The sequence below is a fragment of the Triticum urartu genome, chromosome 2, assembly GCF_003073215.2.
Source record: "Triticum urartu cultivar G1812 chromosome 2, Tu2.1, whole genome shotgun sequence".
Lineage (NCBI taxonomy): Eukaryota > Viridiplantae > Streptophyta > Magnoliopsida > Poales > Poaceae > Triticum > Triticum urartu.
The window spans coordinates 603,768,292-603,840,380 of NC_053023.1; the positions used below are offsets into that span (position 1 = coordinate 603,768,292).

At 45.4% G+C, this 72,089-nt stretch overlaps 1 protein-coding gene across 1 annotated transcript; it reads right to left on the minus strand.

Moving 5' to 3' along the window:
* Positions 1-41,779: 41,779 nt before the first annotated feature.
* LOC125539126 (pentatricopeptide repeat-containing protein At1g77360, mitochondrial-like) lies at positions 41,780-50,879 on the minus strand. The gene is made up of 2 exons (XM_048702494.1): positions 49,357-50,879; positions 41,780-42,082 (listed from the first exon to the last, which is right to left on the minus strand). Exon 1 carries the CDS (start codon positions 50,779-50,781, stop codon positions 49,384-49,386), a length of 1,398 nt encoding a protein of 465 aa, XP_048558451.1. The 5' UTR covers positions 50,782-50,879; the 3' UTR covers positions 41,780-42,082; positions 49,357-49,383.
* Positions 50,880-72,089: the final 21,210 nt, after the last annotated feature.

The window sequence follows — 72,089 nt, forward strand, 5'->3', positions numbered from 1 at the left end:
AGTTGGATGGATGAAGCAACCATCACTCTTGCGCCAGTGAGAGGTCGCGTCCGCTCTGCCCGGGCATGAATGCGGCACCGATACTTTGGAGCAGTGCTGACCGTTTCGGGCGGGAAGCGCGCGCGGGCGATGGAGGGGCTTTGGGTGGGCCAAGCTGGTCAGGACGGGCGTGGCAGCTGTCCGCATGTCCCTACCGGACACGCCCGGAAACGAGAGGATGCACCGACTCTCGCGGCTAAAATCGTACACTAAACAACATCTCTCTGTAGGAGTAGGTCGATCTATCGCTCTCTCTAACACACACATGCTGTTAAACACACACACACACACGCGCGCGCACACGCACGCACCTTGGTCCCGTTGCACCTTCTAACGTGACTTATTACACCTAGACGGAGGGAGTAGTAAGTATACGAGATACGGTGGCACACTGACTTAAGTCGAATACAAGTGCCCAAAATTTGTGTGCATGTTATAATAAGGATTCACTTAAAATAGTATGTGAGCGAACAGAGGGATCAATTGGACAGTGTTCCCAACAAGTAGCGAGATGTGTGAGGTAAGAAACACCGCTGGCGCTTTTAATTTTTCTTATTAATTTGTTTGTTTCACCCTCTGACTGGTGGGACCCAACGTACTACATGGAGAGAGGTAAGGTGACTAAGGCTGCATTATTTTTGCACCATTGTGGATAGTCTTACCATCAAAGCCACATGACACGATTATGATTGAAATCCCAATGACTCCCACACACACACAAAAACACGGCATGCTTGTCACACGAATGAAGGAATGTATAAAAGGTTATTTCCCTCTCGTTGAACATAACGGGAGGGTTGTGTAGCTGGTTAGCCTGTTCGCTCATCAAACTTGAGGTCTCGGGTTCGATAACTACTGTCGGCGTTCTGGGAACGGGGGTCCCCAGACTTGCCTGCCTGTGGCCTGCGGCATGGCTCGAGGAGGGGCCCAGCACGGCCCATCTTCATCAACACAGACCCAAGACCCTCGCGGGGGGTCAAGCCTCGCGGGGCGGACGACACAGAGCTTCCTCAGGCACAGCCTCATCAGGCTGGCTCGCAAGGGGGCGGAGAGATCAAGGCGGGGTACCTCACGAGGTGCCCGTGACGCAAGCCATGACGACCAAGGGTGCCAGGCGGGCGCCAGCCCGCGTAGTGTCCTCCTTTCCTCTTTGGTGCAAAGGGAGCAAGTGCAGGCGAGAGCATCAAGCAAAGGCACCCGTTTCGGTGCAACGAGACCAAGACCAGCCCAACGGCAGGGAGGAAGTCATTGTGGAGCCCAAGCCAGCGTCACCGCCAGAGCCTTTGGCAGGCGAGGACCAACTTTAGTCAGGATAAGTGTACCAGATGTTCCCCTTCAAAATGGCCAATTGTTAGCGCCCTTCCCGCTCAATATTTGGGAAGAGGCCCAGGGCCTTTGCCTATAAATAGGACTAGCCACCCCCAGGGTAGAGGGGGTCTAGAATCGGCCAACCCAGAAACAAGCTGGGATCGGATCGAGTAGCATCACAGAGAGAGAGAGAGAGAGAAGGGTGGTTGAACTCCTCCCAGTAGTTCATCGCCCCAGCCAAGAGCAGACCCTCGCGAGGCTGTTCTTCCTTGTATTGCTCATCATCATCAGCCCAAGAGGCAATCCACCACACCACACATTGGAGTAGGGTATTACACCACAACGGTGGCCCGAACCAGTATAAACTCCGTGTCTCTTGTGTTGTTCTTTCCATAGCTTAGATCTTAGCGTGGCGGTGGGGCGCAAGTAGGTAGAAGGCGAAATTTCTGCGCGCACCCCAGTGTTCGAACCTCAAGGGTCTGCCGGAACCCGAAATCCGACATTTGGCGCGCCAGGTAGGGGTGCACCGGAGTTTTCCCTTCCGCCACCGCCACGACCTACCTCGCGATGAGTAGCGCGTCGCCCGCTCCGGCTGCCGGCGCCAGCACGGGGGCCAGTGGGCTCCGAGCCCTGGCCCCAGCCCTGCAACGGGTACGGTGGCCGGACAAGATCAAGCCAACGACGCCGCCGTGCTACAGCGGCGCGACTGATCCACTGGCCTTCTTGCTGGCGTACGAGGAGGCCATCCTCAAAGCTGGAGGTGACGATAGGGTCATGGCCAACTGGCTCCCCACGGCCCTCACCGGCGGTCCACGCGCATGGCTGCTCCACTTGCCGGCAGCCTCCGTGGCCTCTTGGGAAGAGCTCCGCAGCCTCTTCCCGCCCCACCGCGCTACACCAACACCCCCGGTCGTCGCGGCCCTCCTGGGCGGCTCACAGGCGCCGCCTACAAGTCACCACGTCAAGCCGTTCATCCGCCGAGTCAGCGCCGCTTCCACGCGGCAGGGGGCTCTCCCGGACCGGGCGGCGCCCAAGGCCGGCCTGACCTTCAGCTCGGAGGACCACCCCTCCAACTCGGCCTGCTCGGGTGCGCTCCCCATGCTGTGCACCCCCACCATCTGCCAGGTGGCCGTCACCAGAACTCTCATCGATGGCGGTGCGGGCCTCAGCGTGCTCTCGGTTAAGGCCTTCAACCTCCTTTGCATACCCCTGGAACGGCTGCAACCCAGCCGGCCCTTCTCAGGCGTTGGGGGCGGATCATCCAGCTCCTTGGGACAGATCCGGCTCCCAGTAACCTTCGGCACCTACAACAACTTCCGCACGAAGCTGGTCGACTTCGACATCGCCCCCATCGGCCTCCCCTACAACGCCATCCTCGGCTACCCAGCGCTGGCCCAGTTCATGGCCGCGACGCACCCGGCGTACAACCTCATGAAGATGCCCGGGAGCAGCGGTGTCCTCACCGTGCACGGGGACACCGGAGACGCGCTGCGAGTGCTCAAGCTCGCCTTCAAGACGGCGGCGTCGGCACAGCCCGCCGACTCGGAGACCCCCGAGCCCAAGGGGGCTGCACCCGCCAAGAAGAAACAGTTGTTCACCCAAGACAAGGCAGAAACCAAGCAGATACCCGTCGATGAGGACGGGTCCACCAATGCCACTTTCACCATAGGCGCCAACCTCGAGCCCGAGCAAGAGGAGGCCCTGGTCAGGTTCCTGCACGCAAACAAGAAGGTATTCGCTTGGGAGCCTGACCAGTTGGCGGGGATCCCTAGGAGCGTAATCGAGCATCACCTCAACGTGTGCCCCAATGTGCGCCCTGTGAAGCAGAAGGCAAGGCGGCAGTCCACAGAAAAGCAGGCCTTCATCGTCAAGAGACCCGCAAACTGGAAGCCGCTGGGGTCATTCGCGAGGTTCGATACCTGGATTGGTTGGCCAACCCTGTCGTTGTGCCAAAGAAGGGAGGGAAGGAGCACATGTGTGTCGACTTCACCAACCTCAACAAGGCATGCCCGCAAGATCCATTCCCGCTCCCCCGCATCGACCAGATTGTCGATTCCACCGCAGAATGCGACCTGCTATGCTTCTTGGATGCCTTCTCTGGGTATCACCAGATCAATATGGCGGTAGAAGACGTCGAAAAGACAGCCTTCCTAACCCCGTGTGGGGTGTACTGCTACACATGCATGCCATTCGGGCTGCGTAACGCAGGGGCGACCTTTCAGCGGCTGATGCACATCACCTTGGGCCCGCAGCTCGGGAAGAATGTTGAGGCTTACATCGATGACATTGTGGTGAAGTCTCGGGAGGCCAGGACCCTGATACAAGACCTGGAGGAAACCTTTGCGAGCCTCAACGCAGTGAACCTGCGGCTCAACCCAGAGAAGTGTGTGTTCGGAGTCCCCTCGGGCAAGCTCTTGGGTTTCCTCGTGTCCCACCAAGGCATCGAGGCTAACCCGGAAAAGGTTAAGGCGGTCGAGGACATGAGCCCGCCAAAGACCCTCAGAGAAATGCAGAAGCTCACTGGGCGCGTGACTGCGCTAGGGCGCTTCATCTCCAAGTTGGGGGAGCGAGCGCTGCCCTTCTTCCAGCTAATGAAGAAAAAGGGGCCCTTTGAATGGACTGAAGAGGCCGACAAGGCGTTCCAGGATCTCAAGAGATACCTGACCAGCCCTCCAGTCATGGTGGCTCCGCGCCCTCAAGAGCCCCTGGTGCTTTACCTCGCCGCCACTCACTACTCTCCCAGCGCAGCCCTGGTGGTGGTTAGGGAGGAGCGTCGAATCAAAACCACAGCAGCAGCCCGGGACAAGGCAAAACAGGAACAAGGAAGGCCCACAGAAACCGCCACCGCGGCTGAGGAGGATCAGCCGCCGCAGAGGAGTGCACCGGAGGCGGAAGAGGCCCCTCTCCTAGATGGCCAGCCTCAGGAGGCCTCATCGCCTTAGGAGGCGCCATGGTCTCCAGAGGGCGCCACCAGCATTGACGCACCCAACCTCGTTGAGCACCTAGTGTACTTCGTCAGCACGGTGTTGCGGGACGCGAGGGCACGGTACCCCATGCCTCAGAAGCTCCTCCTCGCGCTACCGGTGGCCTCGCGCAAGCTGCGACACTATTTTCAGGGTCACCCCATCAAGGTCGTCTCGTCATACCCCTTGGAGAGAGTGCTCAGGAGCCCTAACTCAGCTGGAAGGGTCGTTGAGTGGAACATAGAACTGCAAGCGTTTCAGCTCGAATTCAGCACGACCAGAGTCATCAAGGGAGCAGCATTAGCGGATTTTGTGGCAGAATGGACGGAGGCACCAGGCCTCAAGGCCGACGAGGATTGGTCCCTCTCCCCGGGAAGCGAGGTGCCAGAAGGCTGGGTCATGTACTTCGATGGGACGTTCTCCAGGCATGGCGCTGGGGCTGGGGCGGTGCTTATATCGCCCACTCAGGACAAGCTCTACTATGCTGTACAGCTCTGTTTCCAGCAAGGTGAAAAGGTCTCCAACAACATAGCGGAGTATGAAGGTTTAATAGCGGGCTTGAAGGCCGCAGCTGCCCTGGGGGTGAAATGCCTCACCATCAAGGGCGATTCGCAGCTCCTTGTCAATTTCTCCAACAAGGTGTACGAGCCGAAAGATGAGCACATGGAAGCCTACCTTGCGGAGGTCCGCGGGATGGAGAAGCAGTTCTGGGGGTTGGAGTTGCAGCATGTGCCCCGTGGCACCAATCAGGAGGCCGACGACATCGCCAAACGAGCGTCCAGGCGGTTACCTCAGGAGCCTGGCGTCTTCGAGGAGCGGCTCTTCAAGCCCTCAGCCCTGCCGTCATTTTCAAACACGGCTCAGCCTCAGGAGGAGCTCCCCCAGCCACCTGCCTCAGGAGCCCCGGTCTGTGGCCCGGCCTCAGGAGCACGCCTGCTCCTGATGATGGAACCTCAGGAGGGGTGCTGGATCACGGAGCTCCGGAGTTACTTAACAGAAGGGACCCTGCCGGAGAAGGAGGAGGAAGCGGAGCGTGTGGCACGGCAGGCCACGGCATACTGCATCAAGGATGGAGAGCTCTACCGGAAGCGACCAAACGATGTATCCCTACGCTGCATCTCCAGGGAGCAAGGAAAGGAACTGCTTGGAGATATACATGGCGGAGACTATGGACATCATTCATCATCACGGACCCTCGTCGGCAAGGCATTCCGCAGTGGGTTTTATTGGCCCACGGCACTCAATGACGCCGTCGAACTGGTGAAAGCTTGTGAGGCCTGCCAGTTCCACGCCAAGCAAATCCATCGGCCGGCAGGAGGCCTGCAGACTATACCCCTTTTGTGGCTATTTGTATTCTGGGGGTTGGACATCCTGGGCCCGTTTCCTCGGGTGCCAGGGGGCTACCACTACCTCTACGTCGCCGTGGACAAGTTCACCAAGTGGGCTGAAGTAGAGGCCGTCCGCACCATCCCCGCGGGTTCCGCAGTCAAGTTCATCAGGGGCATCGTGAGCCGGTTCGGGGTGCCGAACCGCATCATCACAGACAACGGTTCGCAGTTCACCAGTAACCTCTTCAAAACATACTGTGCTGACCTTGGAACGCAGATATGCTACGCTTCGGTGGCGCACCCCCGAAGCAATGGCCAGGCCAAGCAAGCCGACGCAGAGGTCCTGAGGGGCCTCAAGACCAGGACGTTCAAGAAGAAGCTGGAGGCCTGCGGCAGAGGTTGGTACGACGAGCTTCAGTCCATGTTGTGGTCCATCCGCACAACCGCGACCAAGCCGACTGGAGAGACCCCGTTCTTCTTGGTCTACGGAGCCGAAGTGGTCCTCCCTCACGAGGTCAGGCGTCGCTCCGCGCGGGTCCTGGCGTTCCATGAGGCGCAGCAGGACGCCATGCGGGGGATGGACCTCGTGCTGGGGTAGGAACGTCGCTGAGAAGCCGTGCTGCGAGCGGCGAGGTACCAACAAGCACTGCGACGATATCACTGCCGCAACATCCGCCCCAGAACTCTCGAGGTAGGAGACCTCGTGCTCAGGCGGGTTCTCTCCAGGGAGGGACTGCACAAGCTCTCTCCCATGTGGGAGGGCCCGTTCAAGGTTGTTCATGTTTCCAGGCCCGGCTCCGCGCGCTTGGAGACTCAGGAGGGGGTGCCGGTCTAGAACGCATGGAACATCCAGCACCTCTGGAGGTTCTACCCCTAAAAAGGCCCAGAGCCTGTGAAGAAGGCGAATGCCTGTGAAGCTGTCGCGTTTTGGAAAAGGCCCAGAGCCTATGAAGAAGGCGAATGCCTGTGAAGCTGTCGCGTTTTGGAAAAGGCCCAGAGCCTGTGAAGAAGGCGAATGCCTGTGAAGCTGTCGCGTTTTGGAAAGGGCCCGGAGCCTGTGAAGAGGGCAAATGCCCGTGAAGCCTGCCTCCCCCAAGAAAGGCCCGGAGCCTGTGAAGAAGGCCAACGCCTGTGAAGCTCGCCGCCCGTGACACTCTCACGTAATAATGAGTTGGGGTTGTACACGCCCCGGAGTCTCAAGAGCGCCGGCCTCAGGCCCTGGGGCTCCCTCCCACGCCCAGTGGCAGCACTTAGCTCCGCGCTGGTGAGAAGACGTCGAAGACTAGATTAGGTGCCGGACGCGGCTTTTTCATTTGCTTTCCGCAGTTGGCTTGTTCATTCTCATTCGAAGTTTTATTGAAGCTGTTGCCGTCTTTGGCTCGTGGTTCTTCGACTTTTCACTCTCCTGCCTTGATTTCTCTTATGCAAGGCCTCGCGAGGGGGGCAGCCGAGCGCCCTCGCGAGTGTTCCTGTCCTAGTCGTTCAAAGGTTTCGCGACCTGGGTCCATTACAGGAGCACCCCTCCAGTCTGTGCCCCACGGGCACCGCGACACGAACACAGGGCCTGGGTCGGTCGCCCCCCACGGCTGGGGCCGGGAAATATCCACACGCGGGCACGTAGCCGGAAGGCACGATAATGGAAGCAAAGCGATGATTAACAGCAATAACCCAAACACGCCCCCGCGGGGCTCCACGCTACTGTCTTTTTACGCGGGAAAAAGGAAAAGAAAGAACAAATCAGGCGCAGCTCGCCTCACACCGGCCTGCAGGGAAGACTCGAGCTACCTCCAGGGCTCAGGCAGACTCCCTCTCGCGCTTCACCGAAGCGCGACGGCGAGCAGACACGCTACCACCTCCCAAGCAGGTACGACAGCATGGAGGCTGACCGCGGCCACCGCTAGAAGAGTCGCCGCCTGAAGAAGAAATGGTGAAGATTGGGGAACCCTGAGCGCCGCCAATCACGCGAGCGTTGTCCTCTCCATCATCGTCGGGGCTGGGTTCCTGGCCGCTGTCGTCATCCTCAGGGCAGCACCCTGCGCGGCGACCATCTTCCCCAAACACCCTCATGTAGAGGGTGGCATCGCCGTCAAACTTGAAGTGCAGGGTGCACCGACGGCTCAGGCCACGCGCGCGGGCAAACGTCTGCCAACCGCGGGTCAAGGGCAGGCTCCCGGCTGCGGAGACCTCCAGTGAAGCCCATGAGGCCCGGCTGCAGCAGCCATCTGCCTGAAGCCAGAGGCCGCCCGGGGCACCGGCCAGGAGCTCGCCGAGGAGGAAGCGAGGAAGTTGAAGCCGGGGGCTAGTCGGCTCCGCCGACCACACAACGAACTCCGGCAGCACCTGTACAGCGCGAAAGCATGGCCTAGGGGAACACGCGACCGAAGCACGCCCCCCGGCCGCAGCAGTCCGCCCGTCACCGTGCCGGAAATCGCCTCCACGGCCGCGGGGAGCTGCCATGGTGGCCGTAGGATGTTTGCGAGGGCGCCCTCGGCCGCGCTTGGGCGGGGGAGAGGCAGGCTCAACCTGGCGAGCCTTCCCCTTCTCTGCGGCCGAGAACCTCCTCGACGGGGCCATGAAGAAGAAGGAGAAGCAAGGGGGAATGAACTGGAAGGGCGCGCGCCGATCCGCACTTATAACCGGCGAGGGCCAACCGTCGGCCCCCACGATCGCAGGTAATCATGACCCGCTTTGCATGCAGGGACTTGTCCAATCCGTGCAGTTGCCGAGGCGTCGTGGGGAAGTGGAGACGCCCACGTCCAATCAACCGCCACGCGGCGCCCAAGGCCGCAGGCTGTTAGGGCCCGCGGCGCTTCGCTCTTGCCCTTTCGCCTCCCTGCACGGCCATGTCCGGGCGCGCCTTGGGCCCGGGGGCTACTGTCGGTGTTCTGGGAACGGGGGTCCCCAGACTTGCCTGCCTGCGGCCTGCGGCGTGGCTCGAGGAGGGGCCCAGCACGGCCCATCTTCATCAACACAGACCCAAGACCCTCGCGAGGGGTCAAGCCTCGCGGGGCGGACGACACAGAGCTTCCTCAGGCACGGCCTCATCAGGCTGGCTCGCAAGGGGGCGGAGAGATCAAGGTGGGTACCTCACGAGGTGCCCGTGACGCAAGCCATGACAACCAAGGGTGCCAGGCGGGCGCCAGCCCGCGCAGTGTCCTCCTTTCCTCTTTGGTGCAAAGGGAGCAAGCGCAGGCGAGAGCATCAAGCAAAGGCACCCGTTTTGGTGCAACGAGACCAAGACCATCCCAACGGCAGGGAGGAAGTCATTGTGGAGCCCAAGCCAGCGTCACCGCCAGAGCCTTTGGCAGGCGAGGACCAACTTTAGTCAAGATAAGTGTACCAGATGTTCCCCTTCAAAATGGCCAATTGTTGGCGCCCTTCCCGCTCAATATTTGGGAAGAGGCCCAGGGCCTTTGCCTATAAATAGGACTAGCCACTCCCAGGGTAGAGGGGATCTAGAATCGGCCAACCCAGAAACAAGCTAGGATCGGATCGAGTAGCATCACAGAGAGAGAGAAGGGTGGTTGAACTCCTCCCAGTAGTTCATCGCCCCAGCCAAGAGCAGACCCTCCCGAGGCTGTTCTTCCTTGTATTGCTCATCATCATCAGCCCAAGAGGCAATCCACCACACCACACACTAGAGTAGGGTATTACACCACAACGGTGGCCCGAACCAGTATAAACTCCGTGTCTCTTGTGTTGTTCTTTCCATAGCTTAGATCTTAGCGTGGCGGTGGGGCGCAGGTAGGTAGAAGGCAAAATCTCCGCGCGCACCCCAGTGTTCGAACCTCAAGGGTCTGCCGGAACCCGAAATCCGACAACTACACTTGAGCATAATTTGTGCCAGGAGGATTCTTTGACTGGTCAAAATGTTTTCTAGGGTTTGCACGCTTCACACTCTCTCTCCAGTATATATATACACGCTGGAGCCTCAGCGCTTGTAGTTGCTCTCTTCACACTCTCTCGCCCTCTCCCGCTGGAGCCTCAGCGCTTGTAGTTGCTCTCTTCGCACTCTCTCGCCCTCTCCAGATCTAAACAAGACTTCGTTGGCCTCTCTCTCTCTCCCCTCACTGCTGCTCAAAGAGCCGGCAGGATCCGTCTGCCGGGAAGGGAAGGAGGCTTAACGCTGTCGTCATCGGCGAGGGACTACCGGCGCAGCTGTTCACTTTCCACCCAGCGGCGGCGCGGGAGGGCCTCCGACCCCTTCTTCTTCGCCGATGTCCCGTCGCCCACCGAACCACGCCCCAAGAACCTTAAGGTATAATTTACTTACTCCACATGCATTGCTCTAGCTGCATGCATACCATGAATCTAGGACGTGGTTCAAAGAGGAAAGGAGTGGGGGAAAGTAGTGGGAAAAGTTGTATATAGCATGAATCTAGGACGTGGTTCAAATAGGAAATGAAGGGGGAAAGTTGTATATCATGAATCTAGGACATGGTTCAAGGAGGAAAGGAATGGGGGAAAGTTGTATCGCATAAATCTAGGACGTGGTTCAAAGAGGAAAGGAAGGGGCGAAAGTACTAGTTCAAAAAGGAAAGGAAGGGACAAGGCTGTAGAGTTTGAGCAGGACTAGATTTGCTGCGCTCACATAGGGAAAGGTGTCTAAAGATAACAAAACTGGGACCCTCGCAAATATGCTCCTTGGTTGTTTGTTCTTTGTTGCAACAGACTGTGCATGACCACAGTACATCGGTAGATGCACATGGTGCTGGTGCGTCCACTGTCCCGTGCAACTCATTAGCTGTTGTTAATCTAAGGCCCTGTTTGGTTAAAAACTCCCTAGTCCCTACCTGCTTGGTTCAAGGGACTAAACATGGACTAGAGGTTATTAAATGACATGCTAAAACACCATGTTACCCCTAGTAATGAACTAATAGAGACAAGGTGCGATGCGTGGCAGGGGCAACTGTTGGAAAAAAGTCCCAAAAAGACTCCCTCGGGGTGTTCTTTCTTTAGTCCCAAATGCCCACTTTTAGTCCCTAAAAGTCCCTCCTATTTGGTTTAGATGGGACTGACATGGAGTTTTTTTAGTCCCTACACCAAAATGTCCCTGTAAACAAACACCCTCTAATAATGCCGCTGGAAAATTGATGCAATGCCATAGTTAAAAGCAAATTACATGTTTAACGAATTTTATTGTTAATATAATCTCTATGTTAATATTAATCAATGCCACCATTTGAGAAATGCTACTGTCTTGCTTTCTTTCCCATTTAGATAGTGCTTCTTTTTGTTGGCTTCTGTGTCATCCACCATTATTGACCAATAATTGTTTCCTTTGCACCTCTACGTAAACAGGGTTATCTACTTCACCTCGTTGCCATTTTGACCTTTTGTTGCACTGCACAAAACACTTTTGTTTTAAGAGTGTTTTGTGCAGTTCAACCAAAATGTCACACCGACAATGTTGCTTGATTGCTTGATCTAAGTGGAACTGCACAAGAGGAGATCTTACTTCCTATCCGTTAAGGCGAATTTGGTTCAGATCTTCTTCTTGTGAGTTGTTTGAATTCCGCATCATGAGAGGTCAGTACTAGTCTTCTTTCACATGATTATGTAGTGTGCTTTCATATGTTGTGCTACTTGTACGATAATGTTGCTTGATTTTAGTGAACTGCACAAATGGAGACAAGACTTCCAATTTGTATGTGCACTGTAATATCCCATTGAGGTAAGATAAGGATATTTCACAACTGCTAGCCTGTATTTTGCCACTTTCATCAGAAAATTAAGTTTAGTACTATACTTGTGCTCCCTAATTGACATGCCAAATCTTACATTGAAGGCGAAGCTTGTCTGTTATTGAACCAAGTGATGAAGGGGAAGAACAAGTGGAAGAAAAATAAAAATCAACTCCCGGTGCTGTAATGAAGCACTAGAAATTTCATGACACAAGTAATGATATAGTTTTGCATCTTAATTTATTGCTATGGCTGGAACGAGCAATTGTTTTGCCACTGATTTGATGCCACTCTTAATGTAATATGTAATTATCTCTACTTGTGCAAACAGGGATCTTCTTTGAAGATACCATATATTTTAGTGGAACTACACAAGAAGATGTTGGAAACATTAAACTAATCGATGAGTATATAGTAAGCATGGCCACCACCGTAGATAGCAACAGATGGTTCCAGAGAAGTGCTTCATCTGTATGCTCTACACAATAAGCCTCCTGACAAAGGTTGGTACTCGCCCACTGATTTCATCCATATGATTGAGCTTTGTCATCTCTATTGGTGTTGTGCTACTGTTTAGATACTGTCATGAAAAAGTGGTAATGTCCTTGAGAAGTGCTTCATCTGTGTTGTTTTAAATATTTCCTTTCCTTTTTTCGAGCAAACAGGGATGCTAGCATTTAGTAGTCATCTTGTCTTTGCACAATAAGATCATCTTCCTCTGAAGAAGAATATGGAGTACGTGAAGTGACTAGTTCAGATTATGCCAGGATGAAGAAGCCATGTCTATCTTCTCATCAGAAGGAGCAGTTGAAGGATGGTTACATTACTCCCCACAAGACCAAACTAACTTCAGCTCAGAAGGACTGACAAATCTCCATTTTTTGTTGTGATGTGTGAGTACAATGTTGTTCTAGGATTCTTTCTGGTTAGTTCCATTTTTCTAAAAGTGTGCTCTACATGGACCATGTATGTGCCTGTTGAAACTGTCAATTCATAGTACAGTTTGCTTTATACTAATCACTTTTTTGTATTTGTGCAAACAAGGGTGCTCAGCTTGATTTCAATAGCAACTGCACAAAATGTTCATGAATACATCGAATCATTCATTTCCACCACAAGAAAGGAGGTGCCGATAAGTTCAAGGCATTGCAACATATAAGGGCGAAATCATACAAGCTACGCGCGAATTTGGTTGATTTTGGTGGAACTGCACAAAAAGAACAGCTGGTTTATTTAGCATGAGGTGCCATGTCAATGTCTGAACTGATGGCAAACCCTGCCCATTCCACAATCGTAGGCATTTGATATTTTGGAATGGGACAACCTTGTCAAATTTTGCTCATTGATTTTAGCAAGACATGCGTTTGATATTTTCGAATGGGACGCCCTTTGCTGTCAGCAGCGTCGATCAATTTTTTCTTTATTCTTTAGTTGTGAAGTAAATATTGCCTCTGACATGTGAGTCGCTGAGATGCATAATCATCGATTATTTTGAATGTTCTCTATGAATTGCCAGGCTTGTGTGTTTGATTGCAATGTACAGAAACGCTAAAAAGTTGCTCAAACTCTTTGTACTCCTTCTGTTCCTTTTTACTTCGCACATTGTGAAAGTGCATACTTTTTTGTATAAGATTGGTCAAAGTAGAGATACTTTGACTGCAGACAAAACTTGTATGCAGACTAGAAAGGACCGGAGGGAGAACATGTGATACTGCTGCAAATGAGGTGATCACCCTGGGAATAATGCTAGTACGTATTGTTTTGCATGTTCATTTGATGCCAGTGATACAGGAATTCGAACTAATCAAAATAAATTCATTCATACACGGTCGGATTTCATATAAACATGCCGGATTTCATTACATTTCATACATTCTTCAACTAAAAAGGGGTGCGCTGGAGGTATAATTAATTAACCGAAGCAACCCATCTGTGTCCCACTGAGCCAAACAGAAGCTTCAGTGACTTAACTGCAGGTGCAGGTGCAGGTGCATAACTGACATCTAGCCTGTTGGGCCCACGTGTCAGTCAGCCAACTGCACCAGCAATTAAGTAGAAGCAGCGTTCTTCTCCAGCGCAGCTCTCCGACTCCACGTCGCCGCCAAGAAGCTAACCGGCCGTCAATGGTCAACCCGCCTAGCTTGGCTTGAACCGGAGGGTAGCAGCGGTGGCCTTACTTGGACCCGAGCGGCGGCGACCTACCGTGTTCCACTCTTCCTCGTTTTCTGTGTGGGCAGCCTCGTTGGCAGCGGGGCGGGGCCTCGGCGGAGCCGGCGATGTCCTCGGTCTCGTTGCCAGTAGGGTGGGGCCTCGGCTGAGCCGGCGATGTCCTCTGCCTCGTTGTTGGAGGGGCGGAGCCGGCGGTGTCCTCTGCCTCGTTGTTGGCGCCGCGGGGCCTTGGTGGAGCAGGGCCTCATCGACGCCAGCAGAGCGGGGACTCGTCGGAGCCGGCATTGTCCTCTGCCTCGTCCTCGGTCTCGCCAAACAGCGCCTCACCCGCTTCATCGCCCTTTTTGCTAGCCTCTTTCTAGGCGGTCGCAGCCTCCGCCACCTGCATGCGGTACCGCCAGCGCTCGAGGTGGCCCTTGCGGGCGGAGCGGTACGAGTTGAGTAGTGCCTCCTGCTCCGCCCGCTCCGCGGTGATCTACTCCTCCACCTGCAGGTGCTCCTGGAGGAGATGGTGGTTGTAGGCGGTGTTGGCCTGCGCCTCCCAGAACTGCTCCTCACGCATCTGCCTCACCCTGTCCATATATTGGGCACGGGCCTCGCCGACGGTCATGGTGCAATGCACCGGTGAGGATGGCGCGGAGGAGGGGGTTGGCGCCGGATCGTCGACTACCATGTTCTCCATTGGGACGTTCTCATCCTCCGGCTGCCTGCCGGCCAGCCGGTCGGCAGCAATGGCTGCCATCTCCTTGTGGTCCGTCGTCTACCCATCCCGAAGAGCGCTGGAGTGCGAGGAAGCCATGGTGGGCAGTAGTGGTGTGGACAGGAGAAAGGGAACGGATGCGGATGACTACGGCTGGCCGGCGCAGCAGTTTATATAGCAATGGTGGGCGGGCGGAGGGACTGACGTGTGGCGCCGGAGTAGCCGCCTCGGCAACCGCGTATCATTAATGTGGGTGGCAGATGGACGGACGGACGGCACTTGTGTCGTTTGAAGGCGGAGCAATCGTGTGCACCAGGAAGTGGGGCGGGCGGCGCTGATTGTTTCGGGCAGAAAGCGCGCGTGGGCGAGGAGATGACTTTACTTAGAGAGGATGACAATGGGGACCCACCAGGTCCATAGCCTCACGTACGCAAGTGCCTCCTTATTATATATATATAACTATAATTTATTTTGCTTCCTCCTGCTTTCCTGACATCACGGTCCCACACCATTGTCAACCTATGTAGTAGTCAATAAACGAGAGAATTGCACAAGAAGCGGCCGATAGCTGGGACCAAGCAGCTCGAGCAGTATTTGTGTTTTTGAGGTGTGAGCACTTCAGAGTTTTTCGATGTTTAGCCCAGATATTAATTTTTCTCCTCTGAACAACAACGAAAACATCGCTGCATGTATTAACTGGGCGGGCTATGGCCCATCTAGCCCAGGCCAGCTATCCAGCACAGATATTAATTTTTTTCAAGCTGAAAATGGCTAGCCCAGCTATACTTTTTTTAGGAATACCCAGGCAAGGTCAAGTTGTTATTCACCGCCCCACTGGGCTGCAAAACTTTCCTAGGAGGGATGCATTAGGCTTAACAAGAAAATGGGCTTTAAGAAATAATAAATGGGATGTAATTATAAAAACTGGGCAGTAACTATAAAAAATGCACCAAACATGTGATTACTTTATAAAATGTTACTTTTGGATATTGAAAATTTTAATTTCATTAATTGTTGCAAGCGCAATGTTTCGTTGGATTTTTACGTAATATAAATTTATATTGAAATTGTATTTAATCTGACTAGAAATTTCAGGATAAAAATATTTCGGATCCCATCAAAATGTGGGAAATTTTATTGAATTCTGTTTTGAACGGTTGGTTGAAATGGGATGTACTTTTAACAAATTGTAAATGGGCTGTAGTAAATTCCATTAGAATTCAAAAATGGGCTACACATTCTTACATATCTCAAATGGGCTATAAGTTCTCTGCCACACACTTCCGGCCTTACTAAGTTGACGTGTCCCCTAAAAAAACAGAGTTGATGCGTATGCAAGGCTTTGTCAACTTATAGTCAACACACGGTTCTAGCAGCAGTGGCCGTTGGATGTCCATCCAACGGATGCCGTGCTTCTTCTTCAATCTCGGATATTCTAGCTTCACCCGCCCAAAAAATGATTCCTCCCCCTGACATCTGGAGCGCACCGTTTTGGAAGTTGACCTGTGGGCCTACTAAGTTGACGTACCAAGGGCTTTGTCAACTTAGTCAATATAAACGATTCTAGCTGCAGTGACCGTACGATGTCCATCCAACGGCCGTCGTGCTTCTTCAACCTCTGGTCTTCTTGCTCTAGCCGCCCAAAGCAGCACAGGTCGTGCCGCCTGCTCCTGCCTCCCGTGGCCGGCTGTGTTGCCGCGGAGGCCTCACCGCCCCCTACTACTCCCACCGTTGGCCAGGCCATCCCTCCACTCACCCACACCCGCTGTTATTCTGCGGCGACGGTAGCGCAGCCGAACCAGTGAACCCTCGTACTCCTCTTCGCGTGTCCATCCACTGCCGTGTCTTCCCCGGCTCTGCGTCGTCCCCTTCCTAGGCCTCACTGTCGTCCACCGCCCTGGTGCTCTCGGCGCGGCGTGGTCAACGTGGTCAAGGAACGACTTCCATCGGACGTGGACTGTACGTGGAGAGGCTAACAGCTAGGTCCATGGCAGCCGCAAGGAAGTGCCTCCTTATTACGCGCAAAATAATTATTCCTCCACCTGACAGCGGGGACCCACCGGACGGGCCACCGTATTTCATGAAAAAAAATGATTTGCCCCCTGACTGCTGGGACCCATGAGCTACATCTTCGCACGCAAGGAAGTGCGTCCGGGAAAAAAACGATTCGCCCCCTGACTGCTGGGACCCACCAGCTACATCTTCGCATGCAAGGAAGTGTGTCCAAAAAAACGATTCGCCCCCCGACTGCTGGGACCCACCAGCTACACCTTCGCACGCAAGGAAGTGCATCTGGGCAAAAAAACAATTCACCCCCCTGACTGCTGGGACCCAGCAGCTACACCTTCACACGCAAGGAAGTGCGTCCGGGCAAAAAAAACCATTCGCCCCCCTGACTGCTGGGACCCACCAGCTACAACTTCGCAGGCAAGGAAGTGCCTGACAGTCGGGACCCACCTTGTCGAAGCGTACGTAGCGTTGTCATTCTGGTCGCAAACGTGTACGTACATACTGGTCGATGTAGAGGTGCGCACGTGTCGTAGTAGAGGCGCGCACGTGTCGTAGTAGAGGCGCGCACGTGTCGTAGTAGAGGCGGGCACGTAGCATGTACACGTATGTACAGCGGCCAGGGTGCAAGAAAGAAAATATAGCCACGTATGTGTACATACGGGCAGGGTCTCGAACGCCTACTCGCGCATACGTACGGCCAGGGCTCATGTACATGGCTGGGTCGGAACGGAGAAACAGCGTCGTCGTCATGTTCATGGGGAGGCAACGGAATGCATCGTGTTCATGGGGAGGCAACGGAATGCGTCGTGTTCATCGGGAGGCAACGGAATGCGTCGTGTTCATCGGGAGGCAACGGAATGCGTCGTGTTCATCGGGAGGCAACGGAACGCGTGGAAGCCAATCGGCTGGGTCAGAACGGAATGTGTGGTCGTGTTCATCGGGAGGGCTTGGACAGAACAGGCGATGGAAACGAGGTCTGGCGTACCGCAGAACGGAGGAAACAGACCTCCTACGGTCGAAACGGGGATCCTGTTGATCGGGAGGGGTGTGGCGTACCGCAAAATGGAGGAAACAGACCTCCTACGGTCGAAACGGGGGTCCTGTTGATCGGGAGGGGTGTGGCGTACCACAAAACGGACGAAACGGACCTCCTACAGTCGAAAGGGGGGTCCTGTTCATCGGGAGGGGTGTGGCGTACCGCAAAACGGGACTCCACGGGATACTGTTCATCTCCACCGTCGACCTCCTCCAGCCTCCACGGGCTACCGTCGACCTCCTCCAGCCTCCATGGGCTCCTGTTCATCCAGCCTCCACCGCGCGCTACTCCACCGGCTACTGTTCAACCACCCCTCCACCGTCTACTATTCATCCAGCCCTCCACACCACGGGGTCCTGTTCAACCACCCCTCCACTGGCACCCCTCCACCGTCTACTGTTCATCCAGGCCTCCACACCACGGGGTCCTATTCATCCAGAGGCAACGCCACCGCTCAATGTTCATCCAGAGGCAACGCCACCGCTCACTGTTCATCCAACCCCCCCCTCCCCCGCAACGCTCAATGTTCATCCAATCGATCGGCTTCAGTTAGCAGCAGTAGCGAAGGAATCGCTCGATCAGGTTCAGTTAACAGCCACCGATCGATCACTCGGGTTCAGTAACGCGTAGCCTGGAGTGCAATTGCTCGGGTTTAGTTAGAGCCCAACGCCTCGCTCGGGTTCAGTTAGAGCCAACACCTCGCACACACGCACGTACGTGTACGAGAGAAACGCGCATCGCTCGGCCCCCGACCTCCCACCGTAACCGGGAACTCCCCGAAATTTTCCTCGCCCTTGCTTCTACCACGGTTTTTTCCATCATGGACGGCCCAAAGAATGTCATGCAGCTGCGTCTCCGGCCCGCCCAGGACGAAAAGCCCATTTTCTGTCATGATTTTTTGTCATAGAAGTAGGAGCCCACCACATCTATGATGATACCAGGTTTTGTCACAATTATCGTCATAGAAGTGTCATATGTATGACAGAAAAAATTCGTTCGGCCCAAAATGTCACGGATGTGTCTTTTTTTTGTAGTGCTAGATCTCTTTATCCCATTAAGATCTCATCCCTCTTGAAGAGATCTCTCCTCTCTCCCTCCCTCTTGCTCATGATCAGTAACAACTCTCTCTTTAGATGAACTTTTTTATTTCTTGTTCTCACAATAATGCATTGCGCTTTGACTACTGAAATCAATTAGTTTGGTGTCTAGGGAATTGATGGACATCTCAAAGTTGGATGCATGGAATGAGTTTCTTGATGTCATTCAGGGAGATACAAATAGAAAGGGTCCCACAAAGATGTGGTGTCCATCTTGTTGATAACCCACAAGTATAGGGGATCGTTTTTAGCCTTCTTCGATAAATAAGATTGTCGAACCCAACGAGGAGCTAAAGGTAGAACAAATATTCCCTCAAGTTCTATCGACCACCGATACAACTCTACGCACACTTGACGTTTGCTTTACCGAAAACAAGTATGAAACTATTTTGCAAGACTAAAACTACAAGTACTTTGCGAGAATAAAACTACGAATAAATTGCAAGGTAATAAAAGTAGATAGCTTTTGTCAACAAGAAAGTCATTTGTCCTAGGAAATCGATAACAAGTACCGGTAATCATTCTTATAATTTTACATGAGGGAGAGGCATGAGCTAACATACTTTCTCTACTTGGATCATATGCACTAATGATTGGAACTCTAGCAAGCATTCGTAACTACTAAAGATCATTAAGGTTGTGAAACCCAACCATAGCATTAAGTATCAAGTCCTCTTTACTCCCATATGCCACAACCCCCTTGTCCGCGTTTAGGCTTCTGTCACCCCCGCAACACCGACAGTAAGCAAACCATGAACATATTGCAACACATATCCCTCCATTTGCGCGACACGGAGGGCACCATAAGACAGCATCGTAAATAAAATATACACTCATACCAATCAAGATCACGATTAGCCCACAGGACAAAACGAATCTACTCAAACATCATAGGATAGCCAAATATCATTGGGAAGTAATATATGGAGTTGGGCACCATGTTTAAGTAGATATTACAGCGGGAGAAGGGAGGTTACACCACTGCATAGAGGGGAGAAAGTTGGTGTTGACGGTAGCAAGATTGTTGATGTAGATCGCCGTCACGATCCTTGCCCCCGCGGCACTCCGTCACCATAGGGAGAGAGGGGTAGAGAGCTCCCCTCCTTCTTATTCTTCCTTGGCTTCCCCCCTAGATGGGAGGAGAGTTCCCCCTCTGGTCCATGGCCTCCATGGTGGTGGAGAGGCGGGAGCTGATGTCTACTACACAACCTTCTTCTTGTAGACGTTGTTGGGCCTCCAAGTGCAGAGGTTTGTAGGAAAATAGCAAATTTCCCTCAAGTGGATGACCTAAGGTTTATCAATCCGTGGGAGGCATAGGATGAAGATGGTCTCTCTCAAACAACCTTGCAACCAAATAACAAAGCATCTCTTGTGTCCCCAACACACCCAATGGAATGGTAAATTGTATAGGTGCACTAGTTCGGCGAAGAGATGGCAATACAAGTGCAATATGGATGGTAGATAAAGGTTTTTGTAATCTGAAAATATAAAAACAGCAAGGTAGCAAGTGGTAAAAGTGAGCACAAACGGTATTGCAATACTAGGAAACAAGGCCTACGGTTCATACTTTCACTAGTGCAAGTTCCCTCAACAATAATAACATAATTGGATCATATAACAATCCCTCAACATGCAACAAAGAGTCACTCCAAAGTCACTAATAGCGGAGAACAAGCAAAGAGATTATTGTAGGGTACGAAACCACCTCAAAATTATTCTTTCTGGTCGATCTATTCAAGAGTACGTAGTAAAATAACATGAAGCTATTCTTTCCATTCAATCTATCCTAGAGTTCGTACTAGAATAGCACCTTAAGACACAAATCAACCAAAACCCTAATGTCACCTAGATACTCCAATGTCACCTCAAGTATCCGTGGGTATGATTATACGATATGCATCACACAATCTCAGATTCATCTATTCAACCAACACAAAGAACTTCAAAGAGTTCCCTAAAGTTTCTACCGAAGAGTCAAGATGAAAACGTGTGCCAACCCCTATGCATAAGTTCACGAGATCACGGAACTCGCAAGTTGATCACCAAAACATACATCAAGTGGATCATGTGATATCCCACTGTCACCACAGCTAAGCACATGCAAGACATACATCAAGTGTTCTCAAATCCTTAAAGACTCAATCTGATAAGATAACTTCAAAGGGAAAACTCAATTCATCACAAGAGAGTAGAGGGGGAGAAACATCATAAGATCCAACTATAATAGCAAAGATCGCGATACATCAAGATCGTGCCGAATCAAGAATACGAGAGAGAGAGAGAGAGAGATCAAACACATAGCTACTGGTACATACCCTCAGCCCCGAGGGTGAACTACTCCCTCCTTGTCATGGAGAGCGTCGGGATGATGAAGATGGCCACCGGAGAGGGATTCCCCCCTCTGACAGGGTGCCGGAACAGGTCTAGATTGGTTTTCGGTGGCTACGGAGGCTTCTGGCGGCGGAACTCTCGATCTAGGTTTCTTTCCAAAAGTTTCAGTATATATAAGAGGTTTTGGCGTCGAGAACAAGTCAGGGGGGTCTCCGGGCTGTCCACGAGGTAGGGAGGCGCGCCCAAGGGGGTGGGAGCACCCCCACCCTCGTGGGCAGCCCAGGACTCTTATGGCCCAACTCTTTTACTCCATGTCCTTCTTCTGGTCCAAAAATAAGTTCCGTGAAGTTTCAGGTCAATTGGACTTCGTTTGGTTTTCCTTTTCTACGATACTCAAAAATAACGAAAAAAACAGAAACTGGCACTGGGCTCTAGGTTAATAAGTTAGTCCCAAAAATCATATAAAATAGCATATAAATGCATATAAAACATCCAAGGTTGATAATATAATAACATGGAACAATCAAAAATTATAGATATGTTGGAGATGTATCAAGCATCCCCAAGTTTAATTCCTGCTCGTCCTCGAGTAGGTAAATGATAAAAACAGAATTTTTGATGTGGAATGCTACCTAACATATTTATCAATGTAATCTTCTTTATTGTGGCATGAATATTCAGATCCATAAGATTCAAGACAAAAGTTTAATATTGACATAAAAATAATAATACTTCAAGCATACTAACCAAGCAATTATGTCTTCTGAATATAACATGGCCAAAGAAAGCTATCCCTAAAAAATCATATAGTCTGGCTATGCTCTATCTTCATCACAAAAAATATTTAAATCATGCACAACCCGGATGACAAGCCAAGCAATTGTTTCGTGCTTTTGATGTTCTCAAACCTTTTCGATCTTCACGCAATACATAAGTGTGAGCCATGGATATAGCGCACTATAGGTGGAATAGAATGGTAGTTGTGGAGAAGACAAAAAGGAGAAGATAGTCTCACATCAACTAGGCGTATCAACGGGCTATGGAGATGCCCATCAATAGATATCAATGTGAGTGAGTAGGGATTGCCATGCAACGGATGCACTAGAGCTATAAGTGTATGCAAGCTCAAAAAGAAACTAAGTGGGTGTGCATCCAACTCGCTTGCTCACGAAGACCTAGGGCATTTTGAGGAAGCCCATCAATCGAATATACAAGCCAAGTTCTATAATGAAAGATTCCCACTAGTATATGAAAGTGACAACATAGGAGACTCTCTATCATGAAGATCATGGTGCTACTTTGAAGCACAAGTGTGGTAAAAGGATAGTAGTATTGCCCCTTCTCTCTTTCTCTCATTTTTTTTGGGCCTTTTTTATGGCCTCTTTTTTTATTTTCGTCCGGAGTCGCATCCCGACTTGTGGGGGAATCATAGTCTCCATCATCCTTTCCTCACTTGGGACAGTGCTCTAATAATGATGACCATCACACTTTTATTTACTTACAACTCAAGAATTACAACTCGATACTTAGAACAAAATATGACTCTATATGAATGCCTCCGACGGTGTACCGGGATGTGCAATGACTCATGAGTGACATGTATGAAAATATTATGAATGGTGGCTTTGCCACAAATACGATGTCAACTACATGATCATGCAAAGCAATATGACAATGATGGAGCATGTCATAATAAACGGAATGGTGGAAAGTTGCATGGCAATATATCTCAGAATGGCTATGGAAATGCCATAATAGGTAGGTATGGTGGTTGTTTTGAGGAAGGTATATGGTGGGTGTATAATACCGGTGAAAGGTGTGCGGTATTAAAGAGGCTAGCAATGGTGGAAGGGTGAGAGTGCGTATAATCTATGGACTCAACATTAGTCATAAAGAACTCACATACTTATTGCAAAAATCTATTAGTTATCGAAACAAAGTACTATGCGCATGCTCCTAGGGGGATAGATTGGTAGGAAAAGACCATCGCTCGTCCCCGACCGCCACTCATAAGGAAGACAATCAAAAATTAAATCATGCTCCGACTTCATCACATAACGGTTCACCATACGTGCATGCTACGGGAATCACAAACTTTAACACAAGTATCTCTCAAATTCAAAACTACTCGACTAGCATGACTCTAATATCACCATCTTCATATCTCAAAACAATCATCAAGTATCAAACTTCTCATAGTATTCAGTGCACTCTATATGGAAGTTTTTATTATATCCCTCTTGGATACCTATCATATTAGGACTGGTTTCATAACCAAAGCAAACTACCATGTTGTTCTAAAGACTCTCAAAATAATATAAGTGAAGCATGAGAGTTCATAAATTTCTTCAAAATAAAACCACCACTGTGCTCTAAGAAGATATAAGAGAAGCACTAGAACAAATGACAAACTACTCCAAAAGATATAAGTGAAGATCAATGAGTAGTTGAATAACTATGTAACTATGTGAAGAATCTCTATCATTTAAGAATTTCAGATATTGGTATTTTATTCAAACAGCAAGCAAAGCAAAAGAAAATAAAATGACGCTCCAAGCAAAACGCATATCATGTGGTGAATAAAAATATAGCTCCAAGTAAAGTTACTGATGAACGAATACGAACATGGCATCCGGGGCATCCCCAAGCTTAGGCTCTTGGTTGTCCTTGAATATTGCCTTGGGGTGCCTTGGGCATCCCCAAGCTTAGGCTCTTGCCAGTCCTTATTCCATAGTCCATCGAATCTTTACCCAAAACTTGAAAACTTCACAACACAAAACTTAACAGAAAACTCGTAAGCTCCGTTAGTATAAGAAAATAAATCAACACTTTTGGTACTGTTGTGAACTCATTATAAATTCATATTGGTGTAATATCTACTTTATTACAACTTCTCTATGGTTCATACCCTCCGATACTAGTCATAGATTCATCAAAATAAGCAAACAACACAATGAAAACAGAATCTATCAAAAACAGAACAGTCTGTAGTAATCTGTATCAAGCGTATACTTCTGTAACCCCAAAAATTCTGAAATAAATTTGTGGACGTAATGAATTTGTCTATTAATCATCTGCAAAAATAATCAACCTAATCTCACTCTCCAGTAAAAAATGGCAGCAAATCTCGTGAGAGCTAAAGTTTCTGTTTTGCAGCAAGATCGCAAAGACTTCACCCAAGTCTTCCCAAAGGTTCTACTTGGCACAAACACTAATTAAAACATAAAACCATATCTAAACAGAGGCTATATGAATTATTTATTACTAAACAGGAGAAAAAATCAAAGAACAAAAATAAAATTGGGTTGCCTCCCAACAAGCGCTTTCGTTTAACGCCCCTAGCTAGGCATGATGATTTCAATGATGCTCACATAAAAGATAAGAATTGTAACATAAAGAGAGCATCATGAAGAATATGACTAGCACATTTAAGTCTAACCCACTTCCTATGCATAGGGATTTTGTGAACAAACAACTTATGGGAACAATAATCAACTAGCATAGGAAGGCAAAACAAGCATAACTTTAAAACTTTATGCACATAGAGAGGAAACTTGATATTATTGCAATCCCTACAAGCATATATTCCTCCCTCATAATAATTTTCAGTAGCATCATGAATGAATTCAACAATATAACCATCACATAAAGCATTATTATCATGATCTACAAGCATAGAAAATTTACTACTCTCCACATAAGCAAAATTCTTCCCATTCGGAATAGTGGGAGTATCATAAGAAACTCGAATACTATAAATTGTTTCCACATTAAAAGAGTAATGTTCAGAAAAAGGGCAATCATAATCATGACAAGTTTTATAAATATAATTATCACTACTTTTTATAGCATAAGTGTCATCACAATAATCATCATAAGTACCAACTTTGTTCTCATCATAATCAATTGAAACCTCTTCCAAGATAGTGGAATCATTACTAAATAAAGTCATGACCTCTCCAAATCCACTTTCATAATTCTCAAAATAAGATTCAACACCCTCCAAAATAGTGGGATCATGACTTCCTAAAGCCGACACTCTTCCAAACCCACTTTCATCGATATAATCATCATAAATAGGAGGCATGCTATCATCGTAATAAATTTGCATATCAAAACTTGGGAGTTTAAATATATCATGTTCATGAAACATAGCATCCCCAAGCTTGGGAAAAACATTAATTGCAGCAAATAAATTCTCAAACATGTCATTCTCATCAAACATAGCATCCCCAAGCTTGGGCCTTTTCATATTATAAGCATAATCACTCTCATCATTAATAGTATGGATAGCACCAATAGTATAGAAATTATCATCATCACAATGAGTAATAGGAGCAACATCATTTGGGAGGGATACCTTCTTACCTTTTCTTCTCCGTATTTTCTTTTTCTTCTTCACATCATGTGTGGGTTTAATCCTCTTTTTGGAGCACCTTATTAATGAGATTGGTTGAATAGAAGGCTCTTCCTCGTTACCTGGTTCATCATAAGAAAGAATAGGAGGATATTGGGAAATTTCTTCCCTTTCATTAGTATTATCTTCATCTTCTATTTGTTTTCTTGACTTTATTTAATTGGCAATGTAAGAATTTTCAATGCAATTCACCACACAATACATATAAATTTCCTCTAGATCAAAATCAAGAACTTTATCAAGGGCAAATTCTGGAATATCCTTATTTATACGTTTCATTTCTTCATAACCCAGAAGCAAACTAAGTTCATTATGATGCGCAAGGGAAATCAAGTCATCACAATTTTTGGACACGATTCGATCATGAAACAATTTGCATTGGATATTTAAATGACCACGTTCATTGCAAAGTTCACAAGGATGGCTAAGAAAATTTAAATTTTCAGCACAAGCATCTAGCCTTTCTTGCAACCATTTAGTTTCTAAATACTTATACCTCTTGCAAAATCTATCTTCCCTATTTGGTGTGTACTTGCAAACTCTATGCACTCCACAAAAATTGACATGCTTATAAGAGACATTTTCATCATGACTAGTGCAATCATCATTAGTACCATGGATATTCAAAGAATTCATACTAACAACATTGCAATCATGCTCATCATTCAAATATTTAGTGCCAAACATTCTAATGCATTCTTCTTCTAACAATTTGGCACAATTATCGAAATCCTTATTTTCATGAAAGACATTAAAAAGATGAAGCATATGAGGTACCCTCAATTCCATTTTTTGTAATTTTATTTTAAAGACTAAACTAGTGATAAAATAAGAAACTAAAAGATTCAATTGCAAGATCTAAAGATATACCTTCAAGCGCTAACCTCCCCGGCAACGGCGCCAGAAAAGAGCTTGATGTCTACTACACAACCTTCTTCTTGTAGACGTTGTTGGGCCTCCAAGTGCAGAGGTTTGTAGGACAGTGGCAAATTTCCCTCAAGTGGATGACCTAAGGTTTATCAATCCGTGGGAGGCGTAGGATGAAGATGGTCTCTCTCAAACAACCCTGCAAAACAAAGAGTCTCTTGTGTCCCCAACACACCCAATACAATGGTAAATTGTATAGGTGCACTAGTTCGGCGAAGAGATGGTGATACAAGTGCAATATGGATGGTAGATAAAGGTTTTTGTAATCTGAAAATATAAAAACAGCAAGGTAGCAAGTGATAAAAGTGAGCACAAACGGTATTGCAATCCTAGGAAACAAGGCCTAGGGTTCATACTTTCACTAGTGCAATTTCTCTCAACAATAATAACATAATTGGATCATATAACAATCCCTCAACATGCAATAAAGAGTCAATCCAAAGTCACTAATAGAGGAGAACAAATGAAGAGATTATTGTAGGGTACGAAACCACCTCAAAATTATTCTTTCTGATCGATCTATTCAAGAGTCCGTAGTAAAATAACATGAAGCAATTCTTTCCGTTCAATCTATCCTAGAGTTCGTACTAGAATAACACCTTAAGACACAAATCAACTAAAACCCTAATGTCACCTAGATACTCCAATGTCACCTCAAGTATCCGCGGGTATGATTATACAATATGCATCACACAATCTCAGATTCATCTATTCAACCAACACAAAGAACTTCAAAGAGTGCCCTAAAGTTTCTACCGGAGAGTCAAGACGAAAACGTGTGTCAACCCCTATGCATAAGTTCACAGGGTCACGGAACTCGCAAGTTGATCACCAAAACATACATCAAGTGGATCACGTGATATCCCATTGTCACCACAGATAAGCACATGCAAGACATACATCAAGTGTTCTCAAATCCTTAAAGACTCAATCCGATAAGATAACTTCAAAGGGAAAACTCAATTCATCACAAGAGAGTAGAGGGGGAGAAACATCATAAGATCCAACTATAATAGCAAAGCTCGCGATACATCAAGACCGTGTCGAATCAAGAACACGAGAGAGAGAGAGAGATCAAACACATTGCTACTGGTACATACCCTCAGCCCCGAGGGTGAACTACTCCCTCCTCATCATGGAGAGCGTCGGGCTAATGAAGATGGCCACTGGAGAGGGATTCCCCCCTCCGGCAGGGTGCCGGAATGGGTCTAGATTGGTTTTCGGTGGCTATGGAGGCTTCTGGCGGCGGAACTCCCGATCTAGGTTTCTTTCCGGAAGTTTCAGTATATATAAGAGGTTTTGGCATCGAGAACAAGTCAGGGGGGTCTCTGGGCTGTCCACGAGGTAGGGAGGCGCGCCCCCCACCCTCATGGGTAGCCTGGGACTCTTCTGGCCCAACTCTTTTACTCCATGTCCTTCTTCTGGTCCAAAAATAAGTTCTGTGAAGTTTCAGGTCAATTGGACTCCGTTTGGTTTTCCTTTTCTGCGATACTCAAAAACAACAAAAAAAAATAGAAACTGTCACTGGGCTCTAGGTTAATAGGTTAGTCCCAAAAATCATATAAAATAGCATATAAATGCATATAAAACATCCAGGGTTGATAATATAATAGCATGGAACAATCAAAAATTATAGATATGTTGGAGACGTATCAGGAGCCCCTCCGAGATTGGATCTGTCTCTCTGTTCCCTTCTGTTATGCGTTCCCCAGATCTGGCCCTTCACCGTTTCTTAAATTCCCGGAGATCCGTAACTCCGATTGCGCTGAAATTTTTAAATGGTTTTTTTCCATAAATTATCTTTCTTGCGCCAGAAGAAGGGCCCCAACCGACTTACGAGGAGGGCACAAGACACCTAGGCACGCCAGGCACCCCCTGCCGCACCCTGGTGTATCTTGGGGCCTGTGGGCCCCCGTTTACGTTGATTCCACCTTCCAAAATTCACAAATATTCCAAAATAATTCTTCGTAAATTTTTATTGCATTTGGACTTCGTTTGATATGGATTTTGTGTGAAACAAAAACACTAACATAATCTTGATCATATATCTAATCATGGCATGAATATTAAGACATGAGTGATTCAAAGCAATAGTCTATAATTTGACATAAAGACATCAATACTCAGGCATCCCAACAAACAATCATGTCTTTCAAAATACCAACGCTAAAGAAAGCTATCCCTACAAAATCATATAGTCCTATCATGCTCTGTCTTCTTGACACAAAGTATTTATCATGCACAACCCCGATGACAAGCCAAGCAATTGGTTCATACTTTTTAACGCGCTTTAGCTTTTCCAACCCTCACGCAATACATGAGCACAAGCCATGGATATAGCACTACGGGTGGAATAGAGTATGATTATAGGGGTAAATATAGAGAAGACAAAAAGGTAAGAAAGTCTCACGTCGACGCGGCTAACCAACGGGCTATGGAGATGCCCATCAATTGATATCAATGCGAGGAGTAGGGATTGCCATGCAATGAATGCACTAAGAGCTATAAGTGTATGAAAGCTCAAAGTGAAAACTAAGTGGGTGTGCATCTAATCCTATAATGAAAAATTCCCACTAGTATATGAAAGTGACAACATAGGAGACTCTCTACATGAAAAACATGGTGCTACTTTGAAGCACAAGTGTGGAATTTTCATGCCCCTTCTCTCTTTGTCTTTTTTATTTTCTTTTTTTTCTTTTTTTTCTTTTCTTTTTCTTTTCTTTTTCTTTTTATACTTTTTTGCTCTCATTGTCCGGAGTCTCATCCCGACTTGTGGGGGAATCATAGTCTCCATCATCCTTTCCTCACCGGGGCAATGCTCTAAAAATGAATAATGATGATCATCACACTTGTATTTACTTACAACTCAATATTACAACTCGATACCTATAAAAAATATGACTATATGAATGCCTCTGGCAGTGTACCAGGATGCGCAATGATCTAGCGTAACATGTATAAAAAATGATGCATGGTGGCTGAGCCACAACTAATATGCCAGCTATATGATCATGCAAAGTAATATAACAATGAATGCTCAAGTCATCAAAATGGAGGCAGTGGAAATTGCATGGCAATATATCTCAGAATGGCTATGGAGAGGCCATAATAGGTAGGTATGGTGGCTGTTTTGAGGAAGATATAATAAGGCGTGTGATAGAGAATATCATACCACGGGGTTTGATGCATCGGCGAAGTTTGCACCGACTCTCGAGGTGAGAAAGGGCAATGCACGGTACCGTAGAGGCTAGCAAATTGCGGAAAGGTAAGAGTGCGTATAATCCATGGACTCACATTAGTCATAAAGAACTCATATACTTATTTCAAAAGTTTATTAGCCCTCGAAGAAAAGTACTACTACGCATGCCCCTAGGGGGATAGATTGGTAGTAGAAAACCATCGCTCGTCCCCGACCGCCACTCATAAGGAAGACAACCAATAATAAATAATGCTCCAACTTCATAGCATAACGAGAGACTATACATGCATGCTTCGGGAATCACAAACCTTAACACCAATATTCTTACTAACCACAACCATTTACTAGTACCTCCCACATATTCCATCTCTATATCGCAAAACTATTGCAAGGAATCAAACATATCATATTCAGTTATCCATAAGTTTTATGTAGGATTTTATGACTAACCATGCAAATGACCAATTCCTGGTGACTCTCTAAATAGATATAAGTGAAGAATTAGATTTTAATTCTTTCCATAAAATATCATGCTCTAACAAATATAAGTGAAGCAAAAGATCATTCTTCAAATAACGGTTTTCTATGTGAAGAGAAATAGGCAATCCAAACTTCAAATGATATAAGCGAAGCACATGAAGCATTCTATAAATCCACACTCAAAAGATATAAGTGAAGTGCAATGAGCATTCTATAAATTAACCATGGACTATCTCATACTATCATGGTGCAGAAAAGAAAAATGAAAACTAAACACAAAAGACGCTCCAAGATTTGCACATATCACATGAACGAAGCGAAGAAGAAAACATACTGATACTTGTTGAAGAAAGATGGGATGCCTTCCAGGGCATCCCCAAGCTTAGACTCTTGAGTCTCCTTAAATATTTACTTGGGGTGCCTTGGGCATCCCCACGCTTGAGCTCTTGCCTCTCCTCCTTCTCCTCATGTTGATACCTCCTCAATCTTTGATCACTTCAGCCACAGAAAACTGGTGAGATCCGTTAGTATAATAATGCAAATCACTACTCTAAGTACTGTTGCAAACCCATTCATATTTTGTTCTTGCATTGTAGCTACTGTATTATAAATTTTACATGGCTTATACCACCGATAGAATCGATAGTTTCACCAAAAGAAGCAAAACAATGCATCAAAAACAGAATCTGTCTTAAACAGGACAGTCTGTAGCAATCTGAACATCTACCATACTTCTGGCACTCCAAAAATTCTGAAAACTTAGGACAAAAAAACATTTTTCATAGCAAGACTTTGCAAAAAGTTACAGAAGCTTTTGATGTTCCAGTAAAAAAATGTAAATTCACGCACTATAGCCAAAGTTTCTGTTTTTGCACCGCACATACCAACAAACAATCTACTCATCCTAAACGCAAATCTTGGAACAATAATTTTACAATACAAATGATTTGTACAAGGGGATAATTATTTTTGTTGAAAAGTTTCTGTAATTAAGATTCACAAAGTTTCCATGGGCATGAACAAAGTTCAAGGCTAGCTCCCACTTTCACAATGCTCATCCCTCTCACTTTCACTTTTCTTTTTGTGAAGTTTTAAGTTCCCCTCTATTTTTTTGTTTTTTAAAATTTATAAAAGCACTCAACAGAATAAAATGACTCTCTAAAACTTTCGGGTTGTCTCCCTGGCAGCGCTTTCTTTAAAGTCATTAAGCTAGGCATAAAGTGCTCAAGTAATGGATCCACCCAGATCTCAAGGTATATCAAAGCCAATTTTAATTAACAATGATTTGACATTTAGTAGTGAGCACAAAGAAACATATATCATGCAATGATGAAGTCTAACTCTCTTCCTATGCATCGGCATGTCATAAAAGAACAATTCATGCACATCAAGTAAAGGACAATACATAGCATAAACAGTTTCTTGCAATTTTATCGTATCGGAATCATAAAGAGGTGGAGATGTAGCTCCTCTCTCTCATAATAATTGCAAGTAGGAGCAGCAAGAACATGCATATTATATTCATCAAAATCATCATGTGCAACGGTAAAAGGCAACCCATCAATGTAATCCTTAATAAGTGCCAACTTCTCCGATATAGTGTAGTTTGGAGAATTCAAAAGGATAATAGGACTATCATGTGTGGGTGTAATAGAAACAATTTCATTCTTAACATAAGGAACTATAGCAAGTTCATCTCCATAAGCATAATTCATATTGGCATCATGGCCACGAGCATAGCAAGCATCAAGTTCATCAAAAGGGGATATTTCAAAAGAATCAACGGGATCATAGCAATTATCATAGCATTCATCCTTCGGTTTGCATGAAGGGAAATTAAACAATGTATGGATTGGAGAGTTATTCTCATCAGAAGGTGGGAACGGGTAGCTAATCCGTTCTGCCTCCCTTTGTTCTTCGCTCTCCTTGTCATCTTTTTCATCCAATGAGCTCACAATTTCATCAATTCCTTCTTCCATAGACTCCTGCAAAATATTAGTCTCTTCTTGGACAGTAGAGACTTTCTCAATAAATATATCAATATTGGAATTGTATTTATAATTTTCATAGGAATATTTAAGGATGGCAAAATTTTCAGGTCTATAAACATCATCATCAAAAGCTTCATACTTTAAAAACAAAGATTCATTTTCATAAGCACCCTTAAAAGCAAAAAATTCTTCTATTCGTTCCACATCATAATAATCATATCTACCATTGGCATAAGAATCCAAGGTTTCATTATCATTAAATTTGCATGAAAAGGGAAGGTGTGGAGCGTTCATCCTAGAGCACAAGTATAATCATATCTCTGGCATAAATTCCAAGCATACCAATGCAACATATCAATTTGATCCCATAAAATTTTCCCTTTTTGTGTCAAGCGATAATCCCTAAAGTATTCACGTTGATCCAACGTCTCTCCCATTATCAAGTTGAATGGGGATTTCTCAGGATTATCAAAGTAGTGCACACTATTTTTCACATAACGAGCATAGAGCATTTTAGGAGGTTCCCCGTCTCCATGAGTAGCAAGTACAACTAATTTTTTTGGGGTTTCGTGTTCCATATCCATAACTAAAGATAGAGAACAACTTAGAACAGGAAATAAAAACTACTTAGTGATAAAGCAAACAAGCACACACGAGAATATTCACCCCACGCTATTGCTCCTCGGCAACGGTGCCAGAAAAAGGTCTTAATAACTCACAAGTATAGGGGATCGTTTGTAGCCTTCTTTGATAAATAAGAGTGTCGAGCCCAACGAGGAGCTAAAGGTAGAACAAATATTCCCTCAAGTTCTATGAACCACCGATACAACTCTACGCACACTTGATGTTTCCTTTACCGAAAACAAGTATGAAACTATTTTGCAAGAATAAAACTACAAGTACTTTGCGAGAACAAAACTACGAATAAATTCCAAGGTAATAAAAGTAGATAGCTTTTGTCAACAAGAAAGTCATTTGTCCCTAGGCAATCTATAACAAGTACTGGTAATCATTCTTCTAATTTTACATGAGGGAGAGGCACGAGCTAACATACATTCTCTACTTGGATCATATGCACTTATGATTGGAACTCTAGCAAGCATCCGCAACTACTAAAGATCATTAAGGTCGTGAAACCCAACCATAGCATTAAGTATCAAGTCCTCTTTACTCCCATACGCCATAAACCACTTATCCGTGTTTAGGCTGTTGTCACCCCCGCAACACCGACAATAAGCAAACCATGAACATATTGCAAAACCCTACGGGAGGGGTCCCTCCGTTTGCGCGACACGAAGGGCACCATAGGACAGCACCCTAAATAAAATATACACTCATACCAACCAAGATCACGATTAGCCCACAGGACAAAATGAATCTACTCAAACATCATAGGATAGCCAAATATCATTGGGAAATAAAATATGGAGTTGAGCACCATGTTTAAGTAGAGATTATAGTGGGGAGAAGGGAGGTTACACCGTTGCATAGAGGGGGATAAAGTTGGTGTTGACGGTAGCAAGATTGTTGATGTAGATCACCGTCACGATCCTTGCCCTGGCGGCACTCCGGCGCCACCGGGAGAGAGGGGAGAGAGCCTCCCTCCTTATTATTCTTCTTCCTTGGCCTCCCCTAGATGGGAGGAGAGTTCCCCCTCTGGTCTATGGCCTCCATGGCGGCTGAGGGGTGGGAGCCCCTTCGAGATTGGATTTGTCTCTCTGTTCCCTTTTGTTTCATGTTCCCTAGATCTGGCCCTTCACCATTTCTTAAATTCCCGGAGATCCGTAACTTCGATTGCGCTAAAAAAATTACACGATTTTTTCCCATAAATTATCTTTCTTGTGCCAGAAGAAGGGCCCCAACTGACTTACAAGGAGGGCACAAGATACCTGGGTGTATCTTGGGCCCTGTGGGCCCCCGTTTACGTTGATTCCACCTCCCAAAATTCACAAATATTCCAAAATAATTCTCCAAGGATTTTTATTGCATTTGGACTCCGTTTGATATGGATTTTCTGCGAAACAAAAACATGCAACAAACAGGAACTGGCACTGGGCACTAGATCAATAGGTTAGTCCAAATAAATCATATAAAATGTTGCCAAAAGTATGTGAAAGTTGTATAATACTCCCTCCGTCCGGAAATACTTGTCCTCAAAATGGTTGTATCTAGACTTATTTTAGTTATAGATACATCCATTTTGAAGACAAGTATTTCCGGATGGAGGGAGTATTGGCATGAAACAATCAAAAATTATAGATACAACGGAGACATATCAGTTGTATTTGCAAAAAGGAGGTAATGTTGAAGAGGAAAGGGATGGTGATGATTGTAACAACCCAAAATTCTCAACTGTCTAAAGTATTTGAAAAAACAAAAGCATCCTAGGAAACTACAGCAACATATATGCTCTCTATTTTCTAGCGATGCAGAAAGATTTGTAACTTACCTTTCAGTTGTTTAAATAAAGGTAGGGGTGTTTTATATTTGTTCAACAACTAGGTACATGTTTATTCTCAGGTCAATAAGAGAGGAAGACTTTGTGAGGTAGCATGGAGCAATGTGGTGCCGATAATTTCCCATAAAACTAATAGGGCGTTGTTGACAACTTCGAAGCATGCCAAACTAAACTATATCATTGTATAATGTTCTTGATTGTCTAAACAATAGTTCTGACAGGAGAGGTCCTGATGGCAGAAAGATTGGAGATGACGTTGAGCCCGTTAGAAGTAAGAATAATTCACTAATTTTTGGTATTCGCCTATTCTTAAGGACTGTTGTCAAGGAAGTTAGAGGAAATGTGTGATTACCCTTTTGTATTGAAAGGAAGTGCTCTAGTGATAAACATTTTCAAGAAAACATCAAATTATTGGGCTTCTTTTGAACTATATATTGTCTAGGTGAGAGCTAGTGGAGTGCTTGAATCTTTTCAACACAGGGATGGCCTTGCTGATGTGGCCTCATAGTTTGGGAATTTTCAAGAGGTTAATAACTGTGATAAGCAAGGTTTTTGGGACACGAAAGTGGTCAGTATTAAATGTGATGTTAGGACTAGGAGCCTAACTAAATTTCTTGGTATATATGAACTTACTGATTATTCTCTCTTATCTAACACATTGTTTTTGAGCTAGAGCAAGTTCTGGAGGAAGAAGGTCTTATAGTTGATGGGGTGGTGATCAAATTGTCTGAGATTGATAGTACTATGCAGCAAGACAAATCACAAAGAGATCCAAAGAGGTTAAAAAATGAGTAGGGGGCACTATTCATGTTCTCGGGAGCTCAAATACTAGTGGATAAAAAAAGTGCACCTGATCTAGATCTGGAAGAGATGTAGTCCAATCAAGTCAGTCTGGACAAGAAAATGGAAGAGGAACTTAGACACAAAATGTGGTTGATAAAGAACGATTGTAGTAAAGAAATTCTAGATGCAGAGGCACTAGATAAGTTGAATTTTGACACCAACACAAATCTTGATGGAAAGATGAATGAGAAAGATCTCAATTGAAACAAAGAGGAAGAAGAAGAAGAAAATGATTACACTACAAGTGAATAAATGGAAGAGAATGGCGATCTGGACCTAGGAATAGACGGAGGTGAGATATGGATGTTGAGACACATGTATCCCGATTTGCGGTTCACAATCTCCACCTATGTTGCTGGGTGGTGATTTTAACATTATCCGGAGGCAAGAAGAGAGGAATAACAATAACTTTGATGGCAGATGGCCCTTTATCTTCAATGCCATTGTTAAGAACTTAGACTTGAGAGAGAGAGAGAGAGCTCTATCAGTCTGCAAGTTCACTTCGGCAAACAATTTACCCTCACCGACTAATGAATTGTTGGATTGTGTTTTGATGAGTGCTGAGTGGGAGAAAAAATTCTCCGGTGACGGTTTGTGCTCTCCAGAGAAGTATCTCTGATCACACACCTCTTCTTTTGGATTCAGGTGAGACGGTTCACCCGGGAACAAGGCCTCCTTTTATTTAGAAACATCTTGGTTTGAAAGGGAATATTTTCTCGATACGATATGTCATGAATGGTCGAAGGAGATTAGAGGAATTACTAATATTGAGAATTAGAAATTTAAGATTTGACACCTTAGACGATTCCTTCGAGGTTGAGCTATGTGTAATAGTGGTGAGTACAAGATAGAAAAAGATCATCTTCTTGCAATTGTTAACACTTTGGACATTAAGACGGAATTTGCTCCCCTCTCCGCAGCGGATCTTGAGGCTAAGCGAGGGGCAAACAAATTCTTGGCTAAGCTTTTGTGTGAGGAAGAAAGTAGATGGGCCCGACGGACAAAAGTAAGATATGTTTGGGTAGGTGCTAATGTGAATTTCTTCTTTGATTACAAATGGAAATCATCGTAAAAATGATTTTTTAGCTTAAACATGGTGAGGGGACCATTGTGGGTCATGACCATATGAAAGCTTATATAGCTAATTATTATATGCATCGTTTGGCTCTCCAAAACCCAATTTTCCTCTCTGGTTGAAGATGTTACTGATAATATACCTCAACTCTCCACCGAGGAAAATGCTGTGTTGACGACAACTTTCCTAGAAAAGGAGGTTTTTGAGGCCATCTCCCAAATAGAGTGTAATAAAGCCTCGGGACCAGATGGGGTCCCCGCTAAGTTTTATCAACAATGTTGGGGGTCATTAAAGGTGATCTTCTTCCAATATTTGAGGACTTGTACAATGATGATATTTCATTGTTTTGTCTCAACTTTGGCATCATCACGCTTCTCCCCAAGAAATTGGATGATGTTCGGATTGAGAAATTTTGACCCATCAGCTTGATGGATGTCAAATTTAAAATATTTCCCAAGGTGGGCACAAATAGATTGTATAGTATCACTCATACGGTTGTACGCCCAATGCAGACGGACTTTATGCCTGGTCATAATATACTTCAGGGAGTGGTTGTCCTTCATGAGATGATCCATAAGCTTTATACTAAGAAACTCAGCAGAGTTATATTCAAGGTGGACTTTGAAAAGGATTATGCCAAAGTTAAGTGGTATTTTCTTCAACAAGCTCTCTGCATGGAAGTTTGTGAGAATGGAGGCAACAAGTTGCTTCTTATGTTCAGGGTGGGAGTGTTGGGGTTAATTTCAATGATGACACCATTTATTATTTCCAAACCCATAAGGGTTTTAGGCAAGGGAATACCCTATCACTAATATTGTGGTGGATATGTTGGCTATTTTCATAACAAGGCCTAATGAGGATGGTTGGGTTGGGAGCCTTATTCCGTATCTGGTTGATGGAGGTGTGTCCATCATCTAGTATGTAGTTGACACAATCATTTTATGGAACACAGCCTTCAAAAAGCAATTACTATGAAGTTGATCTTGTGTCTTTTCGAATAACTTTCAGATCTAAAAATTAATTTCCACAAGAGTGAGCTCTTCTGTTTTGGTAAGGAAAAAGAAGAGGAGAGTCGGCACATGCGATTTTTTGGCTATGAGGTGGGATCCCTTCCGTTTAAGTATCTTGAAACTCTCATTCTTCGTCGTAGGCTTACTAATAGGGAATGGAAAATAATTGAAGATTATTTTGAAAAGAAGCTCGGTAGTTGAAGGGTAAGATTTTTTCATATGGAGGACGACTTCCCCTTATTAGTGTTCTTTTTACTAGCCCACTGATGCATATGTTGTCCTTTTTGAGATACCTAAAGGGGTGTTAAAAAGGCTATACTTTTACTGGAGTAGGTTCTTCTGGAAATGCAAGGAGCAGAAGTAGAAGTACAGATTTTCTAAATGGGACTTCATGTGTAGGACCAATTATCAAGGTGGGTTGGGTATTGAAAATCTTGAAATAAAAACCAAGTGCTTACTCGACAAATGGCTGCATAAGTTGCTTGCCGGAAGGTGTTTGGAAAGAGTTGTTGCACAACAAATACATGTACTGCAAAACGCGATCCCGAGTTGATGTGAAGCCTACTAATTCGTCGTTTCTAACTCTTCCTTTTTTATGTGTGGTTCCTTTAAGGTTGGTGATGCCCAATCGTCGATTTTATAGGAAGATACCTGGTGTGGTGACTCTCCATTAGCATTTCAATATCCGACCCTTTGCAATATTGCATATAGAAAGGAGGCCTTAGTGGCTTTTGTTTTGGACGAAAAACTCACCTAGGCAAACCGTCAAACACTTGCGGTGCGGTGGTAGTTCACCTGCTAGCCGGCGCCGTTTCGGCCAAACCAGCGGGCGACGACGCGTGGGGATCACCTGCAAGGGTTCACAAACGAGGTTAGATGCGGCGCCCACCAAATCGGAAGAAGATTCAAGCACTCCGATGAATCGATTATGGTGACTGTGGCGGCGTTTCACGTTGATTCCGGTGACGGTGACGGGCGGTAAAGGGGCTCAGAGTCGGGCAGAAGGGTGGAGAGGGCCAAGGGAGGCAACGATGTAGTGGCGGGATCGACGGACAGTCATCGGGAGGTGTTGGGAAACGTATTAGAAAACAAAACAAACAATTGCCCTACGAACACAATCCTAGGAACACTATGAAGATGCATTAGAGGTTTAGATTGGATTGTTACCAACTTCGAGTTGCAACAAAAGAAGAGTTGGTGTAGATCATCGATGAAGTCCCTCGAAGCGCTCAAGAACGATCCTTCAAAGAAAAGACCAAAAGCACGACCTCTCTACAAATTGCAAGCGTACAGGCTTCACGATCCGGTAGTGGTTCACCATCTAGAGCTAATCATCGCTGGAGAATTATAGGAGGGAGAAGAGAACCTCATTGGGCTTCTCTATTATGAGGATTATAGAGAACTAGGGATGATTAACTATGGACGGTGAAGCGTTGTCGGATCATGAAGCATGTATGCTAGCAATCTGTAGAGAGGTCATGCATTCGATCTTTTGTTTGAGGGATCATTCGTGAACAGTTCGAGGGACTTCATCGATGATCTACACTCTTGTTCCACTTCAACTCGAAGTTGGTAAAAATCCAATCTAAAGATCTAATGCATCTTCATTGTGTTCCTCTGATTGTGTTTGTAGGGCAAAAAAATTGTGTTCTGTTACGTTTCCCAACACCTCTCGGCGACCGTCCGCTAGCCCCGACGGTACGTTGTTGCCTCCCTCAGCCCTCGCTGCCCTTCTTCCCAACTCCGAGCCCGTACACCGCCCGTCGTCGTCGCCGGAATCATGGTGAAATGCCGCCATCGTCGTCATAGTCGATTCCTCGGATTACTTCGAATCTTCTTCCTATTTGGTGGCTGCTGCATATGACCTTGCTTGCGCACCTCCTGTAGGTGACTCCCATGCATCACCGCTCGCTGGTCTGGCCGAAACGATGTCGACTGGTAGGTGCACCACCATCGCACCACAAGTGTTCGACGGTTTGCCAAGGTGAGTTTTTTCGTTCATTTCATTTTGAACTAAGCCATTTGGATTGGACCTAGACGGTTTAATTAAAGATGAATAGGTTGTGGGAGATGGTCTTCAAGGACTCGTCTTCATCTGAATAGGAAGAGGACGATGAATACTTTGAAACCGTTCTTGGCATGATTTTCAATGATGATATTCGGTGGTCTAGGAGAGGATCGTAGTTTGCCTGCATACACATCAACCATGATAGAGCGGAGGGCCATGCCAAGATCATGAGAGACTAATTTGATCCAAACCCAACCTATCCAGAGAAGTACTTTTGTCGACGGTTTCAGATGCGCACAAGTCTTTTTCTGGCCATTGCAAGCTGTTGAGAAGTATGATGACTGGTTCAAGCTTCAAAAAAATGCAAGCGGAGAGATAAGTGCAAGTCCTCTGATGAAGTGCATTGCGGTTGTACGAGTCATGACATATGGGTGTTCGCCCGATGCAATTAACGACTATGTCTGCATTGGTGATGACACATTCTTAGAGGTTATTCAAAGGTTTAAAGGTTTACTAAAGTAGTGGTCGATGTTTTTGGACCAGAGTACTTAGAGGACCCAACGAGGAAGAAAAAAAGGTTGATGACAGAGAATGAAGCAAGAGGATGGCCAGGGATGCATGGATCTCTTGACTGTATGCATTGGACATGGAAGAATTATCCTGAAGGGTGGAAGGGTCAGTATAGAGGCCGCTGCACTAATCTAACGATCATTCTTGAGGTAGTTGCAACGAATTGGATCTTTGGATATGGCATTCGTTCTTTGGTTTGCCTGGCTCTCACAATGACTTGAATGTGCTGTCGAGATCACCATTGTTTTCTAGGCTTATTATAGGAGATGCTCCTGCTTGCAACTATTCGCTTAATCGGCACGACTACTCAGTGGGTTACTACCTCGCAGATGGCATCTATCCCCCATGGGCGACATTAGTCAAAACAATTTCGCGCCCAAAAGGTAATAAAAATATTCACTTTGCCCAATGTCAAGAAGCAGCTAGGAAAGATGTGGAGAGAGCCTTCATTGTGCTTCAGAAGCACTTTGCACTTGTTCGTGGCCCTGCCAAGTACTGGAGTTCAAAGGTTCTATGGCAGATCATGACTTGTTGCATCATATTGCATAACATGTTCATTGAAGATGAGAGAGATATGCCTGAAAACTTTCGGTACATCACCAACGAGACTCTGGTTGAGCAAGAGTATGATCCAAATAGGATCCAGGCAATCCTGGAAGGGCATCGCAGGATCAAGAACTGACAAGTTCATACCCAGCTCAAAGAAGATTCGATTGAGCATCACTAGCAACTTCATAGCACTTCCTAGTTGTGTCATTTGCTACATTTGAACCATTCGGTGTGTTTAAATTTGAATAATTTAGTTTGTAACTTTGAATTCGGTTTATAAACTTTATTCGTGATTTGCTTGAACCTTCATATTTATATTTAGTTTCTATATGTGTGCTAAGATGTAGTTGCAATGTAAACTAGAATTGCATAAGTTAGAAAAAAACAAAATTGTACTCCATTATATTCAGGGGACCGGCTAGGTCCGACCAAAAGTTAGTTGAGTAAATATACTTCACCAAGATTTGCTCGGACGGATCCTCCTCTATTTTACACAGGTACTTTAGAGTTGGCCTTAATTCAGAAAAAAGGAGTATTGTCATACTCCGGATCAGACACATGGTCCCAACTCGAAAGCCCGGGACTTGGCCGGGAATTAAACACGCCTGGTATCACCGTTCCTGCGTTCCAGCGCCCATTCAACATGAAGCATCACCAACCATCACATACCCCTCCGACAGCAGAGACCATTTGGCAAATGGAACCTTTGGTCTCACACCTGCTACCTGCTGGTGACTCAGGCCTAAACGGCTGCTGCATTACCATATCCACATAGGTCTTGATCTTCCTAGCAATTCAACGTGGGTTGGAGTAGGTGTGCGTGTTGTTGAGTGCGACCGCAGTCACACCCAGCGGGCGCTGAACATGGAATCCAACAAATTTTGCGCCCTATCCAGCCGCCCCCTAAGATCAATCATTGGATAGAACTGTTGGTGCTACACTGCTACATGAGTACATGCGCATGCAACTCGGGCAAGAACGGGTGCAGCCTGGCCATGGATTACTGTACGCACAAAAACAACAAGGACCGGCCAGACCAACCCACCAGTGGAGATGACACAACTAATTTTTCTGAGCGGCTTTATGGCTGAGATGAGCCTGACGGCTCGAGTCCTATTCAGGCAGAATTATTTGATGCGTTTCAGCAACCGGGCTAGCAACGAAGGACGATGCGTTCCTTATCGTTTCAAATTTGTTTATAAAACAAAGCGAGAGTTCACTTCCATGTCGAAAGGGACAGATCATCTTGCACACTGTCCACCGAACGTGTGGTCTGTTGGTAAAACAGGATGGCATAACAAGGCAACAGCTCCATCGAAATCGGTGTGATTCTAGGAAAAAATTTTAAAAAAAAAAAACCAAACCCATTTCAGACTGACACTCGATTTACAAGAATGGTGAGCTGGTTCCACTTCCACAATAGGAGTGCTCTTCCGAAAATATGGGAAGTGAGGTTGCCTGTCCCAGTTCTGTGCAACACTGGTGGTGCTCTTAATTGCTCGTCAAATGAGCTCCTAATAAAAACTGAAAATATGGGGAGTATCAAAACCTATTTGGGCATTCTACCTGGGAAAATAGATTACTGTACTCCTGAATCTACCTCGGTTTTTCAGAAGCTTTTATATTTGAGCAAGAAACGAAATCTCCCTATTCCTGTCCATCAACAGTCAAACAAACACTGCAGAGGAAAAGGCAACAGACTACTCCAGTTAATGCGAAGTACAGCATTACAGCTATCTCAGAAACTGCTCTTCCATGCCCAGTACAACAGTACAATGCTATACTTCCAGGAAACATCTACCATACAACCACCTGGTGCAAAACAACATCTACTTCCATCCACGTTCCACTTTGAAACCCCATCCTGCAGCTTCTCTGTCTGGCTCGTTTCTGCAGAGGAACCAAGGAGAGTTTAGCTAGCCAAAGATTAGAAGAGAAAATGTCAACTTCTGGTCATAAGGCAGTTGATTCCAGAAAGAGGCTGCTACACTGATTTGATGCTCTTATCCATGCCAATGAGTCCAGCAAGTGAAGAAATAATTAATGCTCTTATCCAAGCCAACATGAACAAGATGATTTATTCTTTCAAACAAAACAATTTGACGGGTATTTTGAACGCCCATGTTTTTACTGCTACTACTATGACCAGGTTATAACATATGCTACGCAGTCACTACCTGTGGTGCACTCCTGCACTATAGCGGTTCACTCTTATCGTATCTATGTATAATAAAATTTCACTCTTAAATTCATACTTCAAGAGTAATTAAACTGAGAAATATGACAGACAATAATTAAAAAGTCAGAAGAAAAGAGGACAAACGCTACTATTCACGTAAGTAAAACTGATCTGTCATGTATCTTCAGATTAGTTTTTTTTTTCATGTAAAACTCCACCATCATAAAAGTAAAACATAATGATTTTGGACCATTTGGTGCTTAAATCGGAAGTTGATTGCTTGAAAGCACCACAAGAGGTGCCCAACTTATGTTGTCCAGGTTAAAACACTAAAAAAAATCAGCTAAGCAACAGAGTCACATAAATACACAAACCTGAACTTAATAACAGACATTCTAAAGAAGTGGGCATGCTAAAATTGACAGTGGTGCATCTTTGGTCCAATTCCACCAACAAGCAAGCCACGCAAGACAAAAAACTAGCTAAGCTGACATTTGTCCAAAATAAAAACATCACCTCTTCCTCTATTTCTCAGCCGTTCTCTCTCCCTCATTCAACATATCTCTTTCCCACTCTCTCACCTTGCCTGAGACAGATGCTGGTGGCTGGCCGTGTCTATGACCCAAGCAACAGCAATAAAATGAGAGAGCGCAATGCAGTCAAATGGGGCAAAGAAGTAGGGGCGTACATGCGGAACTAAAAAAAGAAGGGGGGGTGGGGGTGCACTTTGCTCTACCACTTTGCCTCATTTAGATTGGTGGTCAAACACTTTGCCATGTTTAGGCTGTTGAATTCACATTTTGCAAATTATTGGACTAAACTGATCCAACAAGGCAAGTTTGTGAACCTACTGTGCAGTTTACTCCCCCTACTTGTTTATTAGCGCCAAGACATACATAATCAGCAAGGAGAGAATTTAGTGAAGCTAGTCTTAAGAATATACTCTTGCCAGTGTAGGAGGCTAGGTTTTTACCTCAGTGCCAAAAAAGCAACGGCTACTTTCCCATGTACAATTGCGTACTGCTTAGTCCACCACATATATTAAACAAAAAAATGAGCCCATATCCCAAACCAACAACAAACCGTCGACTTTGACAGATCAAGCGGATCCCGTGCCACTGCCGATCCCGCATGCTCCTCTATATACCCCTTAACGATTCCCCTCAATATAAGGTTGCCACTGTTGTGTTTTTTTTTAGCTTGTCGAAGCTACCATACCCTACACTTCTAGTGCTACCAAGGGAAGGCCGCATTCCTGCCATCATAAGCCTCGTGGAAGAACAAAATATGGGAATATATACATTAGGCCCCTGTGATTAGCAGGATTCAAAAAGCACCATGAAAAAACACAGGAGTAGGAAAAATATGGGAGTACAATGCCATGACTTCCTGTATCCAGTAGGTTTGACAACCATAAGAATTTGTACCAATGAATGCTTGAGTGTACCATAGGAAAACGACAATAACTTTTCTCAGAAGCATGAGACAGTAGGAAATGCCCTAGGAAAAAATTAAAGGGATTACGGTCCTACTCCCTCCGTCTGAAAATACTTGTCATCAAAATGGATAAAAAGGGATGTATCTAGAACTAAAATACTTCTAGATACATCTCCTTTTATCCATTTTGATGACAAGTATTTCCGGACGGAGGGAGTACAAATCAAACAGCCTTCATAATAAGAAAGAAGAAAAATCCTATGGATACAATCCTAAAAGATACTTTGAATCGAAGAGAACCTTAGATTTAATTCGGCTTTATTCATTAGGTACTTATTAATATCTACCATGCTTGTTTCTTAAGTATATGACTTCAAATTTAGGTTATTAATGTAGAAATTCTAACTCATATATTAAAGTGTGTATAACAGTGCGTGCAGAGCGGGGGGTATTCGATCGCCCCACAAGGTCCTGCCATCAAGGAGTCGACCCCTAGTGGCGTCAGCTCTCGAATCATGGTGTTGTCCTTCAGTGCGGTTTGGTACAAGCGGTCACGTCTTGCAACGGGCATATGTGCCTAGTTCCCTGCAATGACAAAGGCACCCACAACCATACGACAACGGAGGTTCCAAGCATTAACATTTGGGTGGCACGACGTTCTACTCAGATTTATTATAAGTTCAGAACCAAGATCTTTAAGCAAGGGGCTGCTGTTTGGCGCTCACCCACCCGCTTATTCTCTGGCGGGTCACTTTCCGATTAGCGGCACTTTCCAGCTTTGCATAGTCACGCCTGATCAAAATTTTCCTTTTTGCTAAGTTTTAGAAATTGCAATATCAACCGTCAAAAAATCCAATGTCCCACGTTTTAGAATTTTGAACTTGCTGGAAGTTCAAATGTTCGAATTTTCAATATTTTGGCAAATTCTGAACTTTTGGAAATTTTAAAATTGTTGTCTTTTCAAAAATTCAAACTTCCAAAAAATGGACTTTCAAAACTTTCAGAAATTTCAAATTTCCACAAGAAAGAGAAGACCGGGGAGAGTGTCACATGGATGGGTCCATAGGAGTTTCATAGAAGAGAGAAAAAGTTAGGTGGGCCCTGCCGCTTTTGGCTGCCCAGCAATTTTCCCCACCACGCAGGGTCACCATCTAATAAAACGCCATCTTTGATCACGTGAGATATTGATGGAAGCCTTAATGTTGTGTGAATGTAGGTTGAAACATTAACTACCTGTGACCACAAAATTGCAAGATGGCAAAAGGGTATCTACTTATCTGTGTTTTCATAGAAGAGGATATAGGGATGTAAGCTAGGCGTGTTGCGTACATGGTTGCCCATGCGTCGAGGGAAAGATGATTCGGCACTTGCCCATGATGCGCATGTCCTAAAATGGGGCATATTTGCCTACTTGCGCATGGTCGGATGGTCCCGTATTTGGGCAGTTGATTCCCCTAGGCATGCCGCCCCAAATCTCCCTAAAATGGAGTCATACAACTACCAAATAGGGAGTCCAAGGCGTGTGCATCAAGATGATGGAGATGAAGGAAGGTGGCCACCGACTAAGATCATGGACTTGGGTGGTTGATTCCCCTAGGCATGCCGCCCCGAATCTCCCTAAAATGGAGTCATACAACTACCAAATAGGGAGTCCAAGGCGTGTGCATCAAGATGATGGACATGAAGGAAGGTGGTCACCGACTAAGATCATGGACTTTTTCAACTCGCAGGAACAAGGACTCGTCCGACTCCAGAAACCCTAGAAGCATATAATAGCTAATTAGCATGTCTCATCTAGACATTCCGTCTAGGTCGTCCACCTTCAACTTCGGCAACTCGGCCTCCAACTCGCCAGACACGGCATTGTGCACCCGGTTGTAATCTCTATTGGATATAAATCCTATATAGGCAGGAGTAGGGTTATTGTTCGTCACGCGATGGCCCGAACCTGGGTAAAGCTTATGTCTTGTGTCCCTCTGGTAACCTAAGGTGACGACCCCTGTCACAAAAATCTACGTACATTCCTTGTGTTGTTCTTAGTAGGGATGAAACCGAATCGGATTCGGATGGATAATGCTCATACCTTATCCTATTGCATATTTATTGTCAGATTCGGGAGCGGCGCCGATGCGAGTTCAAATAGCGGATTATGGAGATTAAAACATGGTAAGGTAACGGAATGGATCCGGATAAAAAAGGTCATATACCACATGCATATACAAGAAATATATAAATGCTTTGCCCTAAAGTTATAAATAAACAATGAGCAAGTATTAATACTTATACACTTTAAACACACATAAAGCACTAAAATATACTAAAATAAGCCAAATAGATCACTAAAAAGCATGTTTCGTCTCACAAGCAAAGATAACATTCACATATTGCTATTTAATACTTAAAACTTCTTCATACATAAATCGTATATCCATATTTAAAAGGTCGGATTATCCGACTAGGAAAAACGAACTATCCTACGGCCTGGTATATTAGTACCATATCCTATCAATTGGACTCGTATTCAGACCGGATTGTGTTCAGATGTCAAAAAGCTCTTACCGTATCATATGAAAACGGATTCGGAAACGGTTTCGGTCGGAAATTACCCTAACCACTTTCATGTTGCAAACAAACATCGACAACATGAAAGTGTCAGTCATGCATTCCACAGACAAGCATAGACACTTGACATGCTTGTCAACGGGAGGTGCCCACTGCCCATGGGCATGCCTTGAAGCATGTTTACCCAAGAACAACACAACTAAAACTGAATGCAAGGGTTCTAGAAATCACATGTGTTGGGCCTCTGAAGAAAAACTTGGTCGTTTGTTTACAATGCAAGAATGCCGCAAAAAAAAAACAAGTGAAGTCATTGTGGATTCATGGTTCTAGGAATCAACAATGCCTAAGTGAGGCAATGACACAGACGAGATAGGGAGCGCATTGTCACTGCAAATGGTAAGGAGCACAGTACATGATATCCCCGTGGAGTTAGTAGCCTAGTCACATGACATTGTGTGGAGACATCACAAGAACGACCTAGTTTCGTATGTCAATGAAAAATACATGTTGGCAGCTAAACGAGTGGAGCACACACAGGAATTGGCACAACGAGCAATATCAAACCCATGCCCACAAGGGTGCTCATCACCCACTCATGGCGAGACAATCATGCCTATGCGGCTATGCCTAAACCCGATGGGTATCCATGTTCGAGGGTACCTATCAGGTCATCTCGGCATGTACAAATAGTACCATATAAGTCAAGGTTCACAAATACATGTGATACATCCATGATGGCCAACATGTCATATGAAACAAAAAATATTTACTTAATTATTAAAATATTACCCGTGTAACTAGTTGCAAACAAATTAGACACATGTCCAACCCATGACTAAGGGGGTCTCCAAGGGTGTTGGTCAAATGGTGTCCCCTAATGGGACAAAGTGGTAAACAACGACACCCCAAATCCCCCTGCCCTCGTTTTCTTAGACTCAAATTTTCATCCATTTGCAACAATCAAGAACAATTCAACGGTAGATATATCATGACAAACAATTTTAAGATAAATTATGCATGACAAACAATTCAATCAAAGTTCATGATTCAGATTGAACAAACCGAATGAAACAATGTACATCGTCATTTTCATGGCGTGCATTGATGTTGCTAGGCATCCGGCGGAACCCACTTGAGTGCATCGGCATCCATGATGGTAGTGTCGGTGAACATGACCCTCGACTCCTCGATGAACCTTGCCAGTCCAATTTCCTCTCTTTCAAGTGCAATCCTCCCCATTCTCAATTTCAACAATCTTTGTTTGTATCTCCATGAATGTGTTGAACCTTCCGTCCTTCTTTTCTACCTTCATTCTATCTCTTTTGGCACATGCCATCTCTCCTTCTCAATTTCATCTATTCCTTCTTTGGGCGGCCGGACGTGCAAGTGCAGGTATGAGCATGGCATGGACGCTAGCTAGAGGAGCTGCCGCTTGAGCCTTTTGCTTGGTGTTGTGCTTTTTGCGTGCTAGGCTCTCCAAGTTCATCCCAAGCATGGCCGACAGTGCCTCGAACATCTTGGAGTCCATGTCGGACACATCCGTGTGGCTGGATAGATCCATGTGGAGGATGGACTGGGCAGTGGACTCAAATCGAGGTGGGAGCACGGCGATCGAGCTAGGGAGCGGCAGCGGCCGTCGGGGTGGGGTTACGGCGATGGCCACCGAAGTGAGAGGTGGGACGCGAGCAAATAGAGTGGAGAAGGAAGGGTAGAGTGGGGACGGGGAGGGGTTCCGGTGTATGTGGCCTACGTGGCAGACAGACCGGACTCCCCTACTCCCCTTCATTTGACACTACGGTAGGGGATTTCGAACTATGAGTCAGATAGGGCCGGAGTAGGGAGCCCGTTGGAGGCCTTTTCTGTCTGGAAAGCCCGGTTCGGATGAGCACGAGGGAGTGGGCGATGCCATTGGAGATTGTCTAACCAAGTTACCAAGGGCCAAGGGCAAAGAATCGTACCCATACTCTACCCATGGGGAAAAATTGCGAAATACCTATGGGCAAATTGCCATCTTGGGTTTCCATGCTTGTGCGTGTTTACCTTCCAAGCATAGCTTTTTGCCACAAACATAACCGCAAGTACAAACTAGGAGTCTAGGAGTATACCTTCCCTATTGGGGTTTTACACATGGGTAATGCGGTTATCATGTGAGATGGGTGTCCCTGCGATGGAAGGACAACAAAATTTTGCTCATGCACTAGTAAACGGATGTATAGATGCGGGCTAACAATTCTTTTGTTACGAATAATAAACAAGAGCCAAGACTATACTTCCAACCACCAAGCCTTTCAAGTAAACCTGGGCATCCTCCAGGTCGGGCCTGGTTCAGGGCGGGCTTTGCAAAGCCTGACCTCAAATCCCAAGCCCAGCCTGGCCCGGCCCGAAACACATGAATAGTGTACTTTTTAATTAAAATAATGAATTTGGGATATTTAAATGATATATTATACCTATATGTCTACTGAAATAGTGATTTATGCCCTGTTCAGGCTTTTGGGCCGGGCTTCAGGCGGAAAAACTGAGCCCGGGCCAGGCCCAGATGTGCCCCCCCCCCCCCCAAGTTAGGCCTCTTTTCCATATTCCAGAGTTTTGGGTTTCTTTTTCCTAGGGTGTCTCAACATCTATATAAGGTGAGACCGGCTGTTGGATAAAGTAGAATGAAGTTGTCTAATTTCTCCCGTTTATCAGCCATCATCCTCCTCAAAATTATCCTCTCTTCCTCCAACCCCTAGCCACACCATCTCCACCCTCCCTAACCACGGGACATAGCAGAAAAAGTCAGACTTCCCAAAATTAGGCAATGCAACTGCTAGAGTCTGCCTCCTTTCGAACAAAACTTCCAAGCAGTGGAGCCTGACGACTCATGGTTTCTCAAAATGAATATATAGCCGATAGGGCTAACAATATATAGGCCACGAAAGTAGTAATCTGGAATAATAGTTAGAAGTAGTTTAATTACCTTGAGGCCTAATGAAAGAAGACATACCTAATGAATTATACCATCAATGTGTTGTTACCGCCGCTTCAACCTTCGTGCAATTTGGTCATATGTGTGATGCCTCTCAGCCTTGTAAAATGCTCGCTTCATTTTTTCAATGGTGGGCTGGGGCAACTCAATTCCCATGTCAAGCATCTGATCGGTATATTTCTTCACCTCGGCGAACCTGCTAAAGTCGAGAAGCCCAGCTATTAGCTCTTTGGCTGATTCCTCAGCCGGAGTAATTTGGTGCTCCACGATGCAGTGCCACACGTCAACTGCGGCAGATGGGTTAAACTCCTGAGAAAATAAGCTGATAGCAGCAGCACAGTTGGAGGCCGAGGGCAGCTGCTCGTTCTTGCTCATCTCCGCGAGGAAACCTTCAGTCTCACGAGCCTTGCGCTGCTTGATGAGCCCCTCAAGTATGGAATTATATGTATCAGAATCTGCAAAGACCCCATTTAAGGGCATTTCATCGAGCATCTGGAAGGCGTAGTCGGTGTTACCGACACTAGAGCAGAGGCCAATTACGGCGTTGTACATTGGGAGATTGGGAACCAGTCCGGCATCCGAGACCATAATTTGCCAGATAGCAATAGCATTGGCATGGTCTCCCTTGCGGACGACAAGGGCGATCGCGTTGGCAAAGAACTTGAGCCCCGGGAGGCAGCCCTTGGTCCGCATCACCTGGAGGAACTTCAATGCCTCGTTGAACTGGTCCCCTCGCACAAGCGTGGAGAGGAAAGCATCGTAGGCAGGCATGTTGCTGGCGTCCCACCCGACGCGAACGACCATCTCGCCGAAGGTGCTCTTGGCGCGCTGGACGTTCCCCTCCTTCTCCCACGCCTCGAGCAGTATCGCGAAGGTGTCCGCGTCGGGCGCGACCGTGGTCTTGTAGCGTTCGAAAAGCTCCCACGCGGCCTGCCCGCCGCCATCCCGGCGGCACATGGCGGCGAGGAGGGAGTTGAGGGCAACGGCGTCCGGCGTCACGCCGTGGCGCTCCATGACGTCGAAGGCCATGGCGGCTTCCTTGAAGTTGCCGCGCGCGCAGTAGGAGGCGAACATGGAGGCGAATGTGGCGACGGAGAGGAGGCCGCCCTCCTGGCTCATGGAGAGGACGGCGTCCCACATGGGATCGAACATGGCGGCCTTACCGAGGATGTCGACGAGGAGGTTCCAGGCCAAGGGGGTGAGCTGCACGGACGCCTTCGCCCAGCGGAAGAAGCGGACGGCCGATTTGGGGCGCTCGTAGCAGGTGGTGGACTTGAGCACCTGCTCCGCGGCCTCCGCCGTCGGGCCAACGCCGCAGGAGGTCAGCGCCCCCTCCACCTCCCCCATCGGGACGCGACCGAGGATGTCGAGGAACGCCTCCACGCGCTGGGACCCCTCCTCCCCCTCCCCCTCCCCCTCCGTGCTCTTCTCCGTCGCGCTCATCGGCGGCGGCTGTGCTTTCTTCGATCTGCAGTGTGCCCCTCTACTTTCCCCCTGAATCCTACTCCTACTGTCAATCCTAATTTTGGCCCTCCTATCGAGCGTTTGGGTTTTCTATCTATACCTGAAGAAAAACTGCGTGTTTGTAAAATCCTCAAACTCTCAGTCGTCACCTGGCGCGGCTGAAATCTGGCCTGTTTATTGGTTTGGGCGGACAAACCCACGGCCTGGCTAACTTCGTTTCGCATCCTGGCCCAATAATGTGCGAACGGGGTGCACACGAAATCACTGATTAAGCAGCACTTCATCTCAAAAAAAAGGAGCACTCCTTGTACCCTTAAGAAAAAAAAACATTCTTTGAAAAAGTCACTCCCATCTTTCCAGGTTGCAACAAGCGGCGGACTGCATGTACGCCACTTGTCATAACCTGGGAGTTTCTTTTTTTCATAGATTCATTTATTCAAAATGTTTTATCTCTTAAACCGTGTCCAAATCTTAAAACAGTCACCGTTGGATTCCTCACTTCAAGATTTTCAAAACTAGATCCCATGTTAATAGGTGACAAATCTTTCTTTAAGAAAAAACCAAACCGGAGCAAATTTGTGCCTCTCACGGAAGAAAAAAAAAAGAAACGCGTTTTCTTTTCATTTTCGATCAGTCATGCCTCTAGCGGAAGCAAAAAAATATGTTTTTTTCGTTTTCGAGAGGCACGGTCATGCCTCTCACGAAAACAAATTTGTGACTCTTGTGAAAGAAAAAAATATAATTTTTTCCAAGAGCTAAGAAAGACCGGTGAGAAACCGAAAAGCCGAAAAACCCCATCTAGAAAGCAGAAAATGCGTGTAAAATAATTCGAAGGAAGCGCCACAGGGCGACACGTGGCGGCAGCTAAGAGCGTGCCACCTTGGGGAGTCTCCCAAACGGGCGCTCCTTCCTTCATTGCTCCCTCCTATGCAGCGGTTCAGGCGCTAGTGAAACCAACTGGCACCCAGGCGCCTCTCTGAAGGGCCGGCCCGTCAGACGCGACCAGGCTCGTAGCACACAGCCTCCCAGCTTCTTATCCCTTAGACTAGCCATAGTGGGAGTAACTTCAGCAGTAACATCGGGTTCAACTCAACAAATTTGCTTATGTGGCAATGAGTTAATGAGGAGAGAGCTAGTTGTAGTAACTTAACTAGTTACTGCAACATCACATGTCCCAATGCAATATGAGTCTATAACATAATAAATGAACCTTTGCATGTTACCACACTTAAGTTACTACCCACTATGAAGGTAGTAACATAGTCTAGAAAAATGTGTATGTACTAATGTATGTTACTCTCCATTGTGGCTAGTCTTAAAACATGCCGCCCAGCTTTGTTCGATCGGGTCAACGTCAATCCGTTGACCTTTGACTTTCCTCAAAAAGTAAAAAAAAAAGGGGAAATTGAAAAAAGTTACCCGTTCAATAAAATTTCTTCCATTTTGGAAAAAGGTTCACAAACTGAAAAAAAAAGATCATAGATTTCCGAAAAGTTCATGAATTTCAAAAAATTCATCGATTTGAAGAAAAAATGTTCACAAATTTCAAAAAAATTATCACCGATTTGAAAAAAGTTCATCAAATTGAAAAATAGTAGATCGATTTGAAAAGAATTATCAAATTTGAAAAAAGTTCATTTGATCTTGGAAAAAGTTTCATCTAATTTGAAAAAAGCTCATCAAATTTGAAAAAAATCACAAACCCTGAAAAAGTTCGATGAATTTAAAAAAATGTTTGTTTAATTTAGAGAAAGGTTCACGAATACGAATAAGTTTATGGATTTTGGAAAAAAACATCAATTTTGAAAATAGTTTATCGATTTTGGAAAACAAATCACTAATTTGAAAAAAAAGGACTTGAGGAAACAAAGAAGAGAGAAAAAAAGAAAAAAAAGGAATAAAACCCGCAAACTAAAGGAAGAAAATAAAGTAGAAAACGGTAATTCTACAATGGGTAATGTTTATACACAGCGCACCGGCCGAACCGTTACGTTGGTCGCGCGCGAAGCGTTCGATAAAGGAGCGATCCTGCGGCCCAGCGCGCTCATCCCCCTGCAGGCCCACCTTATCCTGTCCTGGCTGTCTTCGTCCTCAACCTGTCTCCTTTTTCGCATCTCCATGACTTCTCGTCGCGAATCTCGCGCGCTATGGGCAAGCCTTTCAGCCATGGACACGGCACCCTCAAGCTTGACCTCTCCCCCTCCTTTATTTCCACCTCCCCACCAGAACCCATGGTTTTGCACGCCCTCACCCCCGCTGCCGCACGGCCCACCCCTGCTACTACTCCAAGTTTTCTTTTGTCGGGCTTCTGCAGTCGGCGACGACGCTGAGAGCGATGACCTTTTTCTTGCTTCAACCGAAACAGACGTTGTGAAAGGAGACGAGGGCAGTGCTACAACCAACAACGTCGAAAGCTACAACTGACTTTGATGAAAGCTACAACCAAACAGTAGAATGTTGGAACCAGAAACAAAAAAGCTACAAACCACCCGTAGAGTGTTACAACCCTTGACAAAAAAGCTTCAAGCATATATAGAAAAGCTTCAACCAGCCACTGTCAACTGAAAAAGTTGCAACTGTTTACGAAAAAAGCTTCAAGCTTAGGTGAAAAATGATTCAACGGAAAGATATACAAAGTTTCAACCGGGCACTGCAAGATAAAAAAAAGTTGCAACCGTTTACAAAATAAGCTTCCATCGTAGTTCAAAAAAGCTTCAATCGACACGAATGAAAAGGTTCAATCTGCAAAAAAGCTTCAACCGGACATGGGAAAAGCTTCAAACAGTGAGATAAAAAGCTTCAACTGGCGTGCCAATGGTGCGAGCGGTGACATTGAGAGCTGCGAGCAGCGGCACGACAGTACAACAACGGGGTGTGCTAAGACGACGGGGGCTGCTAGGTGTTGCATCGACAGAAGGCGTCGGCGTGCTTCTAGTGTTGGGGAACGTAGTAATTTCAAAAAAAATTCCTACGCACACGCAAGATCATGGTGATGCATAGCAACGAGAGGGGAGAGTGTTGTCTACGTACCCTCATAGACCGTCAACGGAAGTGTTGACACAACGTAGAGGAAGTAGTCGTACGTCTTCCCGATCCGACCGATCCAAGTACCGAACATACGGCACCTCCGAGTTCTGCACACGTTCAGCTCAATGACGATCCGCGGACTCCGATCCAGCAAAGTGTCGGGGAAGAGTTCTGTCAGCACGACGGCTGGTGACGATCTTGATGTTCTACCGTCGCAGGGCTTCGCCTAAGCACCGCTATAATATTATCGAGGAGTATGGTGGAAGGGGGCACCGCACATGGCTAAGGAAACGATCATGAGGATCAACTTGTGTGTCTAGAGGTGCCCCCCTGCCCCCGTATATAAAGGAGCAAGGGGGGTGCGGCCGGCCCTAGGAGGAGGCGCGCAGGAGGAGTCCTACTCCTACCGAGAGTAGGATTCCCCCCCTTTCCCTAGTTGGATTAGCACTTGGGGGGAAGGAAGAGAGGGGGGAAAGGAAAGGGGGGCGCCGCCCCCCCTCCTTGTCCAATTCGGACTTGGGGGGAGGGGCGCGCGGCAGCCCCTAGGCCTCCTCTCCTCTTTCTCCACTAGGCCCATTAAGGCCCATTAGGTTACCGGGGGGTTCCGGTAACCTCCCGGTACTCCGGTAAAATGTTGTTTTCTCTCGGAACACTTCCGATGTCCAAACATAGGCTTCCAATATATCAATCTTTATGTCTCGACCATTTCGAGACTCCTCGTCATGTCCGTGATCACATCTGGGACTCTGAACGAACTTCGGTACATCAAAATATATAAACTCATAATGAAACTGTCATCGTAACGTTAAGCGTGCGGACCCTACGGGTTCGAGAACAATGTAGACATGACCGAGACATGTCTCCGGTCAATAACCAATAGCGGAACCTGGATGCTCATATTGGCTCCTACATATTCTACGAAGATCTTTATCGGTCAGACCGCATAACAACATACGTTGTTCCCTTTGTCATCGGTATGTTACTTGCCCGAGATTCGATCGTCGGTATCTCAATACCTAGTTCAATCTCGTTACCGGCAAGTCTCTTTACTCGTTTCGTAATACATCATCTCGCAACTAACTCATTAGTTGCAATGCTTGCAAGGCTTATGTGATGTGCATTACCGAGAGGGCCCAGAGATACCTCTCCGACAATCGGAGTGACAAATCCTAATCTCGAAATACGCCAACCCAACATGTACCTTTGGAGATACCTGTAGAGCTCCTTTATAATCACCCAGTTACGTTGTGACGTTTGGTAGCACACAAAGTGTTCCTCCGGCAAATGGGAGTTGCATAATCTCATAGTCATAGGAACATGTATAAGTCATGAAGAAAGCAATAGCAACATACTAAACGATCGGGTGCTAAGCTAATGGAATGGGTCATGTCAATCACATCATTCTCTAATGATGTGATCCCGTTAATCAAATGACAACACATGTCTATGGTTAGGAAACATAACCATCTTTGATTAACGAGCTAGTCAAGTAGAGGCATACTAGTGACGTTTAGTTTGTCTATGTATTCCCACAAGTATTATGTTTCCGGTTAATACAATTCTAGCATGAATAATAAACATTTATCATGATATAAGGAAATAAATAATAACTTTATTATTGCCTCTAGGGCATATTTCCTTCAATCTCCCACTTGCACTAGAGTCAATAATCTAGATTACACAGTAATGATTCTAACACCCATGGAGCTTTGGTGTTGATCATGTTTTGCTCGTGAAAGAGGTTTAGTCAACGGGTCTGCAACATTCAGATCCATATGTATCTTGCAAATCTCTATGTCTCCCACCTGGACTAGATACCGGATGGAATTGAAGCGTCTTTTGATGTGCTTGGTTCTCTTGTGAAATCTGGATTCCTTTGCCAAGGCAATTGCACCAGTATTGTTACAAAAGATTTTCATTGGACCCGATGCACTAGGTATGACACCTAGATCGGATATGAACTCCTTCATCCAGACTCCTTCGTTTGCTGCTTCCGAAGCAGCTATGTATTCCGCTTCACATGTAGATCCCGCCACAACGCTTTGTTTAGAACTGCACCAACTGACAGCTCCACCGTTTAATGTAAACACGTATCCGGTTTGCGATTTAGAATCGTCTGGATCAGTGTCAAAGCTTGCATCAACGTAACCATTTACGATGAGCTCTTTGTCACCTCCATATACGAGAAACATATCCTTAGTCCTTTTCAGGTATTTCAGGATGTTCTTGACCGCTGTCCAGTGATCCACTCCTGGATTACTTTAGTACCTCCCTGCTAGACTTATAGCAAGACATACATCAGGTCTGGTACACAGCATTGCATACATGATAGAGCCTATGGCTGAAGCATAGGGAACATCTTTCATTTTCTTTCTATCTTCTGCAGTGGTTGGGCATTGAGTCTTACTCAATTTCACACCTTGTAACACATGCAAGAATCATTTCTTTGCTTGATCCATTTTGAACTTCTTCAAAATTTTGTCAAGGTATGTGCTTTGTGAAAGTCCAATTAAGCGTCTTGATCTATCTTCATAGATCTTAATGCCCAATATGTAAGCAGCTTCACCGAGGTATTTCATTGAAAAACTCTTATTCAAGTATCCCTTTATGCTATCCAGAAATTCTATATCATTTCCGATTAGTAATATGTCATCTACATATAATATCAGAAATGCTACAGAGCTCCCACTCACTTTCTTGTAAATACAGGCTTCTCCAAAAGTCTGTACAAAACCAAATGCTTTGATCACACTATCAAAGCGTTTATTCCAACTCCGAGAGGCTTGCACCAGTCCATAAATGGATCACTGGAGCTTGCACACTTTGTTAGCTCCCTTTGGATCGACAAAACCTTCTGGCTGCATCATATACAACTCTTCTTCCAGAAATCCATTCAGGAATGCAGTTTTGACATCCATCTGCCAAATTTCATAATCATAAAATGCGGCAATTGCTAACATGGTTCGGACAGACTTAAGCATCGCTACGGGTGAGAAGGTCTCATCGTAGTCAATCCCTTGAACTTGTCGAAAACCTTTTGTGACAAGTCGAGCTTTGTAGACAGTAACATTACCGTCTGCGTCAGTCTTCTTCTTGAAGATCCATTTATTCTCAATTGCTTGCCGATCTTTGGGCAAGTCAACCAAAGTCCATACTTTGTTCTCATACATGGATCCCATCTCAGATTTCATGGCTTCAAGCCATTTTGTGGAATCTGGGCTCACCATCGTTTCTCCATAGTTCGTAGGTTCATCATGATCTAGTAGCATAACTTCCAGAACTGGATTACCGTACCACTCTGGTGTGGATCTTACTTTGGTTGATCTACGAGGTTCAGTAGTATCTTGTTCTGAAGTTTCATGATCATCATCATTAGTTTCCTCACTAATTGGTGTAGGTGTCACAGAAACCGGTTTCTGTGATGTACTACTTTCCAATAAGGGAGTAGGTACAGTTACCTCATCAAGTTCTACTTTCCTCCCACTCAATTCTTTCGAGAGAAACTCCTTCTCTAGAAAGTTTCCGAATTTAGCAACAAAAGTCTTGCCTTCGGATCTGTGATAGAAGGTGTATCCAATAGTTTCCTTTGGATATCCTATGAAGACACATTTCTCCGATTTGGGTTCGAGCTTATCAGGTTGAAGCTTTTTCACATAAGCATCGCAGCCCCAAACTTTCAGAAATGACAACTTTGGTTTCTTGCCAAACCACAGTTCAAAATGTGTCGTCTCAACGGATTTTGATGGTGCCCTATTTAACGTGAATGCGGCCGTCTCTAAAGCATAACCCCAAAATGATAGCGGTAAATCAGTAAGAGACATCATAGATCGCACCATATTTAGTAAAGTATGATTACGACGTTCGGACACACCATTACGCTGTGGTGTTTCGGGTGGCGTGAGTTGCGAAACTATTCCGCATTGTTTCAAATGTACACCAAACTCGTAACTCAAATATTCTCCTCCACGATCAGATCATAGGAATTTTATTTTCTTGTTACGATGATTTTCATCTTCACTCTGAAATTCTTTGAACTTTTCAAATGTTTCAGACTTATGTTTCATTAAGTAGATATACCCATATCTGCTTAAGTCATCTGTGAAGGTGAGAAAATAACGATATCCGCCACGAGCCTCAATATTCATCGGACCACATACATCTGTATGTATGATTTCCAACAAATCTGTTGCTCTCTCCATAGTACCGGAGAACGGTGTTTTAGTCATCTTGCCCATGAGGCACGGTTCGCAAGTACCAAGTGATTCATAATCAAGTGGTTCCAAAAGTCCATCAGTATGGAGTTTCTTCATGCGCTTTACACCGATATGACCTAAACGGCAGTGCCACTCAGGGTGTGCATTCGGTTTTTTCGGTTTGGTTTATACGATTTTCGGTTTATACGGTTTTTATACTTCGGTTTATACGGTTTTATGCATAGATACGGTTCGGTTTCGGTAATAACCATTTAATTTCGGTTTGGTTTCAGTAATAACCAAAATAACCAAAGTTGACGCGAATTTTTGAACAATGCATACTTTTTTATCACATGATTCAATCTGTGTATGCAGGTTAGGTTTTTCTTTTGAGAACTGTGTACGTAGATTAAATCATTAGATGGCAGACATGATTTGGTGTATTATGTACATACAATGTGCACCATATCGAGGCAATATATGACCGCTGAAGCATTCACAAAGATGTATCTACGTACTAGCAAAATCTGAGGACAAGACAAGGAAAGAGCACTGCATGCACTAGCCTCCAGGTTTTTTACGTGGAAAAAATATGGCATGAAACACCAGAACACTAGTTTGTAGCCTCCAGGCTCCTTTTTTTCTTTGGAGGATTAGCATCCATGCTCCTGGGTCCTGGCCCATGCGCAGCGCCAGCCTCTAGGTCTTGCGCTAGGCAGCCCAAGGCCCAGGCCCAAGCGACAGGCGCCAGCGTGCACCAGCCGTGCCGCAAAATTTAGTACCACCTCGCGGAGCCAGCAACAAGGAGATGGGTGGATCACTATAAAAGGAGGGGGCGACGGGAGGGATCAGCTCAAGTCATCGGCTGTTCAACACAGAACGAAGCTAGTTTCGGTTTATTTCGGTTTAACCGAAAACCATCGGTTTTTAACCAAAAAACCGATTGTTAAATGGTTTCCAGATTTGGAAACTGAAACTAAACCTGAAACCTGAAAAACCCGATTTTTTGGTTCGGTTTGGTTTTTTTGGTTCGGTTTTTGGTTTTCGGTTCGATTTTGCACAGGGTGAAGTGCCACAAATAAGTTGCACTATCATTATCAACTCTGCATCTTTTGGCTTCAACATTATGAATATGTGTGTCACTACTATCGAGATTTAATAAGAATAGACCACTCTTCAAGGGTGCATGACCATAAAAGATATTACTCATATAAATAGAACAACCATTATTCTCTGATTTAAATGAATAACCGTCTCGCATCAAACAAGATCCAGATATAATGTTCATGCTTAACGCTGGCACCAAATAACAATTATTTAGGTCTAATACTAATCCCGAAGGTAGATGTAGAGGTAGCGTGCCGACCGCGATCACATCAACTTTGGAACCATTTCCCACGCGCATCGTCACCTCGTCCTTAGCCAATCTTCGCTTAATCCGTAGTCCCTGTTTCGAGTTGCAAATATTAGCAACAGAACCAGTATCAAATACACAGGTGCTACTGCGAGCATTAGTAAGGTACACATCAATAACATGTATATCACATATACCTTTGTTCACCTTGCCATCCTTCTTATCCGCCAAATACTTGGGGCAGTTCCGCTTCCAGTGACCAGTCTGCTTGTAGCAGAAGCACTCAGTTTCAGGCTTAGGTCCAGATTTGGGTTTCTTCTCCTGAGCAGCAACTTGTTTGCTGTTCTTTTTGAAGTTCCCCTTCTTCTTCCCTTTGCCCTTTTTCTTGAAACTAGTGGTCTTGTTGACCATCAACACTTGATGCTCCTTTTTGATTTCTACCTCCGCATCTTTCAGCATTGCGAAGAGCTCGGGAATTGTCTTATTCATCCCTTGCATATTATAGTTCATCACGAAGCTCTTGTACCTAGGTGGAAGTGATTGGAGAATACTGTCAATGACGCAATCATCTGGAAGATTAACTCCCAATTGAATCAAGTGATTATTATACCCAGACATTTTGAGTATATGCTCACTGACAGAACTGTTCTCCTCCATCTTGCAGCTATAGAACTTATTGGAGACTTCATATCTCTCAATCCGGGCATTTGCTTGAAATATTAACTTCAACTCCTGGAACATCTCATATGCTCCATGACGTTCAAAACGTCGTTGAAGTCCCGATTCTAAGCCGTAAAGCATGGCACACTGAACTATCGAGTAGTCATCAGCTTTGCTCTGCCAGACGTTCATAACATCTGGTGTTGCTCCAGCAGCAGGCCTGGCACCCAGCGGTGCTTCCAGGACGTAGTTCTTCTGTGCAGCAATGAGGATAATCCTCAAGTTACGGACCTAGTCCGTGTAATTGCTACCACCATCTTTCAACTTTGCTTTCTCAAGGAACGCATTAAAATTCAACGGAACAACAACACGGGCCATCTATCTACAATCAAACATAAACAAGCAAGATACTATCAGGTACTAAGTTCATGATAAATTTAAGTTCAATTAATCATATTACTAAAGAACTCCCACTTAGATAGACATCCCTCTAATCCTCTAAGTGATCACGTGATCCAAATCAACTAAACCATGTCCGATCATCACGTGAGATGGAGTAGTTTCATTGGTGAACATCACTATGTTGATCATATCTGCTATATGATTCACGCTCGACCTTTCGGTCTCCGTGTTCCGAGGCCATATCTGTATATGCTTGGCTCGTCAAGTATAACCTGAGTATTCCGCGTGTGCAACTGTTTTGCACCCGTTGTATTTGAACGTAGAGCCTATCACACCCGATCATCACGTGGTGTCTCAGCACGAAGAACTTTTGCAATGGTGCATACTCAGGGAGAACACTTCTTGATAATTAGTGAGAGATCATCTTAAAATGCTACCGTCAAACAAAGCAAGATAAGATGCATAAAAGATAAACATCACATGCAATCAATATAAGTGATATGATATGGCCATCATCATCTTGTACTTGTGATCTCCATCTCCGAAGTACCGTCATGATCACCATCGTCACCGGCGCGACACCTTGATCTCCATCGTAGCATCGTTGTCGTCTCGCCAATCTTATGCTTCCACGACTATCGCTACCGCTTAGTGATAAAGTAAAGCATTACAGCGCGATTGCATTGCATACAATAAAGCGACAACCATATGGCTCCTGCCAGTTGCCGATAACTCGGTTACAAAACATGATCATCTCATACAATAAAATTTAGCATCATGTCTTGACCATATCACATCACAACATGCCCTGCAAAAACAAGTTAGACGTCCTCTACTTTGTTGTTGCAAGTTTTACGTGGCTTCTACGGGCTTAAGCAAGAACCAATCTTACCTACGCATCAAAACCACAACGATAGTTTGTCAACTTGGTGCTGTTTTAACCTTCGCAAGGACCGGGCGTAGCCACACTTGGTTCAACTAAAGTTGGAGAAACTGACACCCGCCAACCACCTGTGTGCAAAGCACGTCGGTAGAACCAGTCTCGCGTAAGCGTACGCGTAATGTCGGTTCGGGCCGCTTCATCCAACAATACCGCCGAACCAAAGTATGACATGCTGGTAAGCAGTATGACTTATATCGCCCACAACTCACTTGTGTTCTACTCGTGCATATAACATCAACACATAAAACCTAGGCTCGGATGTCACTGTTGGGGAACGTAGTAATTTCAAAAAATTTCCTACGCACACGCAAGATCATGGTGATGCATAGCAACGAGAGGGGAGAGTGTTGTCTACGTACCCTCGTAGACCGGCAATGGAAGTGTTGACACAACGTAGAGGAAGTAGTCGTACGTCTTCCCGATCCGACCGATCCAAGTACCGAACGTACGGCACCTCCGAGTTCTGCACACGTTCAGCTCGATGACGATCCCCGGACTCTGATTCAGCAAAGTGTCGGGGAAGAGTTCTGTCATCACGATGGCGTGGTGACGATCTTGATGTTCTACCGTCGCAGGGCTTCGCCTAAGCACCGCTACAATATTATCGAGGAGTATGGTGGAAGGAGGCACCGCACACGACTAAGGAAACGATCACGAGGATCAACTTGTGTGTCTAGAGGTGCCCCCTGCCCCCGTATATAAAGGAGCAAGGGGGGTGCGGCCGGCCCTAGGAGGAGGCGCGCAGGAGGAGTCCTACTCCTACCGGGAGTAGGACTCCCCCCTTTCCCTAGTTGGATTTGAAGGAAATATGCCCTAGAGGCAATAATAAAGTTATTATTTATTTCCTTATAATCATGATAAATGTTTATTATTCATGCTAGAATTGTATTAACCGGAAACGTAATACATGTGTGAATACATAGACAAACAGAGTGTCACTAGTATGCCTCTACTTGACTAGCTCGTTAATCAAAGATGGTTATGTTTCCTAACCATAGACAAAGAGTTGTTATTTGATTAACGGGATCACATCATTAGGTGAATGATCTGATTGACATGACTCATTCCATTAGCTTAGCACCCGATCGTTTAGTATGTTGCTATTGCTTTCTTCATGACTTATACATGTTCCTATTACTATGAGATTATGCAACTCCCGTTTGCCGGAGGAACACTTTGGGTGCTACCAAACGTCACAACGTAACTAGGTGATTATAAAGGAGCATTATAGGTGTCTCCAAAGGTAGATGTTGGGTTGGCGTATTTCGAGATTAGGATTTGTCACTCCGATTGTCGGAGAGGTATCTCTAGGCCCTCTCGGTAATGCACATCACATAAGCCTTGCAAGCATTACAACTAATGAGTTAGTTGCGAGAGGATGTATTACGTAACGAGTAAAGAGACTTGCCGGCAACGAGATTGAACTAGGTATGGGATACCGACGATCGAATCTCGGGAAAGTAACATACCGATGACAAAGGGAACAACGTATGTTGTTATGCGGTCTGACCAATAAAGATCTTCGTAGAATATGTAGGAGCCAATATGGGCATCCAGATCCCGCTATTGGTTATTGACCGGAGACGTGTCTCGGTCATGTCTACATTGTTCTCGAACCCGTAGGGTCCGCACGCTTAAGGTTACGATGACAGTTATATTATGAGTTTATGCATTTTGATGTACCGAAGGTTGTTCGGAGTCCGAGATGAGATCACGGACATGATGAGGAACTCTGGAATGGTCCGGAGATAAAGTTTGATATATATGATAATAGTGTTTGGTCACCGGAAGGGTTCCGGAAATCACCGGAAGGGGTTCCGGATGTTTCCCGAAATGTTTGGGTACGAGAACACTTTATTTAGGCCAAAGGGGAAAGCCCACAAGGTTTCTGGAAAGCGCAAAAGGAAGTTTTGCGGAGTCCAGGGGCCAGACGCCAGGGTCCCTGGCGTCTGGGTCCAGACGCCGGGATCCCTGGCGTCTGGCCCTGGAGTCCGAGAAGGACTCTTGCCTATCGGGTGAAACCGACTTTGTGGAGACTTTTACTCCAAGTTTCGACCCCAGGGCTCAAGATATAAATAGAGGGGCAGGGCTAGCACCAAAGACAGATCAAGAAACACAAGTTAATCCACGTGATCTATTCCTTAGCCGTGTGCGGTGCCCCCAGCCACCATAGTCCTCGATAATATTGTAGCGGTGCTTAGGCGAAGCCCTGCAGCAGTAGTACATCAAGATCGTCACCACGCCGTCGTGCTGACGGAACTCTTCCACGACACTTTGCTGGATCGGAGTCCGGGGATCGTCATCGAGCTGAACGTGTGCTCGAACTCGGAGGTGCCGTAGTTTCGGTGCTTGATCGGTTGGATCGTGAAGACGTACGACTACTTCCTCTACGTTGTGTCAACGCTTCCGCAGTCGGTCTGCGTGGGTACGTAGACAGCACTCTCCCCTCTCGTTGCTATGCATCACATGATCTTGCGTGAGCGTAGGAATTTTTTTTGAAATTACTACAAAACCCAACAGGATTAGGACTTGGGGGGGAAGGAAGAGAGGGGGAAAGGAAAGGGGGGGCGCCCCCCCTCCTTGTCCAATTCGGACTTGGGGGGGGGGCGGCAGCCCCTAGGCCTCCTCTCCTCTTTCTCCACTAGGCCCATTAAGGCCCATTAGGTTACCGGGGGTTCCGGTAACCTCCCGGTACTCCGGTAAAATGCCGTTTTCACTCGGAACACTTCCGATGTCCAAACATAGGCTTCCAATATATCAATCTTTATGTCTCGACCATTTCGAGACTCCTCGTCATGTCCGTGATCATATCCGGGACTCCGAACAAACTTCGATACATCAAAATATATAAACTCATAATGAAACTGTCATCGTAACGTTAAGCGTGCGGACCCTACGGGTTCGAGAACAATGTAGACATGACCGAGACATGTCTCCGGTTAATAACCAATAGCGGAACCTGGATGCTCATATTGGCTCCTACATATTCTACGAAGATCTTTATCGGTCAGACCGCATAACAACATACGTTGTTCCCTTTGTCATCGGTATGTTACTTGCCCGAGATTCGATCGTCGGTATCTCAATACCTAGTTCAATCTCGTTACCGGCAAGTCTCTTTACTCGTTTCGTAATACATCATCTCGCAACTAACTCATTAGTTGCAATGCTTGCAAGGCTTATGTGATGTGCATTACCGAGAGGGCCCAGAGATACCTCTCCGACAATCGGAGTGACAAATCCTAATCTCGAAATACGCCAACCCAACATGTACCTTTGAAGACACCTGTAGAGCTCCTTTATAATCACCCAGTTATGTTGTGACGTTTGATAGCACACAAAGTGTTCCTCCGGCAAACGGGAGTTGCATAATCTCATAGTCATAGGAACATGTATAAGTCATGAAGAAAGCAATAGCAACATACTAAACGATCGGGTGCTAAGCTAATGGAATGGGTCATGTTAATCACATCATTATCTAATGATGTGATCCCGTTAATTAAATGACAACACATGTCTATGGTTAGGAAACATAACCATCTTTGATTAACGAGTTAGTCAAGTAGAGGCATACTAGTGACGTTTAGTTTGTCTATGTATTCACACAAGTATTATGTTTCCGATTAATACAATTCTAGCATGAATAATAAACATTTATCATGGTATAAGAAAATAAATAATAACTTTATTATTGCCTCTAGGGCATATTTCCTTCATCTAGGTGGCGTGGTTTTTTGCTACGAGGGGGGGGGTGACAGCTTCCTGTTGGACCGGCGGCGACGAGGACAGCGACCGACGGCTACGAGGACGGCGAGCGCATCCAGCGGCGTAGGGCGGCGGAGGGAGGAGGTCCAGGTGAGGGAGTGGTGGCCGGCGGCCGGGAGGGACGACCGGCGCGGGGCGGCCGAGGGATGACAGGGGATGCGCGGGGAGAGGAAAGAGATGGGGAAGTCAATGCGCCCCGATCAAACGGCTCGGGCTAGTTACATCGAGCGGTCGGGGCGCGACCGGCCGAACTGTTGGGCCGGTGCGCCAGCGCCTATAAGCGCCCCTTCTTCAATCGCGTGGAAGATATCCTAGTGGCTACCACGGTTCGCTGAACCCTGTCCCGCGCTGCTTTTTTGCTGATTAAAAATAGAAAAAATAAACAGGTGGGCCAGCCCAGCGAGAGAGGGTGTGTGCGTCCGTTTGCAGAATACACATTAACCAACGCTTGAAATACCAAATAGGATATGCCATGGGAGCGACTAGTCTCGCTTAATTCGCAGAATGTGATTGTCAACAAATATCATGAAATGTTTTTCTATGTGATTGTCAACAAATATCATGAATGTGATTGTCCTACAGCACTGTTGTTAATGGGCCGGCTCAAGAAGCGTAGCTGCTAAATATTTATATTTGAAAGGTTTATGTAGTCTTTGGAAAATGTTCAGCAGTGTTAAACAGTGTTCGCGTAACCTTTTAGAAATGTTGATGGTATTAAGAAAATATAAGATAAAAGGCCCCTTCACCTCTCTTCCAAGCGAACAACGACTAGGATTTCTGCCTTCCGACGGCGGCAGCGACGATTTGCATCATCTCTTGTGGCTTTAGGACCATTTGGGCATGGTGGATCCCGACCATTGGCCGTGGAGGGCTTCGTTTTTATATGTGTTTTCAGTTTTGCTAGGGTCTGTGTCTTGTTTAGAAAGACTAGACGATGGTGGCTTTCTGAATATGGAATAAGGTTCTCTGCGTCTAGCCTCTGTCTTGGTGGTGCGTCTACTATCGTTTGAGGCATCTGGAGGTGTGTCTCAGGCGGATCTCTCAAGATTCGGTCGGTGGTTGTCTTTGGTAGATCTGCTCGGATCCCATCTTTGTTCGTCTATGTCAGTGTGTCTTCAAGCTGGATCTTTCTAATATACGTTCCTATTCATCGGCAGCGGTTGTTGTTCTAGTGTGTTTGTCTTCTGGGGCCTTAGCACGATGATGTCATGACTGTCTACTAGAACAAGTTTTATCCGACTTCAGCAAGGGAGAGGTGATGACAGTGGCGCGCCTTCGGCTCTTTTTTATACTTTATAGTCTTCCCTAAGTGGGCTATGGATTTGGATGCTTTTTTTTATATATTTTTCTGTTCGTTGTGCTGCCATGACTGATGATAATAATATCAGAAGTTTCCTTGAAAAAAAAAATTAACTGGAAATTCACGCATTTCAAAAAATATGTTCGTGACTTTTTTTTAAATATTCATACAATGTAAAAATGTTCGCATAGTTTAAAATGTTGCGTGTCATTAAAAAAATGGTCAACATGTATTTGAAAAAAAAAATTCAAAGACATGTAATCGGAAAACATCCAACGTGTATCAAAAGAAGTTGCACGTGTATACAAAAAATATGCAATATATACTGGTATATTTTCCTAAACACACTACATATAAATACACTCATACATACACACATAGACTCACCCCCTATGCATGCACGTAACATACCCTATTTCCTATGAGCACCTCCGAGAGGCTGAGCCAGCACATCATCTTGAGATTGACGAAGTCGCCATAGACGTCTTCATTGTCGATGAGAACGACTCCTTCCACTAAACGCACACCATCTAAAAGCCTGGTATAAATCTGAAAAAATGTGAGCAGGCGTCTTAAGTCTAGAACTTGAACCCCGGCGGACCAAGGATAACGATGTCCTTCTAACCATTCAATCAGAGATTGATTCACATCATGTATTTAAAATGTTAAACCCATATAGCAAAAATGTTCAAGAGACAAAAAATATACAATGTCTATGAAAAATTACACATGTGCTAAAATGAAGAAAAATTGTGAAAATCAAAGAAATAAAGAAATAACATATTAGGAAACTGAAGAAAACTAAAAAATAAAAAGAAAAACATAAAAAACGTTGCAAAATCGGTAAAGAAAACCAGAGGAAAATGAACTTGCGTGGCAGGTACAGTAGGACTGCGCTTCGGTGCCTTAAGACACATGCCTTTGTACCTATGACATGTGGGTCCAATAGATGGCTGGCTCACATGTCCAGGACCCAAAGGCAGGTGCCTTTAAGGCACTGAAGCTACGTCCGATACGGTATTAGGCCGGCCCAGTACCGCCGCACATACAAGACTACTTGCATCTCGGGAATGTGAAAAATAGCCCGTGCGCGATGACATATCCGCACGTACATGAAATCACTAATTGAGAAGTATTTCTTTTAAAGATCACTCCTATGTTCTGAGATTGCGACAAGTGATACGCTGCATTTGCGTCACTTGTCGAGTTTTCTTTTTTTTCGTCGATCTGTTTATTCAAAACGTTTTATCTCTTAAATTGTACGTCCAAATCTTGAACCGTTTTCACCGTTGAATTCCTCACGCCGAGATCTTTAAAAGTAGATCCTATATGACGACTTTTTTCATGAAAAAAACAAATAGAGAGCACATATTTTTTCCTTTCTGGAAGCCGTTTCCGAGAGGCACGGCCGCACCTTTCGCGGTAGCAAAACCGTGCCTCTCACGGGAGAAAAAGAAAAGAAAACACATTTTTTTTTCTGTTTCCAAGAGGCACGGCCGTGCCTCTCACGAAAGTAAATTCATGCCTCTCGTGAGAGTAAAACCGTGCCTCCCACGAAAGAAAAAAAAAGAAAAAACATTTTTTTCCCGTTTCTGAGAGGCACGATCATGTCTCTCGCGGAAGCAAAATCGTGCCTTTCAAGAAAGAAAAAAAAAAGAACGCATCTTTTTTTCGTTTCCAAAAGGCATGCCCGTGCCTCTCGTGGAAGCAAGACCGTGCCTCTCGCGGAAGCAAAACCGTGGCTCTCACAGAAGAAAAATAAAAGAGAAAACACATTTTTTCCGTTTTCGAGAGGCATCATCGTGCCTTTCGTGAAAGCAAAATCGCGCCTCTCGCGAAAGCAAAACCATGTCTCTTACGAGAAAAAATGTGTTTTTTCTCACAGAAGAAATCAAAAAATATCCGTCGAAAAGTTAAGAAAGACCGATGAAAAACCGAAAGTCAAAAGAAACAAAAAACATGTAAAAAGGTTGAACACATGTGCGGAAAATAAAAACATAATCCGAAGGGGGCGTCCAGAACGCGACACATGACGCGCTCTCAGTCCACTCCATGTGATCATTAGGGAGGCTCCCGAAGAAGCGCTCCTCAACTAGTTGCTCTCGCACTTACAAGACTACTTACATCTCGGAAACATGTGAGAAATAGCTCCTGCACGATGACGAATCCTTAGTTGGCGCTTGAAGGTGAGCAGTAGTGGGCCGGCCCAGCATTCCTCGCGTCCCAGCAACAGGCTCATAAAACAAACGGGAAGAAAACATATCCAACGCGTGGGATTCAAACCCGCATGCCAAAGTCGACGGACTTAGCGCAATAATCACTGCACCACGATCACTTTGATGTGTTCTAACAAAAAACAACGTTATTTGACCCTTGTTTCAGTCCCAGTACAAATTATTTGAAAAAGGAAAACTTAAATTTGAATAGGAATTCATGAATTTTAAAAACTTCATCGATTTTGAAAAGAGTTCACTGATTTGAAAGAAATTTCCACAAAATCAAAAAAGTCCAGCAATTTTGAAAAAAAGTTCACGAATTTGAAAAAGGCACGGATTTGAAAAAAAATCATTGGTTTGATAAAAATCACATATTTAAAGAAAGTTCACCGGATTTTGAAAAATAATCATGGGTTTGAAAAATTTCATCGAAATTTGATAAAAAAACTCACCGGATTTTGGAAAATAGTTCACGGATTTGAAAATGTTCATATATATTGATAAAAAAATAGTTCATGAATTTGAAAAAAACATCAATTTTGAAAAAAGGTTCAAGGATTTAAAAAATAAAAAGATCAAGTTTTGAAAAAAAATAACAGGATTTTTAAAATGTTCATGCATTTGTTTAAAAAAAGAAAAGGGATGTGACAAATCACATCAGGTGAGTTGTCTAGTTGGCTACCATGGCTAACACTAAACAAGGAGCTCGCGGGTTGGAATCACACCCACGCACAATTTTTCTGGTTTAAAACAGAGAAAAAGCTGGTGAATGGGGCGGCCCGGATTGGGAGGGAGGGGGGGGGGGGGGGGGGGGGGGGGGGGGGGGGGGGGGGGGGGAGCTGACTTTGCCAAACAAAAAGATGGATGGCCCAACTCCCAACTCTCTTTTTAACACAGGGACTTTGCCAATTGATTGTCTACAAAAGATGAGTCCATGAGTTCTTCTCAAGAAATATATCTTTTTGTGAAAATGATCCAGATCCATTATTAAAGTTTATCGGAAGTATAAAACGCGTCAAACATAACAAAAATTATATCGAGATTCTGAGATGACCGAACGACCACTACCACTGCCAAAACGAGTCGTTATCACCGCTCCCCTATGGATGTCGGCTTGACCTTGTCAATAAAAAGCGGGAAATCTTCGTGCACATCCCCTAAGGGTTGTTGAACCCTTGAATATATAGATCGGAAGCACTTGACATCAAATCTCATGACAAGACAAGAAACCCTATCACAGCCCTAAGGAGACAGCGGGAATCTACGCTAGACTCCATCAACTATGTCCAAATGGACGAACTCGAGAAGGATCATAGCCCGGAAGACAAACTCGAAGAAGAGGCACCAATATCCACCCGAGTGCCGCACATGTGAGGACTAAAAAAATCTCTACTAACCGAAGTGTAGGCAAAGGAATCCCCCAGGCACCGGCCGCCTGAATGGCAGGCAGAGGGGAGGCAAATTCATGGGCTCGCCGATGAAGTCTGGCGGAAAGAGTTTGCCCTAGCCGTTGCAAGACAATGGAGGAAAACCGAAAGAACGCAGCTGGTGAAATCCACGAATTAGCTAGTTAATCCAAACAATGTTTTAGGTTGTCACCAAGAAATATATCCTTATGTCAGAGAGATCGTATAGATTGTCATGGACATGTTAGTTCGTCTGTTAAATTTTAATGTCCACAACCTTGATATTGAAAGTGTGATTCTGCAGTTTTTCGTCCCACTTCTTTATTTTCTTGCATGGGATTTAAATTATAATATTAATATTTTCAGAAAAAAATCAGCAATAAATGATTGCCAATTTACATGTGTGCAACATGACATTTTTTTCAATTAGATTTTTTTTGAAAAAACTTCCAATTTGTTCATCAACTATCAAGGTAGTAAAAGAAATACGAGAATAGAAATTACATCTAGGTCTGTAAACCACCTAGTGACAACTACAAGCACTGGAGCAAGTCGAAGATGTGCTGCCATCATCGCCCCTCCCTCATCGGAGCCGAACAAACCTTGTTGTAGTAGACAGTCGGGAAGTCATCATGCTAAAGCCCCATAGGACCAGCGAACCAGAACAACAACCACCGTCGATGAAGAGAAGCGTCAATCGGAAGGATCTGACCTACATACACAGACGTAGACGAACGAAAAATAGATCCAAGCGGATCCATCTAAGACAAATGTCGGCCGAATCCCACGAGATCCGCCAGAGACACACCTACACACGCTTTATGAAGATGCTGGAAGCACCACCAGGATAGAATCTAGGCAGGAAGAACCTTATTCCATCTTTAGGGAGTCACTCCCGCCTCGGCTTCTTGAGCATGGAACAAATCCAAACAAAACTGAAAAACACCTAAAAACGCAGCCCTCTCGCCGGCAAATGCCGGGATCGACCATGCCTTCATGATCCTACGACCATATGAGACGAAGCGGATCAACGGCGGCGTCGGCGAGAGGCTAAGGAAACCCTAGATGAGTCGCGTGGACTTTGCGTTGCTAGTACGAGAGAAAAACGATTGGAGGATCAAATTAGATGTTTTTTGGAAAGAAAGGGAAAAAAAGGCAAGCATGAGCCATGGTGGTGCTCAGGAACTGAACGTGAGCACCCACTCAGTTTACATTTTTTTTTAAGACAATCTCACGAAGCTTTTATTTAAGTCGTCACAATGTTTACTGGGACGAAAGATAGATCATCTGGGTTGCCCAACCACACACTCAGTTTACACATGCACTAGCAAAGATGACAACGGGCCTGGCAGTTCGCGTATATTTTTTTGTTTGACAACGGGCCTGTATTCCCCTACTCCCTCCATTCAAATATATTTTGAATATAGAGCTAATACATTTCATTTTTCGAGGTTGCCCTTTGACCATTGATAAGCTTAATACAATATGAGATGCATGATATAAAAGTTATATCATTAAAGACTCCTTTCAGGTATGAATATGAGATATGCTCTATGTAACATGTATGTCATATATTATTATTCTTAAGTCTCTAATCCATGATCAAAAGCAATTTTGAAAAACATATTAGGCTCCATATATTTGGATGGAGGAAGTAGATACTATGATCAATTAAGCATGTCGGATGTCCAAAAATACAAAGGTGAACATGGTTACATGCACACCCATATGAACAGTAAGCTTGAAAAAATGTTAGAATTTTTTTTAAAAACTGAACTTTTGGGTAAACTTGGTCAACCATTTTACTCACCTGTGAAATTTTGTGAACAAAGGATACCCGTGGTATTCTTAATGAAAATACATATATAATCGAGACCTTATTATTCATCAAACAATGTTTTTTAATATAATTTTTGTTGGCCTAAAATATCACGGATGTCATTTCTTTGTGAAACTTCATACGCAGGTATACCGGTCTATTATGTATGTTACAAAAATATCATATATTTTTATTTCTCCTA

Excerpts from the sequence above, each read along its gene's own strand:
- LOC125539126 (XM_048702494.1), bottom strand. The coding sequence starts at position 50,781 with ATGAGCGCGACGGAGAAGAGCACGGAGGGGGAGGGGGAGGGGGAGGAG.